This window comes from Phaenicophaeus curvirostris, chromosome 3 (assembly GCF_032191515.1).
Source record: "Phaenicophaeus curvirostris isolate KB17595 chromosome 3, BPBGC_Pcur_1.0, whole genome shotgun sequence".
In the NCBI taxonomy this organism is placed as follows: domain Eukaryota; kingdom Metazoa; phylum Chordata; class Aves; order Cuculiformes; family Cuculidae; genus Phaenicophaeus; species Phaenicophaeus curvirostris.
In genome coordinates, this window is record NC_091394.1 from 71,350,665 (window position 1) to 71,420,738 (window position 70,074).

At 37.3% G+C, this 70,074-nt stretch overlaps 2 protein-coding genes across 5 annotated transcripts in view; one reads left to right on the forward strand and one right to left on the reverse strand.

The window, feature by feature from the left end:
* Positions 1-3,134: 3,134 nt before the first annotated feature.
* Positions 3,135-58,805, forward strand: WWP1 (WW domain containing E3 ubiquitin protein ligase 1). 3 transcript variants are annotated; one of them, XM_069854310.1, is made up of 24 exons: positions 3,135-3,268; positions 24,005-24,095; positions 27,745-27,883; positions 30,230-30,354; positions 33,010-33,147; positions 33,245-33,311; positions 35,363-35,544; positions 38,621-38,969; positions 41,009-41,104; positions 41,746-41,920; positions 44,633-44,687; positions 44,780-44,864; positions 44,962-45,090; positions 45,584-45,656; positions 45,747-45,818; positions 46,863-46,951; positions 49,558-49,717; positions 52,570-52,703; positions 52,787-52,927; positions 54,286-54,406; positions 55,625-55,729; positions 56,277-56,373; positions 56,651-56,723; positions 57,872-58,805. In XM_069854310.1, exons 2-24 carry the CDS (start codon positions 24,026-24,028, stop codon positions 57,969-57,971), a joined length of 2,775 nt encoding a protein of 924 aa, XP_069710411.1. In that variant the 5' UTR covers positions 3,135-3,268; positions 24,005-24,025; the 3' UTR covers positions 57,972-58,805. The 3 variants fall into 3 exon arrangements, with proteins under 3 accessions (XP_069710411.1, XP_069710412.1, XP_069710413.1); XM_069854311.1 differs by having other exon boundaries at positions 33,248-33,311; XM_069854312.1 differs by lacking the exons at positions 3,135-3,268; positions 24,005-24,095; positions 30,230-30,354 and having other exon boundaries at positions 27,750-27,883.
* A 2,614-nt stretch (positions 58,806-61,419) lies between these two features.
* RMDN1 (regulator of microtubule dynamics 1) overlaps positions 61,420-70,074 on the reverse strand; it is a 16,254-nt gene continuing 7,599 nt past the window's right edge. For both annotated transcript variants that reach the window (XM_069854323.1, XM_069854322.1), the window contains exons 6-10: positions 68,540-68,595; positions 66,861-66,948; positions 65,209-65,239; positions 63,432-63,565; positions 61,420-61,564 (exon numbers count right to left, since the gene is read on the reverse strand). In XM_069854323.1, coding sequence (XP_069710424.1) covers positions 61,526-61,564; positions 63,432-63,565; positions 65,209-65,239; positions 66,861-66,948; positions 68,540-68,595 — 348 coding nt within the window. In that variant the 3' untranslated portion in view covers positions 61,420-61,525. The remainder of the gene's footprint in view (positions 61,565-63,431; positions 63,566-65,208; positions 65,240-66,860; positions 66,949-68,539; positions 68,596-70,074) is intronic.

A 70,074-nucleotide genomic window follows, 5' to 3' on the forward strand; every position in this document is an offset into this window, starting at 1 on the left:
CTCCATGTAAAAAAAAACAATTACTAGAGAAATCTTTCCTCTACTCTCATTAGTATTTAAAAGTTGAATTATAAAATTTTGCTTGATTCAAATAACAGAAGTCACACATATATGCAGATTAGTTCAGCATGCCTTTGCTCAGGTGAAATCAGCTTGTATTTGAGTCTATTAAAGGCAGAAAGATTCGGTTTCAGTCTCATCTTCTACTACTGTGTTACTGTTATGGGAGTTGAATTATTACACTTCATTTTTACTTTTCTATAGAAAAGTAAATCCCCTTTCTACAGGGGATCATAGTTTAACATAGGGCTTTTTTAAAGATGTTTGAGTAATTAAAAAAAGAGAAGAAATGCGAATAGATTGCATAGTATAGTAATCATATGTGCTATTAAACTAATTTACAACTTCATCTGTTCATTTCTTATTAAATTCTAGAAGAGTCCTCTAGAAGCATAGTTCGACCAAAATTACTGTCACTCACCTAACCCTCCCAATTAAAGGCTAGCAGTGCTCATTGCCAATCCTCTGCACACAGTAACAGCAGCAAAAACATTCATTGAAAAGGAAAAACACAACTCCAGCCAGTGGATGCCCTAGTCCTTTATAAGCTACATTTTACAAAAAGCCCATCCTAAAATTCATGCGTATTAAATGTACATTGCTACACCACGGCAGAAAAGATCTATTAATATCTAAAGATAAACCCAGAGTATTCTGTAGTCTATTTTATAGATATCTATTCTGAATCTCAGTTCTCCAAAACACTCCTTACTTTGCAAGGGAAAAGGAAAAAATGGGAAAAAATATTACACCCAAGGAGACAACATAAAATCTTTCAACAGGCTCATAAATTACTATTTCAGGAACACTGCATACCAAAGTGACTTTTATATTTATTTAAAAGAAATCTTCATGCAGAGTCTTCTGCAAAGTTCCAGCTTCAGTTGATGTATGTTTTGATAAGTGCAGGGGATCATGAGACCTTAACTGAGGTTAACAGTGTATTTCAACCCTTTCAACCCCTTAAAGTGCAAAGCTCTGAAGCAGCAAGGCAATGAAACCTGCATAACTTCCTTCTAGTCTTTAGCACTGTATGATAGAACATTTGCTGATCGCAGCACAGTAGAAAAAATAAAGGCGGTTATCTGCAAAATAAAGAAAATTGTTTGTACTTTTTCAGATACTTACCAAGTATAACTCTTAACTTTAAGAGTTTTCAAGAAGTTTTCAATGCATGGCTTCTAACTGTTACAAATATACATTTATTTATTATGTACTACCCTGAAAGTAGTTGGAAAAATGCAAGAATCTCGAGGCATTTAAAAACAAACTTGTGACATTTTGCATTCATAAGTGCATCAAATGTCTTGTAAGAGGGAATAATACTTGGAATGTCACTGTTCCCCAGGGTAAGACAAATGTATGACAAAGCTCATTTTGAAAGAGGGAGGAGGCAAGCCAGAGAAGCCCATAACTTGTGTATAGAGTATTGTTTCAAGTCACTACACATTACTTCACAGACAACAAAGCAGCACTTAGCCATTTCATCCATACAATCTATCAAGAAGAAACAACGCTCATACTTTTCATGTAGTTTTAATATAAGATTACTGATATTAGTTACAGGAAAAGCCTAGGAACATATAAATTAATAGCTTATCCAAAGAACAGAGATAGAAATATTGCCATTTACGCCTTCACTCACCCATTAATGCATATAGTGGAAAGATACTGAATATTATTTTTCCTACCCAAAGGCACAGGTATTTTTTTTCTCTAGGTTTCAGTTAGATTGCTTTACATCAGAAAACAAATCAAACAAAAAGCAAGAAAGAGAGATGGCACTTACTAGCAGACTCTGGAAATGCTACCAAAGGACTGTAAAAGTAATAACTTGGAGTAAGTACCTAATTCTGGACAAACTCAGAACAAAACGAGGACTGTAGCTTTCTTTAAATGTAAGCTTCAGGTACAGAAAGCAGCATTTCTTGAAATCTGCAAGCCAGATGGATTAATTAGGTTGGTAACTGTAAACAGCCAGTCTTAATTGCCCACCATGGATTTTGCAAGTGTACAGCTCACACCTTCCGTTACAACTGCTGAACACAAAACCTCAACCTACCATTTTTCAAACACTTGTACTACTGTCACCAGTTAAGAGAAGATCTAGTATTGTTTTCTTTCAGAAAAGAGTAGTCTAAGATACTTCTTAAAGCTGAACTGCACACATAATTTATTTTTTTCCCCAAACTTTGTGTTTTTCCTATAGGTATTCTACAGAGAATGAACAGGTTGGGAAGAAGTACTTTTAAGAGCTTCTCTTTTGTTTCCTGAAGGAATTTACATGCCCCAAATCAGACTGCTGGTTTTAAAACCAACAAAATACCAGACTTTGCTGGAAGCTGCTCTAGGGTCCCACACTGGAAGCTTTTGTTGCCTTCAGTTCACAACGGCGCTGGACTTCGAGACAACCGCCCAAAGGCCTCGCCTGCGCGCAGAAGCTCCTGCTACCGCTGCCTCACAGCGTTACGTTGTACAGCACGAAGATAAAACGTCACTAGCCTCTGTGTAACGGACAACTCAACGTCGCGCGTACAAGTGCTTTTAGGTCTGTAGATCTCGGGGAGAAGCGCTGCCTCAGCGCCGACAGCCGCCGCCTGGGCCGGGGCCGGCAGGGACTCGAGCTGCGGCCGGGCTGCAGGAGGACAAGGCAGAAGCGACTCAGAGAGGGAGGCGGAGGCCGGGGAGCAGCCGGAGGGAGCCCCGAGCGGCGAGGAGGCACCGCGGGTCCTCCCGGCTGGCGCGGCAGCGGTTCCCGCCCCTCGCTCCGCCCGCGGCTCGGGGCCCGGCTCCTCCCCCGCGGCCTCCGCGCGAGCCGCCCCAGCGCGCCCGGCGCTTCTCCCCGCCGCGCCGCCAGACTTGGTTCCACCCGGGGCAGGCGCTCAGGAATAAGTCCCGTCCCCTTCGAAGAGCTCAAGCTCTTTTTTTTTTTTTTTCTTCTTCTTCTTCTTCTCCCTCCCACCGCGCCCTCCCGGCTCCTGGGCGAGTCGCTGCTCCCCGCGGCCGGCGGGCGGGAGGCGGTGGGGCGGGAGCCGCCGATGCCGCTGTGAGATGGCATCATCCTGCGCGGCGGCGGCGGCGGCGGAGCGCGGCGCGGAGGGGTGAGGAGCCGCCGAGGAAGGGGGAAAAAAAAAAAAAAGGAGAAGAAGAAGGTGGGAGGAAGGAAGGAGAAGGAGGAGGCGGCAGCTGTGAGGCTGCGAGCCGCACGGTAAGGAAACAAAACGGGCTCTGCGGTCCCTTGCCCCGCGGAGCATGAAGCGGCGGCCGCCCGTGGCGCTCCGGGCGCGGGGGCTAAAATGGCGAAGGAGCCGCAGTGGGGGCTCGGCGGCTCCGGCTCGCCGCGCCCTCCCCGAGGGGCCGCGGGAGGTGGCGGCCGTTCCGCCTCCCCTTTCGGTGTCCCCGCTCGCGGACCGGAGGGCTGCTGCGTTCCCCAGCCGGGCTCGCGTCGGGCCGGGGCCGCGGGCCCGTCGGGCCGTACCTGGCGGGGCAGGGGGGGTCGGTGCGGCAGGAGCCCGCGGAGGTGCGGGGGGGGCAGGGCGGCGCCGCCGCTGTCGGGCGAGTAACCTTGTTTATTCCTGGCCGCGGCCTTTCGAGTGAGGGGGACGGAGGGCCGAGCCCTGACCTGTGTCAGCGCTGAGCGCAGCGCGAGGGGCGTTAGCGCCTGGGGGTCGGGGAGGCAGCCCCGCGGCCGGCCCTCGCTCGCCTGTCTGCGGGATGGAAGCAGAGGAGGATTTCCTTACGCTTCAGTTCACCTTCCTCTGGTGAAACTGGGGAGGGAGGAGGTGAAGAGCTGTTTCCCCTCTAATGAGCTGCTGTCACCCCTGACGGTACGTGTAGTGTTGCCTTCTCTCAAGAGGAGGGGGCACAGCACGGTGGGAAGTCGTTACGGTTACTGCTCAAGTTATATGTGTCAGCCGGTCTCTCTGGGCCCTCTTAATGTATGTTTTGCTGAGCAAACTGTGTGAATTCAAGACCTCAAAAGACCTGTTTATGTCATTTATCTTTGTTTATGTTATGGCAAAATGTTACAACTCGGTGTAAGTGTTTATTTACTTCATTTTATTTGTAGACGCCTTATTTCTGGAACAATACCAATTCTCATCCCAGTTTAACTAGGATGATCTAGCTCTGCTTCCAGATCCATAAATGTTTAAACTGTACATCAAAGAGAGAAAAGGGCTTAACACCATCCAATCAATTTAATGTGAGATCTTTGATGTTTGGGTGAGACTGTAAAAAGAGCTCTTCGTATTTCTGTTGCATTTTCACCTGACACTTGTGTCATGTAGCAAAACATTGATATATTTTGCATTTTAAAAAACCCAGGTAATGCAAGTTTAATAATACTGGCTCGGTAGGGGATGGTGTCGCTGACTGCAGGTGGCTGGGTTATATATGATCATATGTGTGAAAGACAATATAGCCTTCATAGTAATAAGAATCTCCCCTTAAAAACTGGATTGTTTTTATCTCTTTGTGATACAGAAACAAACTGATTATTGATGAGCTGTGGCAATACTTCACTAACCTGGGCTGTTTGTGGGGTTTTTTTTAAAACTGTATGTTGCCTTATCTGAATCCATGTTGGTCAAAGTATAAACTGAATGAATACATAGAAAAAATATGGAGGCATTTTCATCCCTTTGAGAAAATTTTACAGTTGTAAAGGCACAGTTTACCTGGACAGCTGACAAAGATTCTTTCAAATGGATCTATTGGAAATACTTTCCGCTGATGTTACTTGTGAAACTGTGGGTTTAGAATCCTTTTGTCATCTCTTTGATGTGTATTTTTACCTATATTTTAAAGGTCTGATCCTATAAATGTTTCTACCTGGAGTAATTTATCAGTAGTCATTTTCCAATGATACTGTAGAATACAGTAATTATACTTGAAAACAAGCATGAAGGCAATTTTACATACCTGGGACTGATTTAATCTCTTGGCATGGGTCACCTTGTTACCAAAGGGATGTAGATTATTGGTGTTAGAAAAATAATTTACATTTGTTGCTAAACATCAGTGAACAAAACATTGTAAGTCAACCTTTGTGTATTTTTTTAAAGGGCTGGCAATAAACTTAATACTTATATATCTTAAATAATCATTTATCTACAAGTGGTTCCAAAATCATGTGAATACTGACAGAGTTCTGAGCCAGCCTCTTTTCCTAAGTCTGTGCAACCCTTGGAAAAAGGAGAAATGTCTGCTAGTTCTATTACTTTTTATCTTCCTTCTTGTCTTCCCATATGAAGTTGGAAATTTTGACAAGCTGGAATTTCTACCCACTTTCCTGTTTTTTTCCCCCACACAAATTCTTTTGAGAAAAAGATATTTCCACTGGTGTTTGGACACAGAGAAGAGTCAGGAGTAAGGATCTATGAAAGGAAGTTGGTATTGCATTCAAGTTCTAATGCTTTGATATTACTATGCCATTAAACCAGTAGACTTGAAAACTAAGTTACTGTAATAAAAAAAAAAATCATAACCTAAGCCGTGTTTATTACAGGGTTACTATTTATGCACTTAGAGCAAACACTCATTGGTAGCTTAAAAAAAAACCAACAAAACAAAGAAGTATGCAAATCTGCCTCCCAAACCCAGGTTCATCCTAGAATTTATGTTGGGTGAACTGGAGATAATGAAATGAGAAGGCCTGGAGAGGGAATGGATGGAATAATAGACAAACCCAAAAAGAGGTGCTTCCTGCTAGCCATGCTTAATTGATTCTCAGAAGTTACTTTTAACTTGGTTTAAAGACCTTTTTTCATCAAGACTGACGAGAAGGAATGCAGCTACTACTGAAATGTTTTGTCTTTTAAACAAGGTTAGTACTGCTTTTACGTGTTTCTGCACAGTGTAACATTCACCTCAATTGAAAAAAAATGCCTTTCTACCTCTGCATCAATTGCATACAACTGAAAGTAAGTAGAAAACCTGCTCCTCTGTGCCTTCCTATATGAAAGTGTGTAAATTGGGGCAGGGTTCCCCTGTGTCTATGGTAGTGTCAAATTAAAATACTGTCATTTTTTTGTGTCCTTGTGAAACTTGGAAACCAGAACTATTGAACACTTCCTCTGAATTCTGAGTTAAGCAGTGGCTATTGACATTCTTCTATACTGCTTCAGTCTGCCTACAAATTCAGCCAACAGGAGCTGGTTGTTACGTCCAGGTCCTTCTTTAAAAGTTTGTTTTTGTTGCATCAGTAGGCCACTTTCTTTTGATATAGATGTTAGTTGAGATTTGTCATAATCTGCTGATGTTTTCCTCTCGTGACATAAGATAATCATAAGTAAGGGCTACTGGAAGTATTGGAGATCTCACCTCTTGTTTTCTTGAAGGAAAAATCATATGGCTGGAGAGAGAAATCTCCTCTTCCTCAGTTGCAGGAGTTGAAGTGTCTGGAAGAGGTATTCTAAAGGCTGTTAGAAAAGAACAGAAAATATTTTGAGTGGCGCACCCTTTTTTTTTTTTTTTTCCCCCCAGTAGCCCAGTGACATGGCATGATTTTTGCTAAAATTTTCTACAGGGCCTTTTAAGAGGGAGTTTTTGTTTTTAATTGTTTTCTATAAATGAAAAGTTGTAGTTGCTGCTTCTTGGGATATGTTTGTGCTGTGTTTGAGGACCTAATAGTTTAACCAGAAGCATACTTAAGTTTAGCTCTGTTTTGCAAGTGTAGTGTTGCTTTACAGAGCAGCTCTAGAGATTCCAGGGAAGCTATCAGCTGTCAGAGTAGTTACACTGTGTCAGAATTATCTACCTGTGAAAGTGCTATGTTGTGGGTTTTTTTGGGGGGGGTGTTATTTTTTTTTTTCAATCTCTTAGTATTTCATGGAAAGTATGTCAGGGAAACCTTTATGCTTATGTTTTGTGTAGGTCTCAGTAAATATTATACATGTGGTATGTAGTATGAAGCAATCGATCGTTGCAGGTTTGCATGACTGTATCCTGCTGTGGTTCTGTAACAGCAGATATGTGGCATACACAGGTTGTTTTTTTTTTTTTATTCCCTCTCCCCCTAGTCAGTGTTAAGGATCATTTTATCAGTAATATTAGTATTATCAAAAAAGCACTTTCAAAATCCTACTATAAGAGACTATGGATTTGGATTTAACTTATGCATTCTACTTACTTTGAAGAAGTAAAACTAAAATGGTCTTTAATAAAAATGGGAGTGAAGCATGTGTTTAACAAAGCAGATTACATTCTTGGGGTTTTGAAACTGTATCAATCACCATTTTTCTTATTGCTGGAATATGTTAGAGATGCTTCTGTTGTGCCTTAAGTGACTAGGATCCGAGTATACTTAAATGTAACTGATTAAAAACCTGAAGACTTCTTAAGACCCTCTCTGTTAAGGATGTTAGCTTGGAGTGTCATAACTAGTACAGCCAATAGTCTTTTGTAGTGAAATTCAGCCTCTGATGTCTAGTGCAAGAAATCTTTCATTGGCTCAGATAACTTCAGAATAATTCTTTCAATATAAATATCTGTTACTGAAAACACAGCAGGACATTCTCTTGATTTAGAGAAGGGCATTGAGAATGCAAATATGCACTTGTAACTGACTTTCTCAAGTAGTTTTAATGTTGCCAAATTTATCTACTTTTTTTCTGTTAGGACTTTAAAATTATCTTGCTGAAAATCATTGTGGAGATGAAAGAAAATAATGTAAAAAATGATGTGAAGATTTCACATTTTAAAAATAATCAACAAAATCATTTTTACATGGTGAAGTATCTTCACCTTGCAGCCTGAAGTGGGCAGAAGAGAGCTCTTGTCTGTGCTTCCGTGAATACGGACAAAAATATGCGTACAGTGTATGTTCTGCGCACATCTCTATTTACTGGGGATTCTAACCAAGATTTTTTGCTCTTAGTGTCTAAATGGAGCTGAAGATTAGCAGAGGAGTCCTTTAAAAAAAAGAGACAAATGAAACATTTTATCAGTTCCTTTTTCACCCACTTATATGAGAGAACTTTAGTTTGTATGTGCATTTCAAGGTAGCCAGTGATTTTTCATATAAATGAAATAAAGGGAGTTGTAGTTTTAGAGTAGGGAAAAGTAAACAGGGAAGATAAAGTTCATAATATGTAAAATTGAACATTATACTTGAACATCAGAACTGAAAAAAGAATAAATGTCCAGTTTGAAGCACAGCGCTTTGCTAGTTCTTGAGAAATTCAGTAAGATGTAATCTTAAAAACTGACCCTGATTTTACTAGCTGGTATATCTGAATTCTCTCTTGTGTTTTCTGATGTACAGCGTGACATTAAAGTATCTGTGTGTAAACATAACAGTAAAAAATAAAATAGGAAAGTTAAATAGAAGATGAAGAGAAATAGGACTGCCAGACTGCCCTTTTCTCTTTTCCTCAGGTTAGAAGTGTGGAAGCTGCTTTTTCTTAAATTTCAATACCCTTTCTTGTCTTCATTCTTGGCACGTCTTATTTTCTATTTCCAGGTACCTTACAGAGTTATCTTTTAAAAAAAGTATTGGTGTCTTACTGCAGTAACTGGAAATAGTTTGGATTTAAAAGAAAAAGGTGTATTTTGACTTCTGGATGCAGGTTACAAGGAAAGGAAAAAATTCAATTAGTACTGAAAAGGTGGTGGAAGACTGATATTTGTGTGTCATTTCAAAATACAGTTAAATAAATCCCTGGCTAAACATCCTGAGAGGTTGCTGCCAAAGCTGTGTTGTCATAGGATAGTGAGTAAAGCTGTGTTGTTAAGCGGGTAGCTATGGGGAAGAAAACTTGTTGGAGTCTTACTTCATAACATGACAAAAAGACTGCTGCTAATGAACTGGCAAAATCTATAAGTGGTAAAATTATTTATTGAGTAATGGAAGTGGAAACTGCAGAGGAACGTAACAGGGCCAAGTGTAATGCATGGTGATAGTTTGGACATAGGAGACCTGATGCATATTGGAAGGAATAACAACAACTGTTCATCAAAATGTGGTGTAAATTAAGTATTTGATAATAAGAGCCTGACATAATTATGAATTGCTTTATGAAAATGTCCCACAAGGAGTGGAATAAAAAATAAAAGTTGGAACGTGTTAAGAATATAACACATATTAGCTTGCATACTATTTTTGTATTAATTACATAAGAGTATTTGGAAACTGCTGAATGTTACTGTTATATGGGAAGTGGATCTCGTACTGTGTGGAGACATCCTGGCTTTATCTCTTTTGAAAATGGACTGTTACGTTTCTTTCTGTGTGTTCCATTTTTGATCAGGAAAAAATAACTTATTCCAGAGAAAACCTATTATAATAGAACAATGCAAATGAAATGGAAAATATTGTTTATTTTTAATGTAAAAAGAAGTGAAGGAAGAAGAGGCCTCCAGCAGAGGCCAACAGAGCCTTGGGTAGAATATGAGTAAATTAACCCTCTGTATACAACTAAACAAGGAGGTGTTGGAGCACGCTTTGAAAAGTTGAGTAGGGTAGTCTATCAAGAAGTAATTTAGGATTGGCTGATGTATAATTCAAAATAAGGAGTAGATTGTTATACAGACAAGGAGAAAATTCATTGCAAAGAAATAGGAATTTTAATAAAAAAACTTTATATAGATTGTACTTCAGTGTATACACTAACCAGGTTTTTAAGTACTATCTATTATAGTGGTTGCTTCAGGTTGAAAGTTTTAAAGGCTGTAGGAAATTAAATTTAAATAAATCTGTATTAGCAGAGACATTGGGCTTATTTTCCTGCATACTTGAAAATTTTCTTTCAGTCTTTCCTCATTTACAGAGGGGAAATAAGAACTTTTTGCCAGATGTTTATTGACACCCCTTCCCAGTTTAAAAGCTGGTGGTTTCAAAGGTTGATGTAGAAGATGTGGAAATTGAATAAAGACTAAACCAGACAATATCATCCTGCTGCCGTTTATATCTACGGTGCTTTCCTATCTTGAATTAATGCTTTGTGCATTTTTCATCTTTTCCGCTTTCCAACCTGTATCAAAAAATGTACAGTAGAGCTGGAGGAGGTACAAAAGAGGATAGCAAGTATGGCTGATTTATATAGAAGAAAACTTACAGAATGAGTAAGGGTTCTTAATGCTCTGAAGACTGGAAGGCCTTTATGTTGACCGTGTCATGCAGCTGTATGTTATGTGGGTAAAGGATACTGGAGATGCTTTTTTCTTGCTTGTCATTCCTCTTATCTCTAATATCTGCTGTCAAAATTTCCCTGAAAATCAACATGACTAAGAGAATAATTTTGAAAATGGACTTCATTCAGTGGGGAGTTGGATGACCTTTTCTGTGCTCCATCCATTCATCTAAAATGAAAATAACTGTATTTCAAGTACTGCTTTACTATAGAATTTAAGTAGTTTCCTTGTAGCCAACTGATTCTTTCGTAGTGTTGAGTTAAACTTAATATGCAGTGTTTTGACATGGTCCAGTATTGGCCCTTGAGAAGTCAGGCTTTGGGCTCTTCTTATAAGAGGCTTATATGTTATTCATTTTTACATTTTGAGCTGGTCATTTTTGTGAAGCTAAATTTTGCAATCGGGTGAACTCAGGTTAGAACCTTATTGTAAAATAATTGGCAGAGGCAGGCAACTCTCTGTTTTAAGAAGTGAGATTTATTTATCACTTGGGAGTCTTATTAAGGATCAGGTTGAATTCTGTGGCATTGTAGAGACTGAAGGGCTATTTTTGAAAAAATAAGTGACTGCTTGGGTGAGTGTTCTCAGGTGGTGATAGGTAAGAATAGTGCAGTCTGTGATTGGAATCAGGGCAAACACATTGAAGTGTTTGAATTCTGCTGAGACTGACAGCTGGAAAGAGGCTTGCTGAGCACATTTAGAAAAGCAGATATTCAGAGAAAAGAGAACATGCAGTGAATTCTACTTACACCTCTTTGAGCTGTTTTTTGAGATAGAGAGGAGTGGCAGATTACATCAAATATCCTACTGCTTAAAAATGTACAAAGACCCTTTCTGCCACTTCAGCTCACAACACTGAGTAGGTTTCTCTCCCCCTCTTCATTGAATTGTTGTCTTTTACTGAGTTGTCAGAACAATGGAGAGACTAGGAGACTATTTCATGGGGCAGTATCACTGTATTCCCATTACTGGTATTCCTTAATCATGATTTAGAATCATAGAAACATAGAATCACCAGGTTGGAAAAGACCTTGGATCATCAAGTCCAACCATTCCTATCTGCCACTAAACCATGTCCCTGAGCACCTTGTCTACCTGTCTTTTAAATACCTCCAGGCATGGTGACTTAACCACCTCCCTGGGCAGCCTCTGCCTGTGCCCAGTGACCCTCTCTGTGAAAATTTTTTTCCTGATATCCAGTCTGAACCTCCCCTGGTACAGCTTGAGGCCATTCCCCCTTGTCCTATCACCTGTCACTTGGGAGAAGAGGCCAGCATCCTCCTCTCTACAACCTCTTTTCACATAGTTGTAGAGAGCAATAAGGTCTTCCCTCAGCCTCCTCTTCCTTAGGCTAAAGAACCACATTTCCTTCAGCAGCTCCTCCTAAGACTTGTTCTCCGGCCTCTTCACCAGCTTTGTTCGCTCCAGAGCCTCAACATCCTTCTTGTAGCAAGGGGCGCAGAACTGAACACAGTATTTGAGGTGCGGTCTCGCCAGTGCTGAGTACAAGGGCAAAATAACCTCCCTTGGACCTGCTGGTCACGCTGTTTCTGATATAAGCCAAGATGCCATTGGCCTTCTTGGCCACCTGGGCACACTGCTGGCTCATGTTCAGTTGGCTGTCAATCAAAACTGCCAGGTCCTTCTCCTCTGGGCTGCTTTCTAGCCACTCTTCCCCTAGTTTGTAGCACTGGCCAGGGTTGTTTTGTCCCAAGTGCTGGACTCTCCATTTGTTGTTGTTCGACTTCATCCCACTAGTCTCAGCCCATCGGTCCTGCCTGTTCCAATCCCTTTGGAGAGCCTCCGTACCCTCCAGCAGATCAGCACTTCCTCCCAGCTTAGTCTGCAAACTTGCTAAAGGTGCACTCAAAGCCTTCATCCAGGTCATTGATGAAGATATTGAACAGGACTGGACCCAGCACTGAGCCCTGGGGGACACTACTTGTGACCGGCATGTCCCTGCAAAAACAAGGGGAGAGTGTAACAGAAATGTTGGTTTATGTTCTTTTTGAATGTGTTGGTTTGTTAATTGTGCTCTGAGTGTGGTAGAGGTGTAGTTATGGTAGTCATGGCTATTGTGACTAAATAAGGTTATGGTGACAGGCGTGAATTCTTGTGAACAGATTTTGTAAACTGTATGGGCACTCAGTATGTGCTCAGATTGCCTGCCTGTTTTGAAGCCCAAACTTCTCCATTTTCCATATTGTTAATATGCAAATAATACTTATTATGGAAGTGCCTACATGTAACTACAGTAACAGGGGTTGTTTTTGACAGTGTAGGTATGCTAAAATCTGCCCAGATTTTAGAACAATATCTTAGTATGTTACTTTACTGTGCTCTTGATGCAAGTCTGATAAAACGATAATTTATTCCAACTATTAGGATTATCTGTAACAGAGAGCTACACAGAGAAGCTGAAAACTAGTGTGTAGCTAGTGTATTATGTATTCTGGCAGATATGAAGGCTGTTCAGCTGAATATTAAAATGAAGGAGAAAAATACTCTTCCCTGATTTCTTCACATATGTGTTGGAGTGTCAGCCTTTACCATTGTTCTGTTCAAGCAACCTGAAAGTTGCTTACTCTGTTTGTTTCATTGTGTGTGGTCCTATCTGTAGTACACAGAGGAGGCGTTGTGATGTTTTTCACTGTTTGGTATAGTGGTAGGACCTTGAAGGATCATCGTGGTTAAGATTCACAAGCGAGGTGTAGCCTAAATATTTTGCCAATTGGTTGCTCTGTAAGCAGTGGAACTCGGCTTCATACAAATTTTTTCTTATATCGTCACAGTTCTCTTCTCCCTCTGCTGTTCCTGACCTTTTTCTTTCAGTAAGAGTCGCTATGCACAGCTCCATCTGAGATGAATTCAGAACTGTGTTTGTGGTGATTATGTAGCCTTTGAGCTAGGCAGTGTGGGTAGCTTGAGTTCATGCTCCAACCCTTTGCTCAGCAAGCGCAGGAAATTTTTTCCTCTACCTAGCTGTTGATTTTCATGAAGCTTGTGGGAGCTTAGTGTAGCATAGAACATTACTTCTCAGTTTATTTTAACTTAATCTGATGGTGAAAAGATTCACTTAGAGGGGTGGAAATGAAAGGAAGAGTGGGAAGAGGCAGGTGGACAGAGTGAATTGTACATGTGAAGTTTGCTTAGGAAACCAGGTCTTTGCTAGCCTAAGTGTAAGGCAAAGCAGAACAGGCAGATATATGCAGTGGAGTCATAGTCTGTCATTTAGTTGGACCTCCTGTGTAACACTTGGAAAATTCATATTTTTTTGGTTTTTTTTTAAACCTCTGTAATTGTACTATATTTTTTCTTAGACACTAGTATGAGGCTGGCAATATGTTGTAGATATTGCATGGATCAATATTATAGTATCTGAACCAATGAATGGTGAATGTACTTGAAGAAATACAGAAAACAAAGTATTTCTGTATGTGTCTCGTTCTCTGTGCCAATATGAGTGGGCAAAGATTTGCCCTCTGTGATAAGGTACATTGGCTTAAGAAAAATAAATATAGAAATGTTTGTTTCAAACCTGGTGTGGGAAGAATGTGCATTCTAACATGTGCCCAAAGGGTGCAACAGAGATGGTTTGAATTAAAGGGCTGGACTTCAGAGGGGCAGCTGAGGATATTCAGTTTGTTTAGTTTAGAGGAGACTGAGAGGTGATCTCATTGCTGTCTACAACTTCCTCATGAGAGGGTGTGCAAAAGCAGGTGCTGATCTCCTTCTGTTGTCTAGCGATAGGATGTGAGAAATGGCTTAAAACTGTGTAAGGGTAAGTTCAGATTGGATATTACGAAAAAATTCTTTACTGAAAGGGTGGTCAAGCACTGAAACAACCTCCCCAGGGAAGTGAAGGACCTCATGGTCCCAAGCCTGTTCATGTGCAGTAAATAGACTGTTTCAGTTGGAAGGGACCTACAACAATCATCTAGTCCAACTTCCTGACGAATTCAGAGTTTACCAGAAGTTAAAGCATGTTGTTAAGGGCATTGTCCAAATGCTTCTGTAACACTGACAGGCTTGGGGCATTGACCACCTCTCTAGGAAGCCTGTTCCAGTGTTTGGTGACCCTCTCGGTAAAGTAATGTTTCTTAATGTCCAGTGTAAACCTTGTCTGGCACAACTTTGAACCATTCCTGTGCATCCTGTCATTGGATACCGGGAAGAAGAGATGAGCATCTCCCTCTCCGCTTCCTCTCCTCAGGAAACTGTTGAGAGCAGTGAGGTCACCCCTCAGCCTCCTTTTCTCCAAACTGCACAAGCCCAAAGTCCTTAGCTGTTCTTCGTAGCACATTCCTTCCAGCCCTTTCACCATCTTTGTTGCTTTACCCTGGACACAGTCAAGGTCCTTCACATCCTTCTTAAACTGAGGTGCACAGAACTGCATGCAGTATTCCAGGTGAGGCTGCACTAACAATAACTACAGTGGGGTAATTGCCTCTTTTGACAAATTGTTTACGCTGTGATTGATGCACCCCAGGATGTGGTTTGCCCTCTCATTTGCGAGGACACACTGCTGACTCATATTGAGCCTGCTGTGAACCTGCAGCCCCAGATGCTTTTCTGCAGGGCTACTCTTCAGCTGCTCTTCTCCCAGTTTATACTGGTACCCAGCATTCCTCTCTCTCAGGTGCAGAATCTGGCACTTGAACTTGTTAAATTTCATACCATTAATGATTGTCTGGTGCTCCAATCTATCTCTACAAGGCTCTTGTTTCTTGAGAGAGTCAACAGACACATGAACAGCTCTAGAATTGGGCCCCGAGGAATGCTGCTGGTGATGGATTACGAGCCAGATGTAGCCTAGTTCGCCACAACCCTTTGAGAACTGCCGTTCAGGCTGTTCTTTACCACGTGCACTGTGAGCCTCTGTGTCCTGCAGCTAGAAGCTTTTCCAAAAGGGTGTTGTGAGGAACTGTGTCAAAAGCCTTACTCAAATGCAGAAAAACTACATCCACCACTTTTATTTCATCCACAAAGTGAGTTATGTTTATCAAGGATATCAAACTAATTAAACAGGACTTTCTTTGTGAACCCCTATTGACTGTGCCTTATTATTGCATTGTTCTTTAAATGACTTTCTATTGTATGCAGTATAATCTTCATAATTTTTCCAGGAACTGAGGTTAGACTACCAGGTGTGTAGTTTCCTGGGTCTTCCTTCATGCCCTTCTTGTACACTGGAATAACATTTGCTAACTTACAATCAGCAGAAGCCTCTCCAGACTCCCGAGGCCTTTGGTGTGGTAAAGAGAGGTCCTGCATCTGCTATCTGCATCAGTACTCTGGGATCAATCTCATCAGGCTTATGGACTTGTGAACATTCAGCTGATACAGTTGGTCTCTTAGAATTTCAGTGTCCCCAAATGGAAAGTCACTTCCTTCACTCTTAGTACTCTGAATCAGGGGACCAAGCAGTCCAAGGTCTGTTAGTAATACTAAGGACTGAGGCAAAAAAAGCATTGAATGCTTCTGCTTTTTCTTCATTCCTGTTAGTCAGGTGACCATCTTCAACATGTATTAGTTCAATGTTTTCTTTAGATATCCTCTTGCTATTAATTTACTTGAAAAAGCTCCTCTTGTTATCTGTCAGAGCACTGGCAATTTTCGGCACTAATTGAGCTTTGGCCTTTTGTGTCTTCTCTCTGCATATACGAACCATAACTCTGTAATCTTCTTGTTAAGCCTGACCTTGCTTCCAGAGATCATACAATTTCTTTTTCCTCTTGACCTCCACGAGGACTTCCCTGTTCAGCCAAACTGGTCTTCTGCCTCACTTACTTGACTTACAGCACCATGGAATTGCCTGCTCCTGTGCTTTTAAAAGGTGGTTCTTAAAAACTTACCAGCACTTGTGGACTCAAAAGCAGATACTCAGGGTACTTTGCTAAATAGCTCCCAGAATACTGTAAAAATTGGTCTCTTGAAATTCCGGGTAGGAACTCTGCCGACACTTTTTCCTCACTGCACTGAAAATTTTAAGCTTTACCATTTTGTGATCATTGTGGTCAAGACAGCTGCCTACCATCACATTTCCCCAAAGTCCTTCTCTAGTCACAAATAACAAGTCTAAGAGAGTCTTTCCTAGTTGACTTGCTGAGTACTTGAGACAAGAAGTTAGCTTCTACAAGCTTCAAGAGTTTCTGAGATTTGCTCATCACAGCAATTATGTCTGGGAAGTTGAAATCACCCATAAAGGCAAAGGCTACTGATTGGGAGTTTTCTCATAATTGCCTATAGATTAACTTGTCACTGCTAGCTTCCTGGCCAGGCAATTGGTAGTAGACACCCACTACATCATCTTTGTTTTCCATCCCACTAATCCTTACCCACAGACTCATACCCCTGTCACCAGGAATTGTAAGGGCTGTACTATTTAGCACTCCCTTACATAGAATGCGACTCCTCCACCTCACCTGCCCTTGCTATCCTTCCTGAACAGCCTGTGCCCCTCCATCCCATCACTCCAGGTTGTGAGACTCATTCCACCAGATCTCACTAATACCAGTGATATTGCAGCCTTGAGAAACTGACCAGTGCATGCAGTTCAAGACCTGTTGAGGCAGTGCTCTTAGGTACATCATTGGATTTCCAGGTTGCTTTGTGGAGTCAGGAGTTGATGATCCTCATGGGTCTCTTCCATCTCGGCATGTTCTGTGAAGTATGAAGAATAGCTGTTTGCTTTCCAGTTCAGATCTGTGTAGGTCTGCTCTAAGGTTGGCAGCTTGGAACTTAATAACAAAATATTTGCAGTCTATCATGGATGTTGAACTGTCTCTGGAAAAGCTGTTAGTTGTCGGGAGGAACTAATGCATTGCCTTGCTGATGAGGCCTTATAGAAATTGAGGAGATGACTGCCGAATCTGAGATTCTCATAATGTCAAAGGAGATCCTAAAGAAGCCACAGGTATATCTAGATGCTTCAGTATGTGCTGTGGCCTTGGTGAAAACATGAGAAATGAAATGCTGTTTTGTCCCTTACTGTTTTGGCTCTTCTGAATTCACTCTAAAAAGTGAGCTGATGAAAGCAGAATGTATGAGGACTTTCTCATAGCTTTTTTCTCCTCTGTTTTGTTAAAGTTGGATTTAGTAGTTCCCATTTTTGGGTCCTTTTCCAGTCCTCTCAGCCTCAAGTAATTCCTTTTTCTGAGAATGCTTGTAAGCTACTCCAAGGTGAAGGAGTAAGGGATGTTGTCACTGCTGGTTTTGGTAGTACTTTTGAGTTTTAATAGGAAGAAGCAAGAGAGTCTGCTGGCAGAAAAGGACCTTCATACTTTCTTGACTTGGAGTACTTCTGATTTAAAGTTAAACTGAAAGCCATGCTCTGTAACTTCTTGTTTCCACAGATTTATTATTTTTCCCATATTTTAACAGGCTTTGTGATAAGATTTTCCTTCCATTGTGAAAAAGTATCACATATAATCAGATCCTACTATCTTAAACTTGGTTCAGTTTTTTTTTGTTTGTTTGTTTTGTTTCTAGCTTGGCTTCTATAGTATCATATGAATAAGGAAAGAACTTTGTGTTGGTTATTGAACTGTTGTACAGCTGTTTCTTGGTTCTTCATGAAAAATCACCTCAATTACTGATAAAAAGAATCAGTGAATTTATTAGGTTGGCGCAAAAAAAAAAAACAACAAACCACCAAAAAACTCCCAAAACCCCAACTCCCCCTGTTTTAAACCATTAATTTTAAAGCAATAAATCTCAGCTTAGAAGAAAATTTATGACTTAAAATAAGAACTAGTAGAAGCTACATATTTTTGCCCACAAGAAACTTATCTATTCATGTGGCATAGAATTCTGGAGCCCTGGAACTAATGCATTCTTTGAAGGCGTTTTGAGCTGCTGCTTGGTTGTGGAAAAAAATCCTCTTGCAGGAAGTTGTCGAAATGCTTGAAAATGTGGTAATCATTGGGAGACAGGTCTGTTGAGTAAGCTGGGTGAAGCAGAGTTTCATAGCCCAGTTCATGCAGCTTCTGCACAGTCATTTCCAAGACGTGTGCTGGTGCGTTGTCAGTGAGAAGAACTGGTCCTTTCCAATTGACCAATGTTGGATTTAAATGTTGCACTTCTTGGTGCCTTTTGTTGATTTCCTGGCAATACTTTTTTTTGCTGTGGTGCTTTTGCCAGGATTCAAGATGTTGCAGTGTTTGCTGCTGGAGTGATACTTTTTAGCTTTCAATGTTATAAGAAATAACATTGTTTTAATATAGCACTGTAGAGGGTCTCCAGCAGGTGTATTCATTACCAAGTGGGTAATGTACTTTAAAATGTATCTCCTTAAATTTGATGCATAAGTAAATTATCTGCTAAAGAATACAGAATAAATTAATGAAATATTTAGTAGCATGGTTGTCTTTTATTTCTGATGTTTTAATAGCATTTTGAGGTTTAGAGAAAGTTTTTCACTGGTGTAAATTTATAAATGCTCTTATTGCCATCTAGACTGTTTCCTTGAAACTGTTGATTCACACGAATTAGGAAGTGATCCTTTGATTTTGTAATAAACTACCACGTCAACCATTCCGTGGTTTTACTAGGGTCTTATTTTGTTCTAATTGATCTGTAGTTACCCAAGATAACTTATACAACTGAAGTAATATTAATTTTTAACATCTGTAACAGGGGCTAATAAATGCTATAGATTGGATAGTTGATGTAACAGTTGCGTATAATGAGGATGGTTTAGACAGAAGCATTGTGATAACTATGATCTTTATGTGGCTCTCAAGACTCCGTTAATTAATTTTTAGTGTCCAGGAATTTTCAGAGGGAGTGGTAATTTGTATGCATCAGTAAAACCGTTCTGCAGGTAAAATTTCACATCTTTTAAACCAATGAAGTTTAAACTAGAACTGGAATAAAGAGGTGTAGCAAGTTCATATGTATGGTGACTGTAGCCCTGGTAGAATTAATCCCCTGATTTTCAGGAAGATTATAACTACAAGGATGGTGGCTCCTACATTGCTGTATGTAATCCGCTTTTTAAGATTATGTAGAGATAACGTCAGAGATTTTAACCCTTAATCAACATGTCCAGTAGCCAAACTGGGCATTTATTTTGAATAATGAGAAACTGACTTAGGGTGAGGAAAAGTATGTGCATGATGCAAGAAAGCAGTAAATAGTGCCCATGGGACATAGTGTTCCCTTGCCCGTTAGTGGTTAGGGCTTGCATTATTTGAAATAAATCTTTTAAAAATTGTATATTTTTTTTAAAGAACACCATCTTTCAGTCCTTCTTGACTGCCTGTTTTTCTTTATCTTGGAGTCTTTCTTGCAAAATAGATCAAGAAAGTACTAATAATCAGCTTGTTGTCCCTGGTTGTGAGAACTTCTCAGTTCTCCAAATGAATATTATCACTTGACTTTGTGTAATTGCCATCCCATCCCTTCCTTCACCGAGATCAGGCAGCTTATTTAGTTGACATTTTGGTTATTTTTGGCTCTGCAGGCATAGTTTCTTGTGGCATATAAAGACGACAGGCTGGTAGTCCTTGAAACTTCCAGTTTTTGAGTACTTGAAGAATTTCTAGTTGTGGAACTTTTAAAAATCTTTCTCAGTTTATGAAAATGTTTTGCTTCTAATGAGGCAGGAGGGTGATGGTGTAATCTTGCGAAAAATCTGAGTGTACTTGCCACAGAATTGATGGTATGTATTGCTCCTTTGATGTCTTCCATGTCAGTTGCCTCCAAAGTGGGGTGTGCAAAACCATCCTGTGGGGTGTGTAAGGAAAATAACAGGACTTATGATATCTGAGAAATAAGAAAGAAGTTAAACTCTATTTAATATACATATTGACACTGACACACTCACACGATCTCTGTGTCAGATGGCCCTGTGTCATTTATGGTTCATGAGGTGTCCTGAGGGTAGATTTGGTGTTCCACGATGTGTGAAGTCACAGTAGCAGTTTACAGGTGCCTGGTTAGGTGGTTTTATGGATTATATTACCTATTTTTGACTAAAGTAACCCTCAGAAAATGGTCAAATGGCTTAAAAGAATTCTGGCAGAGAGACCAGGGATTGAAGATAATACTAATAATGTGAGCACAAGTGAACAACAAGAACATGGTAGAGGTGATGCTTCTCCTACTCCTAGTATGAGCTCCTGGTAAGCCATATTACAAGGTAAAAACAATGGGAGTTAGATCTGACAGGATGTTGGCCAAAAAAATTTGGACTATGTGAAATATGGATATGAAATATTCTCTGTAATTATTGATGAACCTCTCTCCAAGATAATACTGTAGCTTGAGACATCAGATAATGATAGTAAGCCTTTTAAAAACTAAGCATCCAGAACAGGAAGACAAATTTCTGCAGTTTTTTCAGCAATATTTAAGGTCATGCGATACTCAGCTCAGTACTTTACAAGTGTTCACTTATCTTAATGATAGATCTTTAGAAGCTTCTTTTGAGGTTCCTCAATAGTAAAAGACCTGGGAGCCACATACCATTGGGGAAACACTTGATCTTCCTGCTGCAGTAAAAATGTCTGAAATAATACAAGCAAACAATATGGTGAGAAACCAAAATAGATTCATTTGTCAGCAGATACTGTTGGAAGATGTCTGGAAAACATTGCCAAAGATTTGAAGGAACAAATACTAGAACAGATTACACAGTATGGAAGGCTTGCTATACAGCTGGATGAAAGCATAGATGTTTGTAACTTGGCTCTGCTTTTGGCAGTTGATAAATTCTGTGTCAATAATGAAATAACACAAAGAACTAAGTCACTAAGGAAAGGCATACTGGAGAAGATATGTTCTTAACAGTAAATGACTTTTTTTATAACAACATCTTTAAAAATGGAAAAACTGTGCAGATATAACCACTGATGGATTGCCTGCTTTGAAGGAAGTAGAAAAGGATTCTGGGGTAAATTTACAAGGAGACCACCATGTGTAAAATTCATTCACTGCGTCCATGCATAGGCAAACAACAACTAAGTTGGAGCCAGAAATGCACAAACTGGAGCAGGATGTCATCTATATGATTAATTGTATGAAAACAAGTAGTAGAATCTTTACAATAATTTGTAATGACACAGGGACTTACTATGAAAATCTTTTGTACCATGCAGAGGTTTGCTTGTTATCATGGCAGTGATTAGAAGTGTACAACTTAAAGATTGGTTACATGTTTTTTTTCCACAAAAAGACAAGTGTTCTGAATTTGTTGACCTGTCTGTGGTGACAAGCGGCTGTCAGTAGTGTGCTAACTAGGTATTTTTAAAATAATAAAGACACTTAATGCATTGAAAGTGCTTGTGCTGTAGAGAGAGCATTTTGAAAACAGCTGTTTGAAAATGTTTCCATCATTGTGTGATTTCTTTTTTTTTTTGTTGACAGAAAATATATATGTCCTCTGTAAAAACTCTCCTATCTGTACACTTCAACTTGGAAACAGAATTTCCTCATCTTCTAAATGAAGAGTTTCAGGGGGTTCTGAATGCATTTATTAAAAATATAAAAATGTAACACTTTATTATTTCCAACTAGTTGATATATGAGGAAGATTTACTGGCCAAATTTCAAGAAACAATTTTATATAATTAGTGGATGGGAATGAAAAATGAGTATAATGATTTAGTAAGTGCAGTCAGCGATGCTTTTTCAGTTGGATGTACATATTTCTGTAGATTGTCTTGACAGCCTTCAAAAACCACATATTGAAATAAACTGTTTTTAGAACCAGACTTTCAAATCACGGTGTTACAAACTGTTCAGCCAATGTTTTAAAAAATGGTGAAGCATATTCAATGTCATGGCTCTCACAAAAAAAAAAATGATGGGAGAAAAATGTTTTTTGTACCATTAATAATAAAAATATCTTCAAATACTATTATTTCACCTTTGTCTCATTTTTTAAATTTCAGTTTTTACATGTTCCATAATGTACAGATGATATTATTACAGTAGTGACTATATATAATTTATAATTTTATATAATGAAATAGAGACATAGTAGGGGGACGTGCTCAAAAATTTTTAATGATAGAGGTGCACAATCAAGCAGGTTTGGAAACAACTGTTCCGTATTATTATTGGTGCCGATCAATGCTCACAGAAGTAAATGTATGGAAGTTAATCCAGATCATGGAAAGTTTTAACTGTACATATTGTTTATCGTGAAAAATAGTTGTCTGATAGAAACAGAGAATATTTTACTTCTAGCTTTGTTTTGGGTGTAGTAATTGAGGAGGGAGGTGTGTGATGTTATCTGCACGTGCTTCAGCTGCTGGGATGCCTCAACTGAGACCAGAGCCACACTGTTTTAGTTGCTGAATGATAAGATGGGCTGTCCTTGTAAAGTGTTTACTGTCTCAGTAGCTGAGGAAACTGATTTTGGGGTGGACAACAGTAATATAGAAGGCTGATCTCAAATCTTGAGATAGAATTCAAATGTCTGTTGTCTGAATCACTTGCCTTATTGCTTGAGTGTCTTATTCTGGGGTCAGCTTGATTTTCAAGCATGTAGAAGTTTTCTTTTCATTTGAAGTTGTTGATGCGTAGCTCATCTGAAGTCAAACCATAAGCATAACTTCTGGAGATAGGAATATTGATATATCACTGCTGAATTTTTTTTCTTGCCTTATACAGTCGTTCTAAAATATGTAAATGTATGTATTACTAAAGTGTCTTGGTATCTTCAAAGGTAACCTGGGACAAACTTCCGAAGTAATTGGGTTTTATTAACAGGTATTATCATAGAATCATAGAAGGGTTTGGATTAGAAGGGACCATGAAGGTCATCTAGTCCAAACCCCCTGCAGTGAGCGACTAGATCAGGTTGCTCAGAGCCCCATCTGACCTGACCTTGAATGTTTTCAGCAATGGGGCATCTACCATCTCTTTGGGCAACCTGTTCCAGTGTTTTACTACCCTCAGTGAAAATAAAAATTCTTCCTAATGTTTAGTCTAAACTTCTATTTTAATTCAAAACCATTATCCCTTGCACTATTGCTACAGGCTGTGCTAAAAAGTTTTTCCCCATCTTTCTTCTGAGCCCCCTCTAAGTACTGAAATGCCTCAATAAGGTTTCCTCAGAGTCTTCTCTTCTCCAAGCTGAATAACCCCAGCTCTCTTGGCCTCCCTTCATAGAGTAGGTGTTCCAGGCCTTTAATTATTTTGGTGGGCTTCCTCTGGACCTGCTCCAACAGGTCCATGACTTTGCTATGCTGAGGACTCCAGACCTGGATGCAGTATTCCAGGTGTAGTCTCACCAGAGCAGAGTAGAGGGGCAGAATCCCCTCCCTTGGCCTGCTGGCAATGCTTCTTTTGATCCAGCCTAGGATACAATTGGGCTTCTGGGCTGCAAGTGCACATTGCCAGCTCATGTCCAGCTTTTCATCCACCAGGACCCCCCAGGTCCTTCTCCGCAGGGCTGCTCTCAATCTCTTCATCCCTTAGCCTGTATTGATACTGATGGTTGCTTCAACACAGATGCAGGACCTTGTACTTCACCTTGTTGAATCTCATGAGGTTTTCGGTAGTCCACTTCTCCAGCTTGTCAGGGTCCCTCTGGATGGCATCCTGTCCCTCAGGGGTGTTAGCCTGACCGCTCAGTTTAGTGTCATCTGTAAACTTGCTGAGGGTGCACTCAATCCCATCATCTGTATCACTGATGAAGATATTAAACAACACATTATGAAATAATGCATTCTGTAATACCTGAGTAACATTTGGTAACTTAGTTTTCAGTTGAGCATTTTACTTAACAGTTCTAACTAACACGCAGAGATAAGTAATTTTTAAAAAGCTACTTGTGTGCTTTTTTTTCTTACTGTAGGCTAAAGCCTAAACCTCTGACATGGCCACAGCCTCACCAAGATCTGATACAAGTAACAGTCATAATGGAAGATTGCAGATGCAAGTAACAGGCAAGTAGTGATTTGTGTCATGGTGAATTTCACTGGAAAACATGTAATCTAAAAACACAGTCTTTGAAATGAGTGTAAAAATGGATCAGTATCATCATTGTTATTAATTAATAACTTGGATGTTACAGTTAAGAATATGACTATAATATATGTAGATGAGTTGAAGCTAGGTAGAAGTTACACGGTGAATTGGATGATGGAGTTTAATGATGTCTTCAATTCAGAAAAAAAATGAGATTCAGTACAACAGCAGGGAAAAATGTAGGGAATTTTGCTTGGGAACAAATAATTAATGGCACCTATTTTATAGAGGGAACACATATTATTCAAATATTACAAAACAGATGGGCAGTTGTAGTGGACTCCAAGTTGAAAATGGGCGCAGTGTGTTACAGTGATGCTGGGGAAGAACTGGAGAAGAGTTCACAAAATCTGCTAGCCCTTCAAAAGGTTAAGGTCTTTGATGACATATCAGGTAAATATCTGAGAATAAAATAGGTATTCTGTATTATCCTCAAGGCAGTAGTATGGATTACACAGCCACATAGAATAACTTAAATTTGAAGGAACCTTTGGGGATCTCCTAGTCCAGTCTTCTGTTGAAGGCAGGGCTACCTTTGAAGTTGCATCAAGTTGGTAAGGGTGTTGTCCAGTTGAATTTTCAGTGTCTTGAAGGCTTTGGATTATCATATTTCCTGGGCAGCGCATTCTGGTGATAAACCACATCAATGTGAAAATGTTTTTCCTTTTATCCAGTTGGAATTTACTATGTTGCATCTTTTGACTGTTTACTTTTTTTCCTTTTCCTGTGCTGGTTCTTATAGTTCGAGGCAGAATTCAGTCATACCAGTATCTGCTGGCATGGAAACACGGTGGGCTACAAGCAGTTCTGGAAATTCCTGATTGTGTTGGGGACGCTTTTTTTCAGTATCTGTTGAAGAGGCCAAATAGGTCATTTTGCTAGTCATGGATAAGGCCTGATCAGGGATGTAACAATTGGTGTCCATCTTAGCTGCTCTTTGTGTGAGATGGCAGAGCAGAACAAAGGCTCATTGTAGTGTGAAGACAAGCAAAACGCATAAATAGGTAAATAAGTTTTATAGCTAATTATGGTAATGTTACAGTAGTTAAAAGTTAATATCTTACCAGAAAGTAGTTAGATATTGTGCATAAATATATGTGCACATAAATATGTGCCTGTGTATGTACATATGTAAATGTTATTCTACCATTGATAAATAACTTGAACTTTCTAGGGTTCCTAAGAAATCTGGGAACCCTGAAGTAAGAATGAATGCTTGACCAAGAATATATTAAGGCTGGCTTGAACAAAATTTGGAAAAAAATATGAATAACATACTAGGTCTTAAAAAAGCTGCATCTCAAGAAAGGTATATCATGCTGGATGGTCCAAAGATGGCCAGATTATTTTTATCAAATTAGATGAGAGCAACCTTAAACCTGATTAACTTAAAGGATCAGATAACTTGATAACATGACGAGTCATCAAAACAGACAATAACTAATAGCCTAGATGGAGCCACCTGCAGATTGAAATATACAGCTGTTATGAACTGAGTTACTCAAAGGACCTGTAACTTCAGATCTGTGTATGCAGAAATGATCATTTTGGTAATCGTGTGCTGTACTGCTCCTTATGTGAGTAGTCTTGTGTTTTTGTGGCATTGGAGCTTCTCTTGACTTCAAGAGATCTGGTTCAGGGATCGAAGAGGGAAGAAATCTGTACAAGTTTAGTTCTCTAAGCAGTCTGTATTGCAAGATCAAAGGAATGTCAGTGGCAGTACAAAGGAAGAAGTGGAAGATGGAAGAGAGTGGGACTGTAGTACTACTGACCTACACTTGTTTATACTCAGATTAGCTTATGCTGCTGCAGAATCTAGACTTATATTTTAAGAGCTATACTTAATAAAAGTGGTTTTTAAGGCAGCATATGTTGATTTTGTAGATAAGGAAATTCATGTGGAATGGTGACTTGTTGGAGTTTGGACAGTAACAGTGTGTTGCTGACAAGTTTTGCCATCAGTATTTTTTCAAATACACTTGCCAAGATGTCTTATCTTGTTAGTTCTTTTTGAAGTCTTTTTTAGTATTTTTTACTTACTCCTAATTTTTTTAGAAGAAATCCTAACCAAAAAAATGGTAGTGCCTTCCTTTCGCATTTGGGGACTTAAAACTTAATGGCTAAAAAATCAGATAAAAGGGAGGAAGCTAGAAGAAAGCTTGAATACTGTGACTCAAATATCTATGTTTTAACAAACGTTGCGGTTGCCTTTGGAAAGTAAAATATAGAGGAAAGAAATGTGAAAGAAGTAGGGGTTATTAAAACTTAAAAATGTATCATGATTTCAGATGAAAAATACAACCCATGTGTGGAATTATGCTTTTAGTCTTCCATATTTAATCTTTATCATTATCAAGACTGCGGTTTCCCTTTAGAACACATAATGCATGACTTAGGCTGGGTTTTCAAGTATGAGGCATTTAAATGTGCACCTTTTAATTGAAATGAAGTGAAAGTCCATGGTTAATGCCTTTAGAATCTTGGATGGTTGCATCCCACAAACTTAACAGTAATGAATATGTATGTTTCAGAGCAGTGTAATCCAAAAATACATGATGGATTTTTTTTGTCTCCCTCTCAGACAATCTAGTTAACTTCCACTTACTTATGAATTAGCAAGTAACATACAGAAAAATAACAGGGAATGATTATTTCCAAGTGGCTAAAAATACTCAGCTTTGCTTTAATTTGAAAGTGAAGGGAAAGAGAATCACACTGAAGTAAGAGAAGGCATAGCCAGCTAGTAGATACAACTCTAAGTCCTTTGACTTCATCTTCTGAAGACAACATCTTCCTGAAATATAATTTAAAATGTTGGCAGTGAGGTTGCTGTTGTTTTTTGTGGTGACTTCCTCAGCTGTGTGAGGAAGCGGGAGAACAGATTTATGTTCAAGAGTACTGAGGACCTTGGAGTGTTTCAGAGGTAGAAAAAAATAGCTTCTTTGGTCATTTGTTATTTCTTAATTGTTGAATATTTAGCTGAAACTCTCTAAGTTATCTGCAAAGCTGTTTAAATAGCAGAAATTTGATTTCTTACTTTTAAGAAACTGATGTATTAAACCACAGGTGAACCATGTGAGTCGTATAGGCAAGGAAATGAAGCTCTGCATACAGGCTTTGCTGTACAGGGACATTTTGAAAAAGGCCTGAACTGCACATGCTTTCATAACTATATATAATTTAAAAAAATCTGCCTCATAATCTCTCAGATGTATCTTATTTAGATACTTTTCAGTTAAGGAAAATGTAGGAAGAGCAGTAAGAAAATACACAAAAGAACCCACATGATTGTCAGTGTTTATCATTAAAATAATTGTTGCGCTGTCTCTCTAACTCATCTGACAGTATGTGGTGAAGAGAGAATGTCATGCTTGGTTTCAACTATTTGGTAAAGTAGCTTTTGAAAATAAAAGCTACCATTTTAGCCTTGACCTCTTTATGTTCAGCAGAAGGAGAAACATTGAGGAGTAACATTGCCATTCTGTGTTTCACATAGTGTATTAGCAGTATATTTTCTATTTTTCAGTAACAATATGCTGTTATAGATAAAGTAATGTATTTTATTAGTTTCTAGTGCCAAACTGAAACGGAAAAAGAATTGGTTTGGAACAACTTTCTACACAGAATTAACTGCAGATGGAGAAATTAAGAAAACAGCAAAATCAAGTAGTTCTTCAAATCCAAAATGGGATGAACAGCTGACAGTGTAAGTAGATTGTTTTTGGTTGTTTTAACACTATTTATTAAGCATACATTGCAGGCAAATATTTACTAGGCTTGGCTGTCTACATAGTTTTCTCTGGCTGTTGATGACTAAATGCAGACATAAGATGATACTTATCTCAAATGATAAGTATTTTTTTCCTCAATTGTTACAATGTTTTGAGAATTATTTTTTGTACAGAGGATGTTCCTTGCTCACAGTTGCTATACATGGTTTACTCATACTTCTGATATTTGGTAGCACTGTGGACCGTTCAAGTTTAATATTCCCTTTTAGAAGGTGTTACTAATTGTAACCATGTCATTCTCAGCTTTAAAAGGAAAAACATCTCAGCTGGATAAGCAGTAGTTATGAGGAAAGTCACTTTTTCCTTTAAATTTCCTAATGAAAGGGTACATACACAAAACCGGTTTACTACAAAATGACCTTGCACCTTATGCTGCTATTTGATGTTTTTAATATTCTTGTGGTTTGGTTTTGTTTAACTGCATTTCAGGTGTAAGGATACCTGAATATGACTCTATAAAAAATTGTCAGTCTTGCACTGTGCAGTTGGCTAGAATGCATTGTTATACAAGCAAGATTGTGTGCTTCAGATTTGGATCTGGAAATGGCATAGCTAGTATCAAATGAGATTGAGCATGGCCCAATACATTTTACAGCATCTAATCTGTATTTGGGCTACAGCCAGCTTTGTTAGTAGCGGGAATCATGCCAGGTTCCTATAACTAACAGTGATTGAGTACAGGGAGTGGAGTACAGTGGAGTACACCTAGCTTTGGGAAATTGTTTGCTTGGCAACACTTAATAACTACAGACCTGCTTTGAAGCAAGCAGGGTATTCCTGTGCCACATTTCTTAGTGTTTCAGTTTTAGTAGAGCTTATTAGCCCTTTGCAATACTGTACAAGAGAAAAATATAATCTTGGACGTGATGTGAATTTTCAAGAGTTATTACTAGGGCAAGTACAGTGCTATTGATGTATTCACAGAGACCAAAGTTTCTGTTGAGGAGACAGGTTTGATTTGGCGGGGTTTAGTTAGCTGGTAGATGTAAGGTGCTTTGGCTTGCACAGTACAGCTGAACAGATTCATTCCATCACAGCAGTGTTACTTAGTTGGGAACTTACCCTTATGTACAGAAGGTATTCTGCCTACCAATTCCTCTGGCTGTTGGAATGGTATTATTACTTCAGTTGCCCAGTCTATTTGAGGATAAGTGAACTCTGGCTTACCAAATTCCTTTCACTTCTACGGGTCCACACGTGTGTAGGTTTTTTGTTTTCTTTTCTTTGTTGAGCTGGTCTCTTTGGTTCAAATTCCATTAGAAGGTAACCTGTTCAAAATGCAAAAGTGTATTTGCACATGTTTTTTAGCAAAAATGTTCGATGTTGTCCAACGCGTTGAAGTGACTATAAGGTTAGCCCTCTTGTTGGGTGTGTGGCGGTTGCTTTTAGTATTGATTTAATCAATGCTCGTAAAACTTTCTGTATTCAGTACTGATGGATATGTACGTAGCCTTTGACTTTTTGCACTACAGTGATTCTAGTCCATTTTTCACAGCCAGGAGCACTCTTGCAGTAGTAGACTGTGTACTACAAAACTTACTCTCCAGCACCTAGCATAGCTTCCTGTTTTCCTTCCTGAGCAAGTGAGAGATCACTGCCAAAGGTTATAATAATATCATTGTAATTGGGTCCTTTACCTTTCTGCTTCCCTCCAATTTTTACTTTAGCTTCATAATTTGATTTTCCCCCTCTGAATTCTGTAAGTATGCATTATGGCTTTATATATACTTGTGGATTTGCAAATAATTTTTTATCAACACTTTCATGGCAAGCTGACACCTATTTAGTGGATTCTTCCTGGTTGCAAGTAACTGATTGGTTGCTTTTTCCTTTTTTAAAAGAGTATTTAGTCTTTTTCTACCTGGTGATATACAAATATACTTGCCACCTTTTTCTCCTCATTTGATAATGTGAAATTTCAGTTGGAATACTGTCACAGTGAGGAATAAGGAAAACATGTCTTTCATAAATAGATACGTTTTATATAACTGAGATTTGAGCTTAGTTTAGGTTATTCTGATACTCCTCATGCCTTATGCTATCATAGTAATGCGCTTTAAGTTTGATCTTAAGTATAGATATCATAGTGTTTGCAGTTCTTAGTTAAAAATTTCCCTTTGACAGTACAAAGCTTTTCAGTTAATTAGAATCAAGAAATCCAATAAATATGAGAAGTGAATAAAGTTCAAATATTCCTAATAACAAGAACAAATACTTCAAAATCTGTATATATTTTTAAAAAAACTGTATTTTATATGCAGGACTGTGACTCCACAGACTACGCTGGAATTTAGAGTGTGGAGCCATCACACTTTAAAAGCAGATGCTTTATTAGGAAGAGCCACTGTAGACTTGAAACAAGCTTTGGAAATACACAATAGAAAATGTAAGTTCTTGTTAAGGATATTTTGATTAAAGTAGAATTATTATTACTAATCTATATATCAAACTGGCAACCAGACTACTAACTATACATGTAATTACAACTGACTTACAGTTGATGTCTTTACTTGTCTCTTCTAGAGATGTCTGTGCTGTCGACAACAAGTTAAATGTAGCAATGGGATATCGTGATTTTGAAACAAAATTAGAGTATGAGTTACTACAAATTAAGTAAAAGCAGAAGTGATTAAATACAATGTTTTGTGGCAAACTAATAATTAATTTCCTAGAAGATCTGTTTTAGACTTGGTAAAAAAAAGTCTAAACTTTCTGAAAAGTCATCTGTGTAATTTTTCATGTTTTCCTTCTCTGGAATCACTAATATAAAAGCTGCATGTTTTTCCTTCATGATTTAGCTGCCCAGAGAGCAGTAGGAACCACAGATGAATGAAACAATTGAGAACTTCCTTTCAGTCCATTAGTGATTCTTGTGTTCTATATAACTCTAATTTTACTTGTCTTCAACAGGATTAAAACAGGTCTTCTTTATCAAATTGCTTTTTAAAATTCTTTTCAGTAGTACAAGAAGATGGTGAATCCACACTTTAAATTCCACTTCCAGCCAAACCAGTCTATAACCTTTCTCACAAGTTAGATGTACAAACTCAGGTGCCCGGTTTTTTGTAATTCTTACAGAAAATGGAAACAGAATCCAAAATCAAGTGGAGTTTCTTCAGCACTATTATAAAGGTTCTGCCCAAGATTCCATAGTTAAGCATCAGAAGTGCTTCTTTTTTAAATTAAAAAAACCCCAAACTTTATTGGAAGACACTAGGTTGTAATAATGACAGCAAAACAAATAGTTACTATTTTAGCTATTTCTAACAAAATAATTTGTATTCTATTACTATAGATCCAGGGGATGTAGAAACCAACAACTTGGCACATTTTTTCAGGGAACGGCTGACTGATAGCACCATAAATAATTTAAGTTCAGTGTTTCTGATTTGGGAAAGTCAGCAGTTTGACATACACTGGATTGTCCAATCTATCGTAGATCAATCTGAGTATCCTTCAGTCATTCAGTTATTGTTACCTAATCTAAAATGCAGCACTTGAAAGGCTCTTTACCCAGGAAAGTGTAAAGGGGAAGTCCTCTGCAGAAACTTCAGAATTAGTGCTGTTACTTTCTCCGGCTAAACACCACCAGTATTGAATTGCTGCCGACACCCTTCCCAGCTTTCTTGCTGGCTCAGTCAGACTACAGCCAACTGTTGATCTGGTTTGGGCAGACGACCTGTTAAAATAGCAGAAGCTAAACAAATCATCCTTTGCAGAAATGATGATTTATAAATGTGTTAATTTAACAATTCTGTGATAGGCCAGTTTCTTTTTTCTCCTCTTTTCCAAAATGCAAATTTCTATTCCAATAATTCTGTAGCTTTAGGAGTTTTGTGCTTGCTCCAACAATTTACAGTACTTTGAAATCCATTGTAATACAGCAGTGAGTGTCTGCCAGTAACTGCTGCCCAACTATGCTGTCAAGCCTAGTCTTTAAAGTAACAGCTTGGGGGTATCTGTCAGTAGCTTATGGTAGCCTTCCCTGCTTTTATGTTGTTCATTTATGATATGTGTTAAGAATGAAGAAAATAAGGAAATGCTATTTTAATGCATAAAAGTGCACAGTGAGCTTTAACTTCAGCTTGGAATGCTATCATATGGAGGGAAATATGGTGGTGTATCTCAAAAAATTCATCTTGTAATCTGAGACCACAAATACTAAGATACCTTAACCATTTAAACCTGATGATTATGTACTCGTAGCTGACTGTGTTTGGATTTATGACATGCAGCTTTACCTGCTCTACTAGTAATAGCTGATTTAGAGAGAATTACGCAGCATCCACAGCATGTTTTGCATCTGGATTACATATTTGTCTTTAGAAATGTGTGCATTTCTTATCAGTCGTATTTAATTATTTTACTGCACCATGTACACATCTTTTTATGTATCAATTATCTCAGTTACTTTTAGTGAAAATGGTTTCTGATCCTGTTACTGTTTAAACCTTAGAGTTGGAATCTATGAAAATGCTAGTAAGGATTTACTAAAAATAATCTAAAATAATGAGGAAGGACTCTGCAATGTGTGCATTTACTTATTCCTCAAAGGGGCGTTCTTTTCAGCAGACTCTGAGAATTAGTTTTGGAAGATGGTATGAGAAAAGAACATAAGCTCTGGTGGTAGAATGAAGTTCCCTGTGACTTGTAGTATTGGGATGTATAGTTCAGAATAAGCCTTCCCATTTTCTGTAAGTAGTACATAATCTCAAAAAGGGTTTAGTGGAAACATCATTAACAAGAAAGTATCGAAACCATGTGGCTCCCATAGCACACCTATAGAATATACTGTGTAAATGGCCAATTTATTTTTACAGTAAACTGTGCTTTTACCCCCTGCAGATGTCAATTTACATAGCTTCTTAGTGATTACTTGATTGATTTGAATCATCTGAATTTCTGTCAATTTCAGTGTTGTACAACTAAATATATGTATCACATTTTTGTGTTGAAAGTCTATAAATGTTGTTTACAACTTAATCTTTCCTTTATCCCTTCTCTCCTCCTCTCCCCCTGCCCACTCCAACTCCATTTTTAGTGGAAAAGGTGAAAGAACAATTGAAACTCTCTTTGGAAAACAAGAGTGGCATGGTGCAAACAGGTGAACTGACAGTTGTGCTAGATGGTTTGGTTGTTGAACAAGAATCTCTTACAAATCTCAGTTCATCGGCAACCAGTAAGTTAAAATAATTAAATCAGATGATGATATTTTTATTAAGATTTCAAACAGATATACTAAAATATTTTTCTTGAATTTGTTTCTTACTGTTCAGTAGAAGTTCAGCAAAATGGCGAGGCTGTGCATGAAAGCAGAGATGCTTCAGCAAGAAGTACATCCAGGTTGGAATTTATTTTTGTGTTTTTACACTAAATTAAGTATGTTAGCAAATGTATCAGTTCAAATGTTTGGCTGGTTTGGGGGATTTTTTAGAACTTTTCTTTTGGAGGGGATAAATTTTAACTGTTGCGCCCTAAATTATGTTGCTGCATGTTTTAGAAACATTGCTTGTGTGATAATGACATGTTTTAGTTTGAGAATAATTAAATGTACGACTCTGTTGGTCCTCTGCTGGTAGAGTCTGCTTTCCACTACTTTATCATTGCCTTTTGGATGTATAGTCCTCTGAACATAAAAATTCAACTGATAGTCTACTATATGCTGCAGCAGAGATTAAGGGAACAGTGATTCAGTGTGCTTTTGTGCACTTATTCTATTCGTTGTCTTTTGCTATTTTAGAACCATTCCTATTCGTGTGTACCTGTTTGTTGCAATGTACCATCTGAATGGAAGGAAGAAGGAAAAATAGCCTAAATTTCTTCCCCCTTATCCAGTTCCTTTTTAAGGCCATGATCAGGAAGTTGTTTGAGACACATTCTGTTTAGGAAGCAGAATTCAGAATACTGAAACAAAGGGTTTGCCTTTTTCAACCTGAGGTGGCAGGATAAAGTCTTTGGGATCAACTTAAGAGCTCCATTCTTGGCTTCTCTATCTTTATACCAGCTCAAGAACTACATGGAGAAAAGTAGGAGTACAGTGTTTGCCACCTCACCACTAGTGACTCAAATAAGTCAACATTCAGATAAATTTAATGTTATTGGCCTGCTCAGTTACCTTTCAGTGAGCCATTTTTCTTTTAAGTTCTTGACACAGAATAGAATGAAAAAATACAATTCCTATGCACTTGAATAATGGCGACACTTGATTTTTTTTTTTTAGTGCATGGAAGTTTGTCTCTGTTCCCTTGTGGATGTCTAATATGAAGGAGTGAGGATAAAAAATTACTTTTCCTTAGTTTTTGTTAGAAAGGTTTGAGACTATTACAAGTGACTTGTAAGATTTAGCTATTTTGAAATAGTAGTAACAATAGTTTGTTTTCATTCTACTGTTGTTACTGGAGGTGTGGCTTTTACTGGGATCCTGCTCTTGATGTTGATGTTTTAATTACAGTAGTTTTCCATACAGCTATCCAGAAGTTTTGATTTACAATTTTAAAATTAAGAGATGAAGAAAAGTTTTAAGGTAACTTATGTGCATGTCTTTAGGAAGCAAATGAGGTTTGCAGTCTAGAGTTGAAAAGGGATAATGCTTTAATTCTCTGTTTAAACCGTTTATTTGGAGTTCGGTAAGGTAGCATGGAAATGCTAGTCCTCTCTTGCTCTGCAAAATGGGCCTTCTACTAACAGTCACATTTTTTGTCATATGTTTAACTTCTCTTTAATTTTTAGCCTCTACTCCTTGAGAAGATAGGGAGCTGGCATTGAATGTAATTTTCACAATATATGTGTTTGGGTGGCTTTAAGTAAAAACAATGTAATTGAACAAGGCTTGGAATTTACAAGCCCTTAAAATACATTTATTTCCATGTGATGTCATAAACGCAGAGCTGCCTGTGTGTATCTGTCCTCACAATGTTCCGTCCTGCCTATGCCTAGAGAAGATGGTGTTATTTTTCTTTTACTGAAGAAGAGTTTTATTACTTCCTTATTCTGTAACTAGCTAATTGTTCCACTTGCTTAATGAAGGAAGTTTTCCTGCTCATAGTTGCACTGTGGAAGGGTTCCCAAGAGAGTTTTGGAAGATGTACCAGTCTGCCCATCTTAATTCTAATGTTTTTACAAGTAAAAGATTAAGTGGAAATGGGCAAATCTAAATCTTATCTGTTTCAAGTATTTGAAATCCTCAAACTCCAGATTTGCCTTTTGTTACTTAATTGTTTTGGCTCTGCACATGTCTGTCATCTAGGTTACAAGCACTGTTATAAACCATTGTGAATTTACTTCCATTTCTTTATTTATTTCTTTGATGTAATTTAGTGTAAGATTTGTTTTAGTTGCATAACTATTTAACATGTTGCTTGTAGTAATCTAAAATGATCTTTTGTTTTTCCCAGATCTGCTTGTGACATTTCCAATGGGATAGACAATCAAGTACCTTCCAACTCGGTAGTACAGAATACATTCTGTGCAGAAGCTGTTAATGGAGACAGCACACCATCTCCTACTCACATTGCAGCTAGACCCAAAAATACACCAGTACCCAAACCACTTGTAGCTCAGCCTGTCAACAGCACTGGTAAGAATGGAAGAGTTATGGGATCAAAATTCCATAAGGCTTTTTTATCTGCTTGAAACGTACCTGAAGTTGAGCCACCTTTCCTATACATTTTTGTTGTATCTCAGAAATACTGAAAGTGTGTTTCTGGGCTTGAATTCGTGGTCTTGCATGTCCACTTCTGTGAATTTTTCTGGAGTAGATCCATTCTTTTATACTTTCCCATCAGTTCTTTTTTTCACATGAAGAAAGATGCAAAACATCCAAAACTTCCATCTCTCTGTCCCAGATGACTAAACTGTATTACTGGTGACCTGGAGGAAAAATCAGATTTTTTTTTCACAGTTAATTTGAGTAATTATAGTTCAGTTTCTTTTGCCATTAGATAAATCTGATTTCTAGTGCTGTCAGGGAATTATTGTACTCTGAGTTGAGATATGTAGCAGGCTTGCCTTCCATTTTTTCAAAAGGTATGCTGTTTCAAAACAGGTATTGGTAAATACTATGTTTCATTTTCCTCTTAAACACAAAAGCTTCAATTATGACAAGTAACTTTCTTTTCACTTGTTTTGCTGTAATGAAAGTATTTCTTAGTTTTTTGTTCCATGGGCAAAACTTTGCATCTCATAATGACTGTGCTTTCTAAGCACCTCCTGCCTTTTTTCAGCCATTTGAGAGAGCTTACAGTGGTAGCAGAAGAGAAAGAAAACCCTCAATAGGCAGGCTGTTAATAAACAGTAGAACAGAGACTGTCAAACTTTCTGTAGTAGAGTGAGTGGGAAATATGGATGTGGTCAGAAGACAGCAGAAACAATCATGAACATTAAAAGGTGGTAATTACATTAGGCCTTCTGAAGCTTTGCTGTATTTGGAGAGCTTGAATTTGATTCCCCTCTTTTCATTTGAGGGCCGGAGGGCATACATATTATTTAGGCATTGCTCCCTTTTTCTTCAGTAGTAGAGAGATCCATTTGAAATCTATTAGGATAGGTTAATTACAAAAATAATTGATTTGTTCAAGTAGTAATATTGATGAAATCTTCCCTGAGCTTGCGCTGAAGCACTGAAATAGCAGTTTTCAACTATTGTACCAGTTGTTGGAGACCCTTTTCAAGGCAAGGTATAAAACATGCCTCTAGCATATGCTGAAGACACGCTTTCCCCTCATGCTGTTTTGTTTAGCAGGATTGTAATTTCATATGATGTTGCCAGAATTGCTGTTGGAGATCTAATTGATGTGGTAATTGGCTGATGTAATGTTTTATAGATCTGTTTTGGAGATCAGCTTACTAAAAGATCTGATGGTTAGTCAGTTATTTTGCTTCCAACTTTGTTATGTAGTCCCATTCACTTTTTCATGTGGATGAATTGAATTTTTCTTTAATGGAAAGTGAAATTTCAGTCAGCTTTTTTCCTATTTAAGTAAAATTGTTGCTGGTTAAAGCAGAATTTTGAAGAAATTTGATGAGTTTGTAGGTATGATTTTTTTTCTTTTTTTATATCATACGTAACATTTGCTTGAAATAATATGAAGTCTTGATATGGTTTAATGTAGTTATGCTCTTCTGTTTAACCTGGAAGTAGTGATGTACTAACCTGGAATAGTTGTGTTTAAAACCCAGTGCCTTTACAGATCTTACAAATTTGCCTTTAAAATCATGCTTATCATTATGCATATCAAGGAAGTATTTATGGCCCAGCAATAATTCTTTAAAGAAACTGACTTGCTAGTTTAAATACATTGCTGTTGGTTTGTAATTCTTTGCGATGCTTTTCTGACATCAGGAAAAGGAAGAAATTGCTGGCACTGTATATGTATTGCAAGAAGTAACTAGAATCTAGGTATTTTTTATTTGTAAGAGTGCTATACAGAATTAAAAGTAAATGACCTCTTTAAAATGATGGGAGGCATTTTATAGGCATAGTCTAGAGTTAAATTTTGCAAAACTGTATCAATGAGGTTGTGAGTATAGAGGAATTGTATTGTCCTCAATCCTTGAGATTGTAAATTGATAGTATGTTGTTAAATAATTACATTGCAAATTATATTTACTTTTGTAGAAAAATAATTCCAACAGTAGAAGAGATACAAACTGATGAGTTTAATAAATATCACTCTGGTGTTGATTAGGGGTTCAGGAGATGAGAGCTGTGAATGATATACTGCTTTTATAATGATATAGGGGCTTGACTTTTAATGGGGGTTCTACTGTCTGCAGTATTGATTTAATTTGTCTAAGGCAAGGTCTTGTAGTGCTGAGATATGGTTCTGTTAAGCTCTGCAGATGATGGCTGTTCATGAATGTTTGGCCAAATGGGCTTGGGAGTAATAAACAATTATTAGCCCTCTTTTGCTGCTAAATCCATGCCTGCTTGAAACCTTTTATGAGATTACGCTTGCTTGAGTTGGGTGACTTTTATATTGGTTTTTGAAAGACAGAAGCTGATTTACTTTGTGATTATAAAATAATTTTCTTCAGTCATTGAACTACGTAAGTTATGTTAGCGAAATACTAATTTTTGCATTTTAATCCTGCTTTTGGAGCAGGATTTTTTGGAAAAAGTGTGTGACTTGGAAACACACACTCACCTGCAGGTGGGTTTTGCTTAATTGTAGGGTTCTATACCTCAACTCTGAAAAAGGAAAACAAAAACAACTGCAAAAACTGCCTCTTAGTTTTCCATATTTCAGAAAGTTATTTATCTCTTGGTATTTTTCCTTCATGTTTTACTAATCAGGATTCTTTTTTGAAGTTGATGTAATTCCAGAGTTTCAAAGCAAACAAAGTAGTATTGTTTTCTGGGAAGCAGATGCGTACTGTTTGGTAATGTAAAAAGTACAGTATAATGTTGACTTGACCAAGATATGCAGAAACTAGGAAATTACCTTAGCAGGGGAGTATAGAGAGCGGCTTGCAGACTGTAAATCTTAATTACCGCCTTAACTAAGGCGGTTGCATAGTGACTTTTTGATATCTTGGACAAGAAAGCTGTTTAAGGCATAGGTGCAACTTGAACGTATTCTTTCAGTGTCATTTATGCCATAAGCTGCTCAATTAAACAGTAAATCTGATACATGAATGTTCTTATTTCTCAGTAAATGGTGAGTCATCCTCCTCTGCACCAGAAGCTGGTAATTCTTCTGTCTCCGAGGCTCCGATAGGTTCAGTTGAAGCTGCTGTGTCTTCAGATTGCACTAACACTACAGAAGAACCTCAGTCAACAACAGACGCAACTAGTTGTTCTGAAAGCCACACTGCTGCATTACCTGTTGTGTCTGCTGGACTAGAGCCGACAGCTGCACCAGACTCTGCTCAGCCTAGTGCTAGAAACAGTACGGCAGCAGATGCAGCAAAACCAAGGGAATCCTCTTCCACCTCAAGTGCATCTGCAGAACCTGTAAGGCAGCAGCCTGGTAGCGCCAGCACAGAACCTTTGCCACCAGGGTATGTAGGCTTGATTTTAATGCTGTAATTATGTTTTGTTTGAACATGCATATAACAAAACAAATTTAATTATGTACTGAGACTGCCCAATACAGGTCAGTTGTGTGAGACACAGTTATTCGATCTAAAATGCGTTTTTTACTGCTGCTGTAACTGACTAGTAGCTCTTGTCCCAGAAGGTGGCAAATGATAAGCAGTTTGCTGAGGTGGTATTATGTTCTAAATAGACAAACTCTAGGGCATTATGGATGCACTTTTCATTTGATATATTCAAACTCATAATAGGTCATAGTTTGTCACTTTGTTGACTCTTAAACTCTGAGAATGTAGTAGGGATGAAACTATAGAGAAGTAAAAATGGATAAAATAGCCTAGAAATACTTGTGAATGCTTACTGTGTAACAATGAGACCTAAAATATTACAGATATAAATACAGATATGGAGTGTGTGTATGTGCTCATAATAGCTAGAAACTGGTAATTCTACTAGACTGTTCACAATTACTTCTGTAGTCCTAGACCTTGAATGCATAATTGAAGATGTGCTTAGATATTTAATGAAAATCTAATACATACTCTAACATATACATTGATCTGAATTTTTTTTCATAGATGCTTTTATGTTCAGATGAAAAGTTGTCTAAAGTAAATAAATGGAAATACTGACATTTCCATACTATTATTTAAAAAAAATTAACAGTTCTAGCATTTTTATGAACACAGGAATTACTTCTTACTCAAAGTGGGTACATCTTGTGCCAATGTGGCTGATTAGAGTCTGTATTGTACCTGCTTCCTCTAAAGGAGTTTTAGTAAGTTACTAGTGACACTTCACCTGAATTTCTACAGTTAGATAAACATGGAGAAAAAAGCACGTAAAAAGATAGAAATACTCTGTGTGTGTGTGTATATATATTATTGGGGAAGAGTTACAAAGTTTTTAATTTTCAGATGCTTTGATAATGGAAGTTCTTCATAAGTGGCAACTCCTGTGGGCATCCCCCCTCCACACACCATTTTTAAAAATAAATTGTTTTCCCACTGAGCACAGGATCATGAGTTCCGGGCATAGTGCACTCCATGGATAAATTAATTTTTTTTTTTTCTGGCCCTCCCTCCCAGTCTGGTTAAGTCTCCATTATGTTTAGCCGTAGTAACATGCTGCTGCTCCTCTTTTATGTGGGTATAATCTTGGCATTTAATCTCTTGAACTGCAGAAAACATTCTGTAGGAGTTTTGTAGGGTACTTTTAATAGCAAGGAAAAATGCATATCAAATCATGTAAGTAACAGGCAAGGTATCTGTTTATATTTTTAGGAGCTAATTAATTATTTATATAAGATGTGTCTAATCTAATGTATCTAATGCAAGCAAGGGCTTCAGCTTTTCGTTTTAATGTTCATCCTGGTTTCCTGTCCCATTTATGAATACTTCTTTTGCATGATGGCAGTTCTCAGCAGCATGCAAATTCACTTTTTAAAATTTTTTTTTATAATATTTGATCTTCTTGCCATCTTCAGTGTAAGTTTGCTTTGCAGCTAAAACTGAACAAATAATCCCAGGGATATCAGATAGAGAATTTACCAGGTTAGAAATAGAAACTCAGGAAAACCATCTGACAGCATGCATTTCAGGGACACTGTGACAGGTCCTGTTGTTTTTTGGATATAGGGAACTATGTAAACTTCCTCTTTTTTTTGAGAGAGGCGTGTACTTGAAAATGCAAAAATGCATCTCTAAACACTTTTTGAATGAGGTTATTTTAGCATTCAAGCCTTGAGCAGATACTCAATCGACTGTTTCCATATATCTTAAAAAGAATTTGAAAATGCTTGTGGGTATTGATATATGGTCATTTTATGCATCAAGTCCCTTAAAGAAGTTTTTGTGATGTTGCCAAGTACTTCAAGTAGAAAGTAACTGATATGTATTCTAGTCTGTGGTCTCTTTGGTGTTTTAGAGTGAGTTTTGAATCATAGTATTTTCATTCATGGAGGTATTTTCACCTTGACTTAAATGAAAGTATTTTTGTCTTGCAGGTGGGAGCAAAGAAAGGATCCTCATGGTAGAACCTATTATGTTGATCACAACACACGAACTACAACATGGGAAAGACCACAGCCCTTGCCTCCTGGGTAATGTAGATTTTTTTTAAATTTAGTTATGATAAAGGCCCTATATTCTTTTGTTTGTTTGATGCAGAAAAAAGTACTAGGTTTAATAAGCAGCTCATTGAAACTGTATCATACATCACATATTAAGAAATTCTAGCTTTCTTAATTTAGAATTATATTAATTGTAGGTACTGTTATAGGAATGTTGGTATTGTACATGTCACTTGTTCTGATCACTTGTTCAAATACACTTAATGAATTATTTTGTTCTTCCTTTAAAATTGAAGCACTAAATAATGCATGTTTCACACCTTTAGTTAAGTGACACAACTAGGTGTAGGACACTGGTTCCAAACCTTCGATCTCCATGCAAAGCATTTTCTGTGAAACCTCCCAACATTGCCTATGGTCAGAGAAATTTCCAGAGCTAAAAATGAGATGACAGAGTTGAGCATACTATTTCTTAAAATCTATGTTTGCTCAGTGTGGTTGTCCTTCTACCAGCAGAGTTGAAGAGTACTTTTTTGTCCTTTACAAAATAAAATTATGCCTGTGACTCCAGTACTTCATTCATGTGCCGTCTAGGAATTTAGGATAAAGAGAAAAATAGTTAAGTAATTTTACTGAAAAATTTAGCTGCTAATATTTGTGTTTCTTGAAAGCTGGGAAAGAAGAGTGGATGATCGTGGGAGAGTTTACTATGTGGACCATAACACCAGAACAACAACATGGCAGCGACCAACAATGGAATCAGTCAGGAACTTTGAGCAATGGCAATCTCAACGGAATCAACTGCAGGGAGCTATGCAACAGTTTAACCAACGATACCTCTATTCGGTAACTTACATAAAATTTAGAAATTAGTAGAGAGGTATAGATATACTTTTTATTCTTTAACTCTTTCTAAACTGGTTTTGTGTCTACTCAGCTCCTATGTTATGAGGCATTTGGCATCAGTAATTCATATTCTGATTCTGTTGAAAAATATTAACAAAAGTGGTTCTTAATGGCAAAAAAATACTGCCTTCTAAGTCTGTTCTGAAACTTGAGCTTTGTGTACTACATGATACTTAGTTTTTTTTAATCACAGTAGTACGAGGTAAAATTAAAGCAGTCCCTGAACTGAAAAGTAACACAAAAGCTGGGTTATGGGCGTTTTGAACATCAAGTGGCCTAAAACTGTTCTAGTGAATAGGAGTAATTTATCAGTAGATGATGATTTTTTTACTTTGAGCTCATTTAGAGACTTATGCACCTGGTTCAGCTCTGGTATTTCCTACATAGTTTTCCATTTCTCTCAGAAGAGAAGTGAGTGATGCAAAGACAGAGACTCTACAGCCAGCCTCACAGTGGAGAAGTGCTTCTTGATATTCAGTTTTTCAGTTTGTGCCCAGCACCTCTGGTCCTGTCAGTGGGTGCCACTGGAAAGAACCCGGTTCTTCCCTTTTTGCAGCCCTCCCTTCAGTTGTTTTTTACACATTGGTAACTTCTAATGCAAATCCAAGCTAAAATATATCAAGCCAAGAGGTTTTGCTGAACAACTTTCTGTACTTATGTCCTACTTTTATCAGTTGTTTAAACATCTACGAAAACTTACTTTCCCCGATCCTACTATTTATTTTGTTTTGAGCTAGATTAATTCTCTTGGGGAACAATATATTTTTTAATTAAATTACTTTCCTTTTTTCAATTAGTGATACCCCTTACTGAAAGCCAAAGGCTTATTTCTTAAAATAAGACACCTGGCCATAGAAGCATTAATTAGGATTTGTTTGTGACACAGAATATACTTGAAGGAAAAACACAGTCAACTTGATTGTTTGTACGTCATTTGCATCTCTTTAGAATTCTGGTTTCTAAATAGTGTATCAGTTGCATACCTAGAACTCATATTTTGATGTATGTGTGTGGAAATTGTTGGGAGAAGTGTGATCTATTCTATTCTATTCTATTCTATTCTATTCTATTCTGTTTTTACTTTAATGCTACTGTACACTTTTCTTCTAGAATTGTTAAAGTCAAACTACAGTTGACTTTTCTTCTTCTGGTGACATGCTAGGATTCTGCCTATGTTACAGTTAATAAGTCAGATTTATTTTTTGGAAAAAGGTGAATTAATACTTCTAATGACTAAGAGAATGCTTCAGTTACCTGGAATAGTCAAAACTGAACTCTGAAGGAAGAAAAATGGTTAAGGATATAGTTCAGTTACTTTCATTTTTGCCTGGATTATTATATTGTACTCCTTCTGCTATTGAATCTGGTTTATCCCATGTCACTGCCTAGTGTTTCAGTGTGTTCTGTTAAATAATACATTAGCCAGTAGCCACACACAAATCCTTGGACCTATTAAGAAGACAGGAAATCTCTGAATCATGCCACCATTCAGTTCTTTGGCAGACAGCACTTTCTGTTGTTTGCTCTTCTTTTTATACTCACCACAGGGAAGTCTTTGGTTACATTGTTGTTGTGACTGTATAGTTTCCAAAGCAGAAATGGCTAAGTGCATTTGCTGCTGAGATAATGATAATTGTCTGTTCCCATCTAGTAGTTGGTGATGGCAAGAAAAGTCAGCTTTGATATCTGAGTGTAACTATTGACTTTTCTTCTGATCCTTGAACTGTTAATGTTTCACAGGAAAAATATCATAGCTTTTTTTGCCTGAATTTGCTGTTGTAAACTTCTAAGTGGATTTGAGATTTTTGGATTGCAAATGGCAGATAAAGCAGTATTAGTAGCAAGATGATCTTTAAAATACTCTTTGGAAAATGTAGATTGGTTCCTATATATCAAAATTCTATTCTGCCAAAAAAAAAACCCATCAGAATTTTAGTGTACAAAATATTTTAGAGGGTGAATGCTTTTAATTATAAATCAAAGTATGGATCCTTCAGTCTGGGAGATGTCTGCCTTTTGTGTTCTATTTTTCCCATGTTTTGTATTCTTGGAAGCTACTAGGTAACTTCTGAAAGGTTACATTATATTGTAGCATAGTTTTACATAATAATTTAATCTGGGCTTTTTTACTACTTTTTTTTTCTTCCCCCCTTACTGTGTATTTGTATAATTTTAACCATCCACATACTGCTGCATTTGCAGAGAATGACAAATTCTGAAAATAGCCAAACATCAAGGGAAGATATCATCTATTGAAGAAGCAAAAAATATCTGCCTGTGTCAGCAGAAGTGTCTGTGCTTGGAAATGTTTATTATGGTACAGCATGTTCTTAAGCAAGAACATTGTGCTTTATCTGCTTATATGTGCTTCTGCAAAACTTTTATAAACTGTACAACTTCAAGACCACTGAACCTTGAGTTTGCTGCAGGAAAGGATAGGGAGGGTACGTTAGGTTGGAAGCAGTAGGGGCAAGCGCATAAATCATATCTTATAAATGCATAATCTATGTTTCTTCACAAAATAGACTAAAAATAACATGGTGTTTTTTCAGAATGGGTAGTCTTCAGAACTAGTGACAATCTTACTACACATTAAGGAAAACAATATGAATAATATTTGGCATGACCGAATATCATCTTTTCTTAAAATAGGCTTCAATGCTGTCAGCAGAAAATGATCCACTTGGGCCTTTGCCACCAGGTTGGGGTAAGTTATTTAGGTGATGATTTAGTGACAGTTACAGAAATTTGGAATGCAATTGTTGTATAGTGGGTTTTTTTTCTTTTTTTTTTCCCTAGAAAGGAGAGTGGATTCAAATGACAGGGTGTATTTTGTAAATCATAACACAAAGACAACGCAGTGGGAAGACCCTCGAACTCAAGGGTAGGTGTGTATATTGACTGTGCAGATAAAAAGATCTTGCTTAGTTCTTATATGTCATGATGTGGGGGGAAAAAGTATTGTGCAATTTCTTTTGCAGTTTACAAAATGAGGACCCTCTTCCAGAGGGCTGGGAAATCAGATATACCAGAGAAGGTGTCAGATATTTTGTTGACCATAATACAAGAACCACCACCTTCAATGATCCTCGCACTGGGAAGTCTTCTGTGTAAGTGAGAAATTAAATATATTTTTTAATGTTTTAACTTGTTATAGATTAATGATGAAGTCTTCTCGTACTAGGAAGCAATCTGTACATTTAGCTGAAATTGAGCACTAAATTATGAACGAGTTGAACAGTCTTGCAGTGAAGAAGTCTCTCCTTTGGTTGATTTATTGATAAGGATTTATTGATATTAATATTTATTTATTTATTGATTTTATTGTAATTTATTGATAAGGATTTGATTGATAAGGGTTTGAAATCCTCTGGATCTCTACCTTTCTCACAAATTTGGTAAATTGATTAGCATCTTAAAAAAAAAAAAATGAGTGGGAGGCAGGAAGACTGGCTGACTAAACCATCGACTGCATTTTGTTTCTGATCTTATCTTACAATAGCAATATTAAGGTATTTTTGAAGTCTACATGCCGTTGTTTAGCATTGAAAATATTGCTTTATGTCTGTATGGTTAATGTATCTTAAATATATTTCTTTACAGAAATAAAGGGCCACAGATTGCTTATGAGCGTAGCTTTAGGTGGAAACTTGCTCACTTCCGTTACTTGTGTCAGGTACTGATTAAGTAATTAGTTACTTTTTGAAACTAGTTGAATTTACATTTATATGTGCTGCCTTTTAACATCATTGCCTTGTGATTACAGTCCAATGCACTGCCAAGTCATGTGAAAATCAATGTATCCAGACAGACTTTGTTTGAGGATTCCTTCCAGCAAGTAAGCCTGCAAAGATTGTTGTTTGTTTATCAAGACAAAATGTAAGAACAAAAATGACCATAGCTGGTCCTTCAGGCACAGTATGGTCCTTCAGGCACAGTAATCTTCCTCTGGTATTAGCCAAAGGGGGATTTTTATTGAAGACTGCGTGAGCAGAAGTAATGTATCTAATACTTCTACCAAATGATCTTTCAGCTCCCAGCTGTTTGCAATTTAAATACTTCTTGAGCTTGACGTGGTTTCAGGGTTTTTAATAATCCTCATGGGTCTTCTCTTCTGTGAGCTTGTCTGTGCTCCTCTTCTGAACTTTTGTCAGTTTATAGTATCCTGTGGTAAGGAGTTCCATAGCTTGGCCATGTTGCATGCCATGTTAACTTAACCACATCAGATTTGCTTTTCTGATTCTTGTGTGTGGTTATATCCATTACAAAACGTTATTTTCTCCAATTAAAGCTGGTGTCCTGCTTTGTCCTTCAAACATTAAATCTGTGTAATCAAAGCTTTTGCTGTTGTAGTCTGCAGGCAATGTATGTTCCTTCCTTCTTTCTTTGCATTGTCTGTGAAATGACAATTCTTGCTGCTGTCACCATATTAAAATATCTGGGGAGGGATTTTCTATGAGTAAAAAGTATGTTATCGGTGAAAGTATACTACACTTACTTTGTATTAGAGTAAGTTACTTTTTTTAAATGTTTTGCCTAAAACAAAAAACTTGTAATATTTCAGATGAGATGCTTTTTCGCCTCTTTTCCTTTCATGATAATTGATACCTTAGGAAGAATATAAAAAAAGGAAAACAATATAGTGATACTTTCTAGATATGCCCTCCCACTTACTAGCAGTCTGCTGCTCAAGGTTTTTAAGTCCGAGTTGGTGTTTTTATGTGCAGTTCATTGATTGCGTGTTCCATGAGTTGGTCTAATTGCTTGTCATGTCTGTGTAAACATGTGACGTGTCTGTATCAGTTAAAAGCTGAAAAAGGAGGAGCAATTGTCGACAATGCATAATTTATAACTTATTACAATTTTTTGGTGATTTTGATAGATTATGGCATTAAAACCCTATGATTTGAGAAGAAGATTATATGTTATATTCAGAGGAGAAGAAGGATTGGATTATGGTGGCTTGGCAAGGTAAAAGAAAATTTGTTTTAAATAGGTTCTATTATTTTAGTAGCGCTCTATTTTTGATTTGTTATGTCATTTTCTTGGCAAAGAAACTACTTAGTTTTGCAGTCTGACCCTAGTTACCTTTTACTTCCACTTAATATATTGAGGAAGTGGAACTAGCAGCACTGGCTATTATTATGGATTATAACCTTGCATTAGTAGAAATGTGGTCTCAGTTGTTCAGTTCTTTGACAATGATTGATGCTTAGATTAGATTTTTTAATGCTGGTTAATTGCTCTAGACTGACTTATTTCAGAAACTTCCTATCCACTTCCCTGGAAGGTGGGGTCTGTGGAAAAATAAAGCAGTTTGCTTTTTGGGAAAAAAATCAACCAAATACCAGGTTGGAGCTGATAGGAACAGAAAAGGTGTAAACAACAGGAGAGTAGTGCAGTCATGAGGTAATGGCAGACAAATAGACTAAATTGGATACAGAGGAATGTGAAATGGCTAAACTACAAGTTTTTCTAGAATACGAAGTAGAACTTAGATTGGAAAATCTGCTAACAGGCTAGTCATACACAAAGTGTATTTCATCTATTGACCGTATAGAGGATAATCACTGACTACTGATAGCAGTTACTTGACTGAAATGCTACCCTTAGGATGAAGATTTCAGAACTATTGCAGATCTGGGGAATTAGAAGTGGTCATAGGTGATAGATTTTATAGATTTTTTTTCCCTTGTTTTGTTCTTTTTTTTTTATGTAAAAGTCTTCTGGTTTGGTTTTGTTCTGATTTTATGTAGCTTACTCTGTTAAAATGAAGTTCAGTAAAAATGTGTAGCATTTGTAAGTAAGGAAGCTTGCCTCTGAAGGATGAGCTTTGAATGAGTGGTTATGCTGCTATATTACAATATCTGATAGGCTTTTGGGGGTGACTGTAGGGAGGACTCCAATTTGTGATGGCCCTGTGTGTAGGATGTGAACCAAGAGAGTTCAAGCGATCTGTTCCAGGGAAGCAAAGTATTCCAAAGAAGTGGTCAGAATAATTTAACTGAAGACAGTCACAGAAACTAGCAGAATAAATAAATAAACAACAAATATATAAGTAGTATAATTTCATAGTTCTAGGGATAATTCTTGCCCGAAATGTTGTATGTGAAATTGAGAAGCAGCCAGGATCTCATTGTAACTCGAGCTGAGAATTCTTAAATGACAGTGAGTAAATGTTCATTACTCTAATGTAATAATGAATTAATACAAATATAGAAAACTGATGCACCTGATTTATCACCTGTCTCTCAGCAAGCTGAAGTCAGTGTTCTCTCCAGTTTTTTACCTGTGTTTAGCAGGACCACTATGACACTGTCCTGTGGCTAGTTCTAGCTTTTGATATGAAAAATTCATTGCTTCTTCACACTTCTTGTTGATGACTGATTTCTTTGATCTAATTTAAATGCCTTTTAAATCTGCTGCTTCTATGCAGAGTTAATATAATTATATCACTATAAAGCTTGCATAAAATGCTTTACAATTTCTCTTGCTTATTAGAAGATAGACAGAACCCTGCCAGGGTTACCATATCCTGGCTACCTTTCTCTGTTTACTGTTTGTATTTGGCCTTTGGGTTGGAAGTCTGTTCTAGCAAATTGTGATTTGTGACCTGAAATTGTAGGATTGTTAGTAGAAACATCCCTGCGAACCTCTCATTTCTGTTCCCTGATCTGTAGTAGATAAAGGGATGGAAAAGACACTTCTTAAATGTGACAGCTGAAAGGCAGTCCAGGGTCGGATTCAGTCTCTCTAGTTATTATAGCGTAGACTTTTAGCTTTTTTTGTGGCTTTTTACTAAGCCCAGTTGTTCAGTTTCAAGCATTTAGGGCCTGATACAAAAACTCCTGAATATATATGCAAATGCTGGTTATATAGAAACACTATAAAGCAACAAATATTCTAAAAATCAGTTATCCTAACACTTAAAAACCAGCTTCTATGTTTATTTCAGGTCAGCTGAGTTTGAAACTGTCATAGTGTTGAATAACACATATTAGTTAAACCTCAACAAAAATTGAGAAAAATTCACATTGTTGTGTCCTGTGAGCTTAACTGATGCATGGTAATTTATTAAACGATAGGAACTCCGTGTCTGTCCTGCTGTCAGATTGGGGAAGCAAATAAGGTGTGCTGTGGTTTGGGGTTTTATTCCTTTGGTTTTATTTTACCTAGGTTGTTTCTAATAAGCACTGCCCATGGAATAATGTGTATTTTTTTTTAATACGTACCGTGTAATGGTCGAGGCAAGGACTCTTTAGGCAAAAATGTTGCTAATATGCTGCTAAAACCAGTGCTATGAGGTTGGGGGCATGTGTGTGCGCTCAAGGGGACAATCTTAATCGTTTCTGAACTTTGGAAGCTGTATCTTTCTAACATTATCATTGTCAATGATGATTTTTTTTTTAATATTTAAGTATATAATGCCATATATTCTGTGATTCTAATGCAACATTGCTTATATTATTTTTCTAAGTTTGTGTATATTTTGACCATTTTGTGAGTTACCTAAGGGGAATGGTGTTAAACATCTGTATGTGATGGTTTTTATGTGTATACATGTTTTTTTTCCTTAGAGAATGGTTTTTCTTGCTTTCCCATGAAGTACTGAATCCTATGTACTGCCTATTTGAGTATGCTGGCAAGAGCAACTATTGCCTGCAGATAAATCCAGCATCAACAATCAATCCTGACCATCTTTCATATTTCTGTTTCATTGGGCGCTTTATTGCCATGGTAGGTTAGATTTTTAAGGTTTTATTATTTGCTGTAGCTATACATTTATTCCTGAACAGTATTTGTTTTTACAGTTAATAAAGGTTATATTAATCTCTTAGAAATGGAAGATTAAGGCATGTAAGGTTATTAAGCCAAAATATTCACTGAGAGTTAAGTCTCTTATGCATTCAACTTTCCTGAGATCATGATGAAAGTTAGTATGACATTCAGTATAATATTTTATTTTTATCAATTGGATGTGTGCACTTCATGCAAACGGCTGTTCGATTGAGTGTCTGAATACTGATGCTCTGACAAATGTGACTAGTATTTTCTGAAAAAGGCTCCTCAGTTGCACCTGGTGTACCTTACTTTATTTGAATAAATGAGTTAGAAATGTGTTGTGGAGTACAGTGAGCCTTCATTTGACTGTATGCACTTGGATACAAAGGTCGGATACTGAGGACAGCAGAAGCTGGTAGGGAACAGATTCTCGCCATCAGGTTTCTCTTAAACTAAAAGCTGATGAGGCATGTTGTAATATTTCTTCTGCTGGTATCACTGAGTCAGTTTTCTATAGCGGACTCCTACTGTGTCACATTTCTGTCCTTCCATCTAGTGATAGAGCCGTCTTTTCACATAATCATGATGATGTCTATAGGTAGCCCTTAGTAACATCCCTGAATATAATGAATAGTAAAACCAAAAAGAGTAGATAAGCACATTTTCAGATGTAATAGACTGTTGTTTTCTCCTGTTTTTCAGGCTTTTTATATGAAATTAGAATAAATACAAAGTGTAACATAAATGGGAAAATACTTTCAGAATTAAAATAAGTTTGATTTGAGGATTTTCTTGGTTTTGCTTTTCTTATAGATGCTTCTTGAGAAGCAAATTTGTTCAGTTTTGAAGTCTCTGATTTCAAGGATTTTATGGCCAAGTTCCCTGTTTATGTGCTGACATGGAAATTTATTTCATTGGTTTAATACTTTCAGTAGGCTCTCAACTCTTTTCTTTTAGAATCCTGAGCAAGCTCTAATGCCGTTTAGAAGGAAGATATGATAAAGCCAGCTAGATACTAGAGCCAATTCTGTTTCTTTTAGTCAGTAATTTTTGATCTTGTGCCATAAGATAAATCTATAATTGAAATGTTAACTTTAGGAAAATTACTTTGTAGAAGTACACATCATAGAAGAGAATTTAATTATGAAGTATTTAATGTAATTTAAAGACAAACTTTTCATTCCTGAAGTATTTCTGTATTTTTATTTTAAATTCTCTAAGGTGGAGAGAGAGAAAGAGGGGTGTAATGGTACCTAATGTGGTCAGCCGTAAGGTTTGAGGGTATCCATGGTTTATACGTGACACTTTCTGCAGTACTCCCTGAGATATCCTCTAGTAGCTTAAAATAGCTCAAGTGATAATGTAAATTGGAATATTTTTAATGAGTCTAGATAGGCTTTTCAAGTGCAGGTGTAGTTTCTGTCCTTGCCACAGTTCTAAAGTAGGTGTGACTTTCAGAACATAAAGACGTCTTTTGTTTTTAAGTACTGAAATAACTACAGATATCTTCAGCTGAAATGGGGTTGCACACAAAAAAATGCACATCTTAATCTCTAACACAAAGCTGTTAAATAAGGTTGGCTGAGGCAACTTTTATATTTTGCTGTATGATTATCATAGACATTAAATGAGATGATTTAAGAGCTTCCTTTTGCAAAAAGCAGGTAATTGTATGGCTGGATGCTGCACTTGACTTTCAATTTCTCCATTTCTGTCAGGTCTCTCTCCCATGAGGAGTATAGAATAGTTTATAAATAAATACACAGTAAATAAATAAAGGCCTCTGAGAGAACCTTTTAAAGCTCTCTTAAGCAGTAGGAAATGCATGCTAGAATGAGCCGTAGGGGTGAAGTCAGAAGGCAGAGGGAAAAAGATGAAGCCTTTTTCTGGAGGAAATGGGCTGTTACATTGGCTCTTCTGCTTATAGAATTTCAGCTATAAGGAAAGACAGGTGTTGAGTACCATATGTGGCCTAAGTTTAGGATGATTTTTTGAAGAGTTTTTTGGTTGAAGAAAGTGTACTTGATAAGGATAAAGAAAAAAAAATGTCATAGTTACAGCTGTGCTGTTAGCTCTCAGATGAACTGAGTCCATGTAGAGGTTAACACTGTGTGTGTGTAATGCTGTGCTTCAGTACTACAAATTAGCTCATACCCTTCGTGCATGCATGGTGAGAGAAGTGTGATAATGTTTTGGTTTGTTTCTGTTTCTTTTTTTTTTTTTTTCCAATTTCATTTTTACAGTAAAAGGGAGAATCATTTCTCAGTTCTAGTAATCACCTGTAAAAAAATATGATTCCCAGAGCTCTTCCCAAGCAGTATGTGATTGTATTTTTAAACTGCTCTTTATAAGCTGCAGCAGCATTGTGTAAAGAATGATTTTTTTAGGATGTATGTATGTAGTATGATGTATGTAGTAAAAAACGGCAGTAGTACTTGAGTAGGATCAAATATTATGATCAGGTAGGAGCAAATAATACTTGACATAAATACCAATCCACATACTAAAGGGGAAATTTAGTAATTTCCTCTTTTCATAGATGTCATCCTTTAATCAGAAGGGTTTTTTAAATCAAATAATTTCTAATTTGTAATGATAATATATGTTTGGATAAATTTTGTCAATTAATCCTTTTTTTCTTCCCAGTTGGTGTTATGTTTTGTTGTTTTTAAATACCAAGCTGCTACTGCTACTTGGTACTTTTTATTATTTGAAGGCGAAAGGAAAAAAAGAATTCAAGTCCACAAATACTTCAATAATTCAGAAGTTTGATAAAAGCTAAACAGACTTTTTATTCTGTCCAACAGGCATTGTTTCATGGAAAATTTATTGACACTGGTTTTTCTCTGCCTTTCTACAAACGAATGCTGAGCAAGAAACTTACTATTAAGGACCTAGAATCTATTGATACTGAATTTTACAACTCCCTAATTTGGATAAGGTTTGTAGGTTGTTTTTGTGTGTGTGAGGTTTTATAAATTTTTGTTTACATAGAATTCATTAAGTTTTTTTCTTTTCATTCAGGGATAATAACATCGAGGAGTGTAACTTGGAAATGTACTTCTGTGTGGATATGGAGCTCTTAGGAAAAGTAACTTCACATGAACTGAAATCAGGAGGTTCAAATATCTTGGTAACTGAGGAGAACAAAGAAGAATATATTGGGTAGGAAGGTGTAGATGTTGAAAAGTGTTAGATATTTCTTGTGTTGCTCTAGCCTTTTTCTGACACAGTATATGATTTTTTTTTTTCCTTTTAGTTTTATTTTTGCTTTAATACTACTATGTAATTACTGGAACTATTATTGAAATGGTATCTTGGTACATTTTGCAATCTTGGTACACATGATCTCTTGGTAAATTTAATCTCCCCTATTCCCCTCTTTCCTCTCCCCCACGCACCCCCTGCCCCAGGAAAAAAATAAAAGACTCAATAGAGGGAAGGTGACTTCTCTTTTTACCTGTTGGATGAGAGAACAGGTAAAACTGAAAATAAGCAAGCCTGTTTTCAGTAAATTCAGGTAACAAATCCTGGTGGAGGGAAGACATGTATTTGACAGAGGATTTCAAAATTGTTCACAACTTCGCTGTCACTGTGGAAACTGAAATTCAGAATGGGTGTATAATGTGGAATGGGAGCTATTTTTTCTCTTTATTCTGTTGTAGTGCTTTTTCCTGCTACTGTCATCACTGCGTTTCTTTTTCTGAACCTGTATTTCCGATTCCTGTATTCAGAGTGGTCTCAAAACCGCATGCACACAGATCCTTTTACGTAGTATAGTGTGTCCAGTGCTGCACGTAAAGTTTTCACCTAAGTTAGCTGCTTTTAGTTTCTCAGTGAAATAGTTTCTGTAGTATGTATATGTTGATTGATTTTTATTTTTATTTTTATTTTTTTTTATTCACAAGTGTCTTGACCGTTGTAGTTGAAACCTAAAACCCATTACCTCTTCTTCTGACTCTAGCATAAATCAGAAGCTTAAACCAGAAAATGACTGAAAATGATTCTTTGCTGAAGCTCAAAATAGTCTTGTGCTGGAGGTATTTGGCAACCGTAGTTATAGGTATCCAACAGTATTTCTTAATATTCTTTGCCTACATGGTGTTTTTTGCTCAAGAACAGAGTATTTTAAAATCAGTGTAAATTTTTTCTTTTTACCACTAAAACACTAGTATTATGCTCTCTTTAAAATCAAATTTTTACGTAACAAAATCATAATGCCTAAGTAGCATTATTTTAATGAAAAGGCTAATAGGTTAATAATAATAATAAATAAATAAATACTTTTTTTTTAAACTGGAATGGTAATCTAAGCATATCTCGTTACTGTTACCTGAGTTTGGAGATTTGCAATAATATTAGTATGGTAGGTCCCTTGTAGTCTGTGGAATCATACAGTGTAAGAAAGTAAAATTGGCAGGAGCGTTACCACATGAGAGCACACCCACAATCATACGTGTTTGAACTTTTTCTTGTGTACTAGTAATTGATGTTTAATTTATGTTTCTTTTTTTCCATCCCAGGCTAATGGCTGAGTGGCGATTTTCTCGGGGAGTTAGAGAACAAACCAAAGCTTTTCTTGATGGTTTTAATGAAGTTGTTCCTCTACAGTGGCTACACTATTTTGATGAAAAGGAGTTGGAGGTGAGGTTTTCTCTTCAATGTTTTTTACCTTTTGCAAAATTAATACATATGGAATGATTAAATAGCTAGGTAGGTCAACTTCAATCTCTCGTCTCTCGTGTGCTGCATTTGATAGCTTCTGGAACATGGATATTTAATATGAGCAGTGGAGATATATCGTGGTGAAAAGCCAGTATCTATTGCATCAGTGTTTCATGGTGTTCAGCAGTTGGGAATTTTTTGTTCTGTCCTCGGTATGTAAGTGTGTTTGGAAGTTCCTGTGAAAGGATCATAACATGGTGTAACAGATGGATCTGTTCGTTATAGAAAACTTCAGACTGTGGTAGATAGGTAGAATTGCCTTGTAACAGATGTGCATGGAAATTGGTTCTGGTGTACAGTGGTCGTTTAGTTTCACATACATGGTCTAAGGGATAGATTTTACAGTTAATACAGTTAAGGACAGAAAGGTGGAGGAACCAAGAAGGTTTGAAGCTGAATTTTGCAGATCCTCACTATGTAACCGAAGAGCTGATCGCTTGCATGCACCATGTTTACTTAACAATCAGTCTGACCAATGTTCACTATTGGGCTTGCAATTTGGAGCAGAGCCAAAAAGCTGTGTAGTGCTAGGCTTATTTATTTCTGTGAGACCTGCAAAAGTTCCCTGTAAATAATGAGCAGTGTTCTGAAAGCTTCTTAAGTTAAATGGAATTTTTTTAATCTGAGCGAGTGCTTTAATCTGTTTTATTTAGTATTCAGTTTTCTAGAAGGCTTTACCTTTAGGACTTCCAGCTTTCATTGCCTCTTACAATGGATGCTTTGCAGACTTAAACTTTGCAGTGTGTTTTATCTTTACTAGCAGGATCAGCAATGTAATCATCATCATCTTGGAATACGAGACAAAGTTTTAATGGGAAAAGTAATATCCCCTTTAATGAAAAAAATTCCTTTTATGAGAAAGGTAGTATCTTTTACCGTTGCATTATTAGTCAGAAGAAACTAAGTTTCTGGTATGCAAGCTTTCAGAGCACTTAAATACATAAACAGCTTTGGAAAAGAGTTCTGTAAACTTAGAATGAAGGGAAATGTAGCTGTGGATTAAAATAAAAAAGTTAACAGTCCTTTCTTTTGGAGCAAGCACCTTCGCTTTTGTTAGCATGTCTCATACAAGATACAAAATTAACTCCTAATTTATGTGTGTAGACGTGCATATCAAGTAATTGTTCTCTTCTCTAGGTTATGCTCTGTGGTATGCAAGAAGTTGATTTAGCAGACTGGCAGAGGAACACTGTTTATCGTCACTATACAAGGAATAGCAAGCAAATCATATGGTTCTGGCAGGTGTGTTGATCTGTAAAATTTCAGACTTTGTTTTTTCTAACACAAATGCCATGTGGAGTGGAGGGATGACATCTTAATGAAGGTTCTCACTGCTTCGTTTCTTTATTCTTTTCAGAGAAAGGATAACTGTTTCTTGGGAGCATATATTAGGGTGCGAAATAGAATGTAGATACCTGCATAGCATTTAGATGGCTTGAAATGTCAAAAATGCCTATGGCTGGGCTATTGCTGTTGCTTAATCAAAATGAAAATAGTCTTCGTATAAAGCATTGGCATAATTTATATTTTAGTGTAGAATAAAAAAGATAAAGATTCTTCTTATTTGGTGTTCCCAGTCTTCATATTCTAACAGTCAGCAGTGCATATTACCTGAAATTACTGTTTTCTTTCTCCACCCCCAATTTTACTGAAATTGAGAAAGGTGAACTGTTTTCAACGTGCTGTCTTTTAAAACTGAATTATTCTTTTTCAATAATCTTGTGGGGTTTTTCTTTTTCATCAGCTATGTTAAAGATATTTATTAAGTAATTTTAATTTCTGTGCCTAGTTTGTAAAAGAAACAGACAACGAGGTTCGCATGCGACTTTTGCAGTTTGTCACTGGCACTTGCAGATTACCACTGGGTGGATTTGCTGAACTGATGGGTAAGTAAAAGGTGACCAAAACTTTTATACCGTAACTGTTCCATTTGCAAATGAACCGTGATGCAAATGTATGGATAGCAGGAACTTCATGTACATCTGCTTGGAGCTAGAAGGGCTTTTTATATCAGAAGTCCTGTGAATACATTTATAAATTATTAGGAAATTACTTCATTTCTATGAGAAGAATGCTCATATTCATGGAGCATGGAGTAGCACCTAATGAGCTCTGTGCTACCTAAAAGGAACAGATTACAATTGCTTTAATCTTCTTTTCTAGGAAGTAATGGTCCTCAGAAATTCTGCATTGAAAAAGTCGGTAAGGAAACCTGGTTACCAAGAAGTCACACTTGGTGAGTTGTTACACGTAAAATTTTTGTACCTTTACTGGTTCCCTCTTCTGGTCTTGCATTTACCGAATCATATATAATCTAATGTGAATCAGTTCTCTATCACCATCTTCAGCTGCTTTGATTGCCCTGACATGCTAGTATTGAAAGCCGTTCTGGTTGCTGTATCCTGAAATTTTGCTGTTGCAGTGTACACAGTCCATCAGTATCAGATCCGTCAAAAACTATAATACTTCTTGCATAGAACTAAGAGTTGTTTCCTTAATTCTTTATTTTAGAGACTATTAAATAACTGAACAGAAGTAATATTGGGATTAGGTATATAAAGTTAATAAGTACACTTATACAGTAATATTATAAAAGATATATGTCGTGAGAGAAAGTAGCATGAAAGAAATGACAGCGAATGTTCAAAATGGGGATGCTCAGCTAAGAATGCAGATACTTTTTCCTACCAGGCTTCACGCTATTATTGGCTTAGTATTCCTGTGCCAGAACGGAGCAATAGGCACACAGATCAGTTTCCCCTTATACGTGTGCAAAAAGGACAGAGCTTCCTACATTTTGACAATAACGTTCATCATGTTTTTAACTACCTCAGGAAATCCTCCACTTCACCATTTTCTCCATTGGTGCTGTTTTTTCAGTTCATGATTTCAAGTTGTTAAAGTCCCTCTTTGTCTAAGGTAATTTGAGGAAAACATGGATAGAAACAGAATTTTGGCAGAAGCCTTTTAGGGCAAAGCTTAGAGGGGGTGGAGGGGGAAACCAACAACTATATGCAGGCACGCATAGGGAGAAAAAAATCAGCTTTTCATGCTCTTGCTGGAATTTGGAGGTGCATCAAATTAGAATGATATTAAACTTCAGGGTGAATATTTCTCAGTATTATAGTTCTCTGTATCTTGGGTTGTATTTAGTCTTCAAAGGTTCTGGGTTTAATCTGGTAAGCCTTTTGTTTCTTAAAACATTCCCCTCAAACTTTGCCTGTCTTTACTGCTCATAGAAATGGCAATGAGATTGCACTGATTGCTATTTCTTAATTTCCAATTGTTTGAACATTTTTACCTTCTGCTAAGGCAGTAGAGTACTGTAGTGTTATACATGGGATTTAGATAAACTTAACACAATTTTGTTTTTTTTCTACTCAGTTTTAATCGTTTGGATTTGCCACCATATAAAAGCTATGAACAACTAAAAGAGAAGCTGCTCTTTGCCATTGAAGAAACAGAGGGATTTGGTCAAGAGTAGAAGTGGCTTCTAGTGAAAAAGGAGATCTTGCATAATAGAAGGCCCAGCCAACTAAAATTGCACACTTAATTGTATATAAGCTTTTTGTTCTGTACAGTGATCTTTCTGGAACTCTAAAAGTATAATTGTTCTCCGTTCTTCCACAAAGATATGCAAAACAGTTCAGCCTTTTCTACTTTTATTTATTGCCCTTCCAAAAGACCAGAAAAACCCCTCATAAATTTTGAAAGCAGACAAGAGACTTATTTAAAATATATATAAAAATATAAATATATATACTAATAGGCTCTAGTTTTATAGAGCTTTAAGTGTATGAAAAGTTGCAGCCATTTAAAAGGGCCTGGATTTGCTTTATCTTGGCTTCATTATTCAGAAAAAATGTTTAAACTGCTCTGTGTTCTCCCTTAAGAAACATCTCTAAGTTTGTTTTATTGCATGGCTGTTCTAAAAGGTGTTAAAGGCTTAGGCCAAACGTATCCTAAATATGTAGGAAGATGCTGCTGGTATTTGAGATGACAGAATATGTTGTTCTGTCAGTTTAATTTTTTTAAATACGTAAATAGCTGATATATCCCTCTCTACTGATGTAGCCAAGATCATGAATAAAGCCTTTACTACTTGCACAAGAGTCATGTACAATAAGATGAATGTGATTTAATGTTGAAAGAAATTGGTGCCACTGTTCTGACTTATTGTAGGAGCTGAACAGAATATTTTAATTCATTTGAGCAGCATTGAAATTTGTTTACATATTACCTTGGGTTATTACCACGAGGATGTTAGGTAATCTTAAAAGAAAAAAAGTGATAATAAAAGAGAAACTATTACACATTCTGTCCTTGGTCTGGTGTCTTACAGGTTTCTTTGCTTGTTTTTTGTTTCCCTTTTCAATCCATGATGTCCTTCTTACAACTGTGTAGACTGTATTAATGTAAACTGAGATATAAGGGCACACAAAAGGTAATGGGAACTTTGCTGCTTCCTGTGTTCATGTTCAGTTTCAGTTATTGGATCTAGTAAGCCCAAATTAAATGACAGTTACATAGGCTTTGCACAGATAAAAATATTAAGTCGTAAAGACTCTCAAGTTCTTATACAGAGTCAGATTAACTGAGTATGTCTAAAACCTGTCAATTCTTTTATGTAGGTTAAGTTTGTCCTAAGTGCACAATAATATAAAGCCATTAAAAAAAAAAGTTTTATTGGCATTGAGGGCATTTGCTGAACTGCAAAAACATGTTTTAAAAAACCCACAACTTTCACACCTTATTCATGTGAACTATATTAAATGCTACTTTCAGCAAACAGTGCTTCTTTATTACAGAGTAAAAACATGTTTAAAATAACCATTTGTATTATGCTTTAAATATTAACTGTGAATTCCATTACATTGAACTTAACACAATTTTGTACACATAAGAAAATGATTTCTCAGATTATGATTAAAAACACTTCTGTAACATACCATATTGCACTGTTAAAAGTTTATATGCAGGCAAAATAGCTGTGTCTGTTCATGTATCTTTCCAATACAACAACTGAATTCTGCCAAATTTTATTTTTTTCTACATATTGGATTCTCTTGAGGCTTTATATTTGTCATGCACAGCTTACTCTGGAGCTGTTAACCTTCTGAAAGCTTCTGAAACACCAGTAGTGCAGTGAGCCCAACAGACTGGTATCTTACATGAACTTTCATGAGCTTCGAAAGTTTCCACCACCTTGAAGGTTTTTCATACCACACCAAATATCTTAGCAAAACCATTTTCATAGAGCATTAATTTCAAGTGCAAATCCACTTGAATTATGATTTTTGCTGGTTAGAACAGAGAGAGCTTTAAAAGCAAAACCAAAACAACCATCAAAAGCTAGGCAATAGAAGTGTGTGTGGCTTGCCCTAAAGGCAGTTTAAGAGGGCTAAATGTCATAGAGTTGAGTGTCATGAATTTGCACTAATGAGTGAATTGGTGACCCACTACCCTCCCTGCTGAATTCTGTGAAACTGTGAGTAAGTGAACAAAATAATAATAATAAAAAGACAGCACACCACAAGAATGTACTTGCTTTATTATTTGATAACTTTAGCTGTCTCACAGCTGCCACAGGACTGATCAGGAAAGCACAGCTCTTAAGAGAAAAAAAAAAACCCAACAATTTGTATACGTGTGTGTCTGTGGTACAGTTAACTTGGACTTTCTGGGAATTTCAGTAGGGGGTGGGGGGGAGGAAGACAGCAATGAGAGGAAAGGCAACAAAGGCTGAAGCTCACCTAAGGGAACCAGTGAGGTAACCACCACTTGAAGGAGCTACTGATTCTGTTTGTTCCTTTCTTCCTGCAAGCAATTCAGCTACTCTTCTCTACACTTTCAACAATCAATGCTTTTGTAGTGCATGAATGCAGAAAATTCAGTCTTGGAAACACTACAAGAGGCTAGAATTAAACCTCTAGCTTGTCTCTCTCATCTTTACTACTGACTGGGCGCAGGCTTGGAGGGTTAGTTTAGGCACTTGATACCCCTCATCTTCCTCCCACAGAGTGCAACGTTCTTTTCTGTAAAAGAAAACTAGTTATAGCCTATTTGTCCTAGATTTTTAGACTTCATACTGGCAATAGCCATGCCTATTTGTCTACCAATTTTTCATGATTTGGTCCTTTTTTTCTGTTGAGTAATCAGAATATATTGTTTCGGAAGCCTGTAAATATTTTCTGTGCTGGATCTCTAACTTAGGATCATTTATTTTTCTGGTTAAAGTTCCTGCTAAAATACCAGCAAGAACAAGATGAAAGTTTTACTTTATCTCTGTAAACAGAAGTCTCTGTTCTTCCAAGCTGCAGTTCCCTTCTAATGTACGGGGAGCATGCGTTCCTCCTGCCATCACACTCTAGGGCAAGTAGTACATGTATCTAGCAAACATTCTGCAGCCACTAAATCCTCAGAATTCACAGCCTCTCAATGTACAAATAAGTTCATATTTCACAGCAAGTTTCTCTCTGCAGAGGGTGGCACCACCCATAAAAGGACATATTTGGGTGTTCCCTATTAAACTTGTTTAAAATTACAGCACTTTTTCCAAAATCAAACACCAGCACTTAAGCGTATTGGAATTAAGATTGCTGGTGCAGCCTTAATGAGAAATCTGTTGGAGCATCTAATAATTATTATCTTGGAGGCTGTTGAACCCTACAGGAGAAAGCTCCAGAAAAACCCTGCAGGTTTATAATTGTGTCTTTAAAGTTATGCTAGTCATGTTTCTTATACATAACTTCTAACTGAAGAGTGTAAAAAACTAATTAAAAGCCCGTGCAACCACTGTCCCAACCTTTCACATCCAACCCATACCCTGCTTTTCCATGAAGCCCTTTATTCCCCTGGAAATCAGACAGGATCACATAATGAAACAGATCTTCTAGTTCACAGTTTAAATGAAATGAGACTGAGAGGGCAAGTTTAGGCTATACTTTTATTGACAGCTTCAATAAACCAGTCTTTTTAGGATCTTTTTCCTATGCTGCTCAAACCTGAGGCACTGAATTTCCATTATCTTGTTTCTTGTTATATAGAATTAAGCAACTCCAAAGCTTCTTTCTGTACCTGAAAGAAATAAATATACTTACAGCAACCCAGCACCAAGTAGTTACAGGCTCTTCTAGCAGAACTTGCCACCTAGACGTTTCAAGATGCTCAACACTTGAAACATGAATGGGAATAAACCCCCTTAAGCCAGTGTCTTCAGTGTAATTCTGACAATAACTATACAACCTAGAGTTTTCAAAACTGGGCAGCAGCTAGGGAAGTGTAACAAGACTGTTTCTGCCGTTTGCCTAGGGATTCTGGGTAATATCTCATAAAATTTGACTTCTAACATATGTATTAAAAAAACCCCAAAACATGCCATATCTTCACCCCTGAAAAAAAGTAAAAAAACAAACTTCTGACCCTGATGGAGCAAGCAGTGGCAACAATGGAAGCCAGATACTGCAGATAATCAGAGGTCAAATATGCTCAGAAAACCTAACTACCAACTGCAGAGACAAAAATTCAGAATTCTTTGCACAGAGGTTTCCCTCTCACTGGACAACCAAGCCTAGTTCCCAGCAAGTTTTGCATTTTACACATTTACCCAGAGAATGGAGAAAATAACACCACTCTCAGTTTAGCAACCCTGCACTCTCCTAGGAGATAAGGAAACAGATGCTTGTACCAGGAGGCCAAACACTGCTACAGCAGATAAGCAGTTCAACAACTTGGCTACTGCACAAAAATCAATACTGACTTGTTTTGCATGGTTTCTAAGAAAAGGCAGGCTTTTGCGAGCACCGGTTTCACAGATGCCTCCAGCTAGTAATAACTGTAAGAAGAGTTCAACAATTTGATATACACCTGAGACCATTACTCCTTTAGGCTACTAAATTCCTATACATTTTGCAAAGCAGCAGAGGAACAGAACCCTTACCAATGTCTCCACTGAAGGAGTTCACTACTGGGAGAAACAGTTCAAACCTTACTAGTGCATATACTAGAGGGAAACCTTAGTAGTGCTTTTTCTGAGGTGTGAAGTGCAAAACCCTACCAAAGTTATTTCTTACAATTAGGACATTCAGAATGTCACAACACATCTGGATGTTTGCTGTAACAGTTAAAGCATTTCACACTGCACCTTAATGCTAAATGAATTAAAGGGCAATCAGCCATAATAAAATAAATCAGTTAAAAATCAGGCTGTTAGTACCTGATGCTAACAGCTTTGTTTATGAAAGGTAACTGCAGCTGTGGTTTATATTTCATGCAGTATTAGGCCTGAACAAGACTAATGGATTACCCCCCAGAAGTACTCGGTATGTGTTTAGGTAGGAAGCAGATGTTAACTCATCCAAACCAGGATCCTTCTGAGCCTTAATTACCCTTTAAAAGGGTACTGGAGTTTTCCTGTCAAAGATATATTACTTCCACTTGTCTCATTTCAGATAATATGAAGCTCTCTCTCAGGGCCTGGAAAGGACTGTGATGTTGAGGTTTATGGACCTGGCAAGTTTTTGATACATCTGTTGCTTTTTTCTTCTTCCTGTTCATGTCTTTTTTAGCCCTTCCAAACTATGATTTATACTTCTTCAGTTTTAGGCATATGAAAAGTGAATCTGTGCTCACATAGACATGGGTTAGCTCTGATGCCAGCCCTAACTTCAACATCACAGCTAAGGTTGGGTTGTTCTTAGCACTACAAAAACATCACAAAGAAGGAAGCATAGCAGTTCTCTATTATAAATATAATTTTTCCCAACAATTGTGTTCTGAGGCATTTACCAACATACTGGAACTTTTGGTTTCTTGATGTGATACTGGAATATAGGTGCTCAACTACAGTTTTCTCCAAGTTAACTTCATAAAAAATTCCACTGCCATGATGTCACACGTTGGTTATATCATATAAATTGTGCTATTACAGTTTGTAACTTCTTACCTGTTTGTCCTCTTCTGTATGTGCAGGATACTCCTTTGCTTTGCTTAACCACAGAAGAGCCATCTTTTTATTGTTTAACTTCAAGTATGTCTTCCCCAAAAAAAGCAAATTTTTGCTGTAGAAATTTGGGTCAGCTGTACAGAGACAGGAGAAAAGCTCTGAATGAAAATCAGCAGCACACTATCAAAGCCATGACATAGTGTCACTCCTTTAAATAATTATTTTGATAAAAAACAGTAGTGTAGTTTTGGATTAGAAGGACGCCAGTGTAAAACTTCTGCTTGCTATATTCTTGTCTTGTATACAGTTACATTATCTAGCATCTTGTTAGTTAATATACTAAATGAAATTACATTCCTCACAAAGAGTGAAGTAGTGAGCTTAATACTAACAGCTTTGCTTTGCAGATTCTGGGCTTTTCTGGACCAAGTAGGTGCAAGAGGCAATGCAACCAGCTTAGCAAGTATAGGCAAAGAAATGAAGGACATATTTCCTAGCTTTAGACCCCAGGCACGTACAGATTATTAGCTTAGCTTTTGCTACACAGAAGACAACTAGTTAAAACTGTTTGTACTCACATCTAATTTTTAAGGAGGTATTTAAGAAATTGCTTTTATAAAGCATGCTTTGGCTATCAATCATTATAAAGGACCACTCTTGGAAGTCCAACTACAAACATAACACTGCCAAGACCACCACTAAACCACATCCCTAAGCACCACATCCAGATGTCTTTTAAATACCTCCAGGACTGGAGACTCAACCACTTCCCTGGGCAGCCTGTTCCAATGCTGGACAATCCTTTTGGTGAAGTAATGTTTCTTAATATCTAATCTAAATCTCCCCTTGGTACAACTTGAGGCCATTTATCCTATTGCTTGTTACTTGAAAGAAAAGACCCAACACCCACCTTACTACAATCTCCTTTCAGGTGGTTGTAAAAAGCAATAAGGTCTCCTCTCAGCCTCCTTTTCTCCAGACTAAACAGCCCCTGTTCCTTCAGCCACTTCTCATAATGCTTGTATTCCAGACCCTTCACCAGCTTTGTTGCCCTCCTATGGACACCTTCCAGCAGCTCAGTGTCTTTCTTGTAGTGAGTGGGCTCAAAACTGAACACAGTATTTGAGGTATGGCAAATTCCAGCAAGCAAAGTCATAGCTGTACAAAAAGATACAGAGCTTGACCCACTAACATTAATAAAGAAATCCAGTAAAAAAATAGCATCAAATGCCTCCGTAAATACATGGAGGTGTTTGGAGGAAAATGTTAAGATTAAGTCCACTGTTCCAGTTCACAGCTGCATTACTTAAAACCCAGGGGGAGATACATAGTGAGCTTGTCCTTCTAACTCCATCGATATAATCATATACAAATCTTTCATGGAACACTGTTTTCCCTCGTCTTCCTGTATCTTTTAGCTACTCAGTTTTTCTTATGGATTTGGTCCTGGAGAAATAATAGGCCCGTATTTTCTTTTACATGTAGACAGTTTTACCATCAGGTAGATTTGCCTTCTCTGTGGTTCTATTCAGAATACAGAAGACTTTTGAATGTTATAACACTTATTCAAAAAAAACGACTCAAAATACGCTCTAACATGCTTTGAGTATCTCTAAAGTATCATTCCAATGCAGCAGTCTAGTGTGTTGACTAGCACAAGAGGATGATGTTTATCGGCAGATCATATGCTATTAAGATAATACCAAAACCTAAAGGTCTATTGCAAGTCATCATTCATAAAGGATACTGTTCAGTCCAAAAAAGCTAGAATTATTACCTTCCTCTGCCATGTGGAAGTAACGAAGAGCCTGCAAAACATAAGGTTGTCTTGTTTAAAATGGAGAATAAACTAAATGCAGTAGTCAAACTAAAGCCTTATGTGCATGTTTAACATAGCTGAAGAAGGACTTCCTGTCCATGACTTACTTTTATTACTTCATGCTACTAATTATTCAAAGGACAAGATTTGACATCATTGCAACAGAATCAGTTCTTACCTAACTATTCCCCTGCCATTTCCTCTGTAAGTATAGTACCTTGTCTTTGTCCTTAGCAAATTGGGTCATGTTTTTCCAGTCTTCAGTGTATTAAGATATTTCTGAATTTTATTTCTACCTTACAGCATTTCTACAGGCCATCTATCTGTGGCCAGTCTGCCCTGGCAAGTTCTCTTGTATTAATGTAATAGATGAAAAAAATCTTCTTATTCAGGTCATTAATGTTGACAAATACTTCAGGGAGAACCAATTCCTACAGAGCACTAGTTACTTGAGAATAAACCTTTATGAAATTCACTCATTTGCATTTTTCAACTAGTTTCCTATCCTGCACATCAGAAATTTCAGACCATTCTGGCTGGAAGGGAAATATTGTCACAGAACTTAAAAGAGTGGATGTATCTACAAAGCAGATTTTGTACTGGAACTGCAGAAGTCCTAGCAGTATGGTTCAACTACAGGTTCTGGGACAAGTTTTCTTCTTTGGCAACTTTAAGTGCTACAGAACTTGATGCTGCGACTGACATGATTCTGCAGCATTCAAAATCCTGGCTGACATTTTGTATTCTTTTGAGAATGATTTTTAGCAAAACTTACAAGCTTGACATACCATTGAAGAGTTTTATTTCTTTTTCAATCAGAGCTTAAATTGCTTTCCATGTAACGGGCAAACACCTTCTACAATTGCTTTCTAGTGACTCTTGCCCACACCACCTTAACAGAACAAAGCCTAGTGGCCTAATTATTGATCTAAAAACCAATGATTACAATAGCTGCAGGAAACATTCCTATTACCAGTTTAATTTTCAAGTTCCTATGGGTGTACAAGTGGTTAAGTAAGATGCATACTCTGTCAGACACCCCAGAAGATACACATCTTGAGAGTGCGTGTTAGGGTGTATGACAGCAGGCACTTTCATGACAAAGATGAACAAAAACACTTAAAACTGAAAAAACACACGCTATATGTAGCCAGGAGATGAGAAGGTATTCATTAGCAGCAAGTAACAAAACAAGTTGTTACTGTTTGCTTTTAGCATGAAGGGAAGTATTCTAATGCTCTGATCAAATAAGTATATGGCATAACACCACTTTATAAATCATAAGCACTGGTTCTAGTACAGCCAGTTATAGATAATAACAGTAAATATACACTAAGTTATATACAGCTTGTTATTTTCTGCTGCACAAGCTACATCAAATAATTTTCACTATTCTGTGTACAATAAAGCTGAAAAAAATTAACTATTTTTATGGTTTTAGATGTCCCTCACTCTCCTGTTATAGTCTCATTTTATTAATGACAGTTGTAAACTCACAAGTCCCTGCTTATTCCATTAGCAGAGGTTAGCTTTGTCAGGGAAATTAGTAAAAGTATATGGACAGCTTTGTGGAGGGGAATAATAATCTGTGAGACATTTTCATATTGTACCTCTTGAAATGTGGAGGTTGGTGGTGTGGCAAATAGCGTTGCAGCTATTTTTCGTTGGTACCATGGCATTTCAGCAAAGGTGTAACACCTGGAGCAAAAGGAAACATTTGTATATACCCTTCAGATATTTTCTATTGTGTTCGAGTAACATTCTCATATGTTGGACATCATAATTATTGTTTCCAAGAGTCACAAGAACTCTAGCCACACTGCAAGTTCTATAAGCAAGTTCTTATAACTGTATAACAAAATAGGAAGATGTCTGAAGCTGCTGTGTAGCTCTGCTAAAGAAGTTTTGGTGTGTCTTTTTACTGCGAACTGCTATTACATTAGACAAAACTAGATACAGTTATTAACCACGAGAAAGCTTTTAAGCTTGAATGATTTTAATGATTTATGTGTATTTGATATCATTCTAATATAATATATGTGCACAAACAGGGCACAACTGTAATGTTGTAATGTCATTGCCTTACCTCAGCATTACCTTGTTTTTCTCAATTATTAATATAAAGCAGATCTGCAGTACATTCCTGAAAGACTCTTTATCTACAAGAATGAAAATAAACCCAAGAATCAAACTACTGTGTTCTAGGCTAGGCCATTCTACACTGTCTTCCTATCTACTAAATAACAAAAGTAATCAGTTACCTATCTTAAAGATACCAAAAGGATTAAGCATTTGTTAATTATTTCAGATACACAGAACATTCCAGGTGTAAACACTGTATTAAACAACACTATTCACTCTACTATCCTCCCACAAGGAGTATGAAAATGTTTTTCACTGAGTAAAACAGAGCACTAAGGAAGAGGTGAAAATTTAATAAATGCAAGCATGGAAGTGTTCAGGTAAGAAAGGACAAAGCCTGGAATACAGTCTGAGTTGAAATTCTGAAAGACGTGCCTTCCAATAATTGGTTCGACCCAGAATAGACTAGAAAGGAGAAAAACAGTCGAGAATTGGCCAATACCAAATCTCAGTTTCAGATGAAGACACTCTGAGATTAAAAAGCAAGCATAATTAAATATATGATACAAGGATTTATAGTACCATAAGCAATATTAATCTCACATTTCTGATCATAATTTCTAATCTTCTTTAGAAATAATGTCTTAAGTACTTTCCAGAACAGGCTTTGTATCTCAAAACTGACCTTAAGGCTCAATTAGATGGTAACATATGCTTCTGTTCAAAAATCTGGACTACTGGAATAATTAGGTCATATCTGAATGACCTGTGAATGCTGAAAAACTGAAGCAAGTTTGCAAACTAATAAAAATTAAAATCTGGAGTGGTACAACGCGGTTTAATCTGATACTCAACAGTCCAGGAAAAAAACAGAGAAGGTGGCTGTGCCAGTTAGCATTTTTTTAAGCTACAAATATAATGGCTTTATTTATTTTCAACCTCTCAATATTACAGTAGAGATTTCCTGTAAAATAACGTAGCAGCTGAGGTCTCTTTCAGATTAATAACCAGAAACGCTGCCTGGAGCTCTCACTAACACAGACAAAGCACCGCTTTCAAACACACTATTCAATAGGTTTTCAAGTTTGCCTCAAATAATTATAAGCCACTGAATTATTCCAAGCATTTCTGCAATTCATATGAGACAATTTATATTATGACATTTTTTTTTGCTACAAGCTAACTTTTGATTGAAAATATACTTTACCAAATGCCTATAAGATGAATCGTTGTAGCATCTTTTGGATTCAGTTCAACAGCTCTCTAGTGAGGGAGAAAAAACACAAGGTGTAAAAAGCTACATTTGGATTTAAAATACATTAGGAAAAAAGTAGACTTGTTACCCTAATGGAAATCAAACCAGATTAACACTGTGTAGAATTTCAAGGCAATATGGTATTTATTCAGTGCACAATTGCATCAGCTCACCTCTAAACAACTGAAGACACTGACAAGTTTTTCAGCACTTCTGTTTAGTAGGTCATTAAAAGATCAGTATGCAACTTGGCATGTTCAAATTTTGGTATAGTTTCTGGTGATATAAAATTAGTAGAATCATAGAACACTTAGGGTTGAAAGGGACCTTAAAGATCATCTAGTTCCAACCCCCCTGCCATGGGCAGGGACATCCCACTAGATCAGGTTACCCAAGGCCCCATCCAGCCTGGCCTTGAACACCTCCAGGGATGGGGCAGCCACAACTTCCCTCGGCAACCTATTTCAGTGTCTCAGCACTCTCATGGTGAAGAAATTCTTCCTAATGTCTAATCTAAATCTGCCCTTCTCCAGTTTATATCCATTCCCCCCTGTACTATCACCACAAGCCTTTATGAATAGTCCCTCTCCAGCTTTCTTGTAGGCCCCTTTCAGGTACTGGAATATCGCTATAAGATCTCCTCGGAGCCTTCTCTTCTCCAGGCCGAACAAGCCCAACTCTCTCAACCTGTCCTCATATGGAAGGTGCTTCAGCCCTCGGATCATCCTTGTAGCCCTCCTCTGGACCCATTCCAACAGCTCCACATCCTTCTTATGTTGAGGATTCCAGAACTGGACACAGTACTCCAGAGGAGGTCTCACAAGAGAGGAATAAAGGGGCAGAATTACTTCCCTTGACCTGCTGGCTATGCTTCTTTTGATGTGACCCAGGATATGGTTGATCTTCTGGGCTGTAAGCACTCACTGCTGGCTCATGTCGAGCTTGTCATCAATCAGCACCCTAAGTCCTTCTCTGCAGGGCAGCGCTCAAACACATCACGCCCCCCTCATCATGTACTGAAAATGGGGACTGCCCCAACCCAGGTGTAGGACCTTACACTTGGCCCTATTGAATCTCATGAGGTTCCCTGAGGCTCACTTCTCCAGCCTGTGAGGTTATCATGCCCACTTCTCCAGCCTAGTAGTCCTTTACCTTCTCCAGTATTTGTCTTTCACTATTGCTACACAATCCATAGTTAAAAGGGCAGCCAGACATTTATTTCTCAATAGCACAGTTACACTTTAACTCGTCCTAAGAAGCATCAAAAGCCTTTAAGCTATTTCAAGACACTTGTCTATAGAGACTTAATTTACTGCAGGAGGTGATCTGTACTCATTGTTGCTGGGGCATTCAGGACTGTCACAATAACCCCAAAACCTAAGTGTCACCAGGAAATCTGAACAGAACTACACTTGCAAATTTTTGCCAAAAGGTAGTACACAAGTCTCATACAATCTACATATTGGATGCATCAATACTATCATATG

Coding starts and splice junctions, on each gene's coding strand:
- WWP1 (XM_069854310.1), top strand. CDS start 24,026: ATGGCCACAGCCTCACCAAGATCTGATACAAGTAACAGTCATAATGGA. Junction 33,148..33,244: donor TCTCAGTTCATCGGCAACCA/GTAAGTTAAAAT, acceptor CTTACTGTTCAG/TAGAAGTTCAGCAAAATGGC. Junction 38,970..41,008: donor ACAGAACCTTTGCCACCAGG/GTATGTAGGCTT, acceptor TTTGTCTTGCAG/GTGGGAGCAAAGAAAGGATC.